This window comes from Heliconius melpomene, chromosome 12 (assembly GCF_056956725.1).
Source record: "Heliconius melpomene rosina isolate 202511_hmr_F chromosome 12, ASM5695672v1, whole genome shotgun sequence".
Lineage (NCBI taxonomy): Eukaryota > Metazoa > Arthropoda > Insecta > Lepidoptera > Nymphalidae > Heliconius > Heliconius melpomene.
Genome location: NC_140400.1, coordinates 9,895,765 through 9,967,853, shown reverse-complemented (window position 1 = coordinate 9,967,853; position 72,089 = coordinate 9,895,765). Strand labels below are relative to the sequence as shown.

The 72,089-nt window shown below is 31.4% G+C and overlaps 7 protein-coding genes and 1 long non-coding RNA gene across 10 annotated transcripts; 5 read left to right on the top strand and 3 right to left on the bottom strand.

The window, feature by feature from the left end:
• Window positions 1–3,652: 3,652 nt before the first annotated feature.
• Window positions 3,653–5,672, bottom strand: LOC146533810 (larval cuticle protein LCP-17-like). The gene is made up of 4 exons (XM_085194334.1): window positions 5,574–5,672; window positions 5,183–5,383; window positions 4,508–4,612; window positions 3,653–3,919 (listed from the first exon to the last, which is right to left on the bottom strand). Exons 1-4 carry the CDS (start codon window positions 5,574–5,576, stop codon window positions 3,809–3,811), a joined length of 420 nt encoding a protein of 139 aa, XP_085050460.1. The 5' UTR covers window positions 5,577–5,672; the 3' UTR covers window positions 3,653–3,808.
• A 10,443-nt stretch (window positions 5,673–16,115) lies between these two features.
• On the top strand, window positions 16,116–16,845 carry LOC146533809 (three-prime repair exonuclease 1-like). Its single transcript, XM_085193798.1, has one exon. The coding sequence runs from the start codon at window positions 16,213–16,215 to the stop codon at window positions 16,843–16,845; it is 633 nt and encodes a 210-aa protein (XP_085049924.1). The 5' UTR covers window positions 16,116–16,212.
• A 5,053-nt stretch (window positions 16,846–21,898) lies between these two features.
• On the top strand, window positions 21,899–27,886 carry LOC146533808 (uncharacterized). 2 transcript variants are annotated; one of them, XM_085194678.1, is made up of 3 exons: window positions 21,899–23,190; window positions 23,759–23,788; window positions 26,219–27,886. In XM_085194678.1, the coding sequence occupies exons 1-2, from the start codon at window positions 22,491–22,493 to the stop codon at window positions 23,773–23,775; spliced, it is 717 nt and encodes a 238-aa protein (XP_085050804.1). In that variant the 5' UTR covers window positions 21,899–22,490; the 3' UTR covers window positions 23,776–23,788; window positions 26,219–27,886. The 2 variants fall into 2 exon arrangements, with proteins under 2 accessions (XP_085050804.1, XP_085050803.1); XM_085194677.1 differs by lacking the exon at window positions 23,759–23,788 and having other exon boundaries at window positions 21,902–23,190.
• Window positions 27,887–29,356: 1,470 nt separating this feature from the next.
• On the top strand, window positions 29,357–34,879 carry LOC146533807 (uncharacterized). Its single transcript, XM_085194333.1, has 4 exons — window positions 29,357–30,069; window positions 32,204–32,354; window positions 32,743–33,231; window positions 34,713–34,879. The coding sequence occupies exons 1-4, from the start codon at window positions 29,676–29,678 to the stop codon at window positions 34,828–34,830; spliced, it is 1,152 nt and encodes a 383-aa protein (XP_085050459.1). The 5' UTR covers window positions 29,357–29,675; the 3' UTR covers window positions 34,831–34,879.
• Window positions 34,880–36,126: 1,247 nt separating this feature from the next.
• On the bottom strand, window positions 36,127–52,949 carry PAN2 (PAN2-PAN3 deadenylation complex catalytic subunit PAN2). 2 transcript variants are annotated; one of them, XM_085193951.1, is made up of 22 exons: window positions 52,746–52,943; window positions 52,100–52,260; window positions 51,151–51,320; window positions 50,568–50,688; window positions 49,655–49,854; window positions 49,226–49,436; window positions 48,674–48,813; window positions 48,083–48,235; window positions 47,653–47,749; window positions 47,198–47,293; window positions 45,314–45,430; window positions 44,997–45,078; window positions 44,412–44,566; window positions 43,986–44,217; window positions 43,242–43,396; window positions 42,529–42,707; window positions 41,790–41,871; window positions 41,582–41,673; window positions 40,905–41,019; window positions 40,446–40,582; window positions 40,059–40,169; window positions 36,127–39,783 (listed from the first exon to the last, which is right to left on the bottom strand). In XM_085193951.1, the coding sequence occupies exons 1-21, from the start codon at window positions 52,795–52,797 to the stop codon at window positions 40,088–40,090; spliced, it is 2,829 nt and encodes a 942-aa protein (XP_085050077.1). In that variant the 5' UTR covers window positions 52,798–52,943; the 3' UTR covers window positions 36,127–39,783; window positions 40,059–40,087. The 2 variants fall into 2 exon arrangements, with proteins under 2 accessions (XP_085050077.1, XP_085050078.1); XM_085193952.1 differs by lacking the exon at window positions 51,151–51,320 and having other exon boundaries at window positions 52,746–52,949.
• A 715-nt stretch (window positions 52,950–53,664) lies between these two features.
• On the bottom strand, window positions 53,665–55,432 carry DCTN5-p25 (Dynactin 5, p25 subunit). The gene is made up of 4 exons (XM_085193953.1): window positions 55,240–55,432; window positions 54,821–55,008; window positions 54,145–54,256; window positions 53,665–53,940 (listed from the first exon to the last, which is right to left on the bottom strand). The coding sequence occupies exons 1-4, from the start codon at window positions 55,285–55,287 to the stop codon at window positions 53,740–53,742; spliced, it is 549 nt and encodes a 182-aa protein (XP_085050079.1). The 5' UTR covers window positions 55,288–55,432; the 3' UTR covers window positions 53,665–53,739.
• Window positions 55,433–55,743: 311 nt separating this feature from the next.
• On the top strand, window positions 55,744–57,319 carry LOC146533804 (uncharacterized). Its single transcript, XR_014878601.1, has 4 exons — window positions 55,744–55,887; window positions 55,976–56,039; window positions 56,371–56,754; window positions 57,194–57,319. It is a non-coding gene; the product is annotated as an uncharacterized LOC146533804 (long non-coding RNA).
• Window positions 57,320–58,109: 790 nt separating this feature from the next.
• LOC146533803 (uncharacterized) lies at window positions 58,110–65,761 on the top strand. Its single transcript, XM_085194810.1, has 5 exons — window positions 58,110–58,198; window positions 60,555–60,637; window positions 62,944–63,052; window positions 63,559–63,697; window positions 65,085–65,761. Exons 1-5 carry the CDS (start codon window positions 58,147–58,149, stop codon window positions 65,227–65,229), a joined length of 528 nt encoding a protein of 175 aa, XP_085050936.1. The 5' UTR covers window positions 58,110–58,146; the 3' UTR covers window positions 65,230–65,761.
• Window positions 65,762–72,089: the final 6,328 nt, after the last annotated feature.

Here is a 72,089-nt window from a genome sequence, read left to right as displayed (position 1 = left end):
ACTGATGACTGCTCATGACGCGCTTGTATAAATAAGCAAAACGTCGCGAGGCGCGTTTCGCAGCAAGGATGTTTTAGTATTTTAATAACTTCTAAAGTACTTATTAAAATGAAAAAACAGTAAAAGACAGTTCATCTACATTAAATGGCCAACGTAACTAACATACTTATGTATATGCTGAGAGTAAGGGATAAGTAAAACTTGAGTCGGTACAGCTGATGAGTCAACGGCGTGATGTGTCAACAATTAAATGCGTTTTTCTCTAAAACTATTCGCAATTTCGATTTTCTGTAAAAAGCAACTTTTATCTTCGTTTAACGTAGAAAATTAATAAAGTATTTTAAAGGATAAGGATTAATACCATTATGGAAAAATATCCCTCACAATAAAAAATATATTGAAATTACTATTTTTAGACAGAAATATGATCACTACACGTTATCCTTAAAAGATAAAAATATGCTCTCGCGGACTTTTTTGTAGATCTTATTAAGAGGAACAATACTCCAGTACATTTTTTTCATGTAGTACTTACTATTAAAGCAGCGCATGCGCGAAAGTGTCTCAACGGGTAGGACTTTAGACACATTTATCGTATTTATGTTAATTTACATAAGAATGTGCAAATAATAAACTATATATAAACCTTCCCTTAAAAATACTCGACCTAATGGTGAAAACCGCATAAAAATCCGTTGGGTGGTTTAGAAGAAGAAGAGTTAGAAAGTTCAGACAGACACGAAAAGCGACTTTGTTTTATAAGATATAGGATACTTTGGCCAAAAATATATATTATAAAGTTTTGCTTAAATTTTGCAATATAGAGGCGGGTCGCGTATTCAAATAAATTATTATCACGCGACTAACATTAGGCAACGCACCTCATTAATAACAATATAATAATATGAGAAATCTTTGAACTTAATACCTATAAACAAACTAAGCCATTATATATAGCAACTTAGCTTTTATCCCTAGTTTCACCTCGTCTATAAATAAAAACAACTACAAGTACAATTACTGTATGTGACTAAGTCTAAGTGCCCGAGGAAACTGATTGCGGGTACATCAGTGGGTTACATTAAAACCATTAACGTGATGATGAGAAGCATCATTTATTTGGTTTTCTACATAAATAAGCAACAAATAAATTTTCGTTTCATAAAATATATTTTTTATTGTAGGTGTGGAGTATTTAGTAATAAGTCATTCTTTTTTAAGTGTTTCGGCTATTTGGTACTGAAATGCCATATGTTGCTTTCCATATATTCATATTGAATAAGTTCTATTTCTCTGCTAAGAACTGCACATAAAATGCACACACGTACAATGCTTTGGTTATGGGTTCGATGCCCATTCGGGAGTATTAATTACTTTTATTTTCCTGTTCTGAAAATATAGAGTGTAGCAATGAGTTCCGTCACTCAACATGTAACATCTTGGATACTGATGGAAAGCGGTGAACAAAATGTTTTGACAATACTTTCTCAATGACTCCATTGCTTTAGGCAAATATATATTTGTAGTTCTTTATCTATAATGTTCCGAATGTGTCAGTTCAGCAATTATCACAAAAAAAGGAGAAAGAAAAAGATTGTACCACGATATTAAATATTATTCAATCAGGAAATGATGAGGTCAAATTTAAGTCATTTTAATCAAAATTAATTTGGCATTTACAAAGACATATTTTGGCATTTATTATAATAATATGATGAATACCGATAAATGATAATTCTTAAGATCTTAAATAGTAAAAAAATCTAGGATTTTGAATCAGTATGAGAAAAGATATACATATAGCACATACATATATGTATAAGTAATATGACATCGACAGATAAGATTTTTCGAATGACAGTCGGAACCATGTCGGCATCCTAATGGCTTATTATTTTACATTGGAATACAATAACCATTTGTGTTTGAAATACAATCTACAGTTTGTATTTGTGATAAAAGTGAAAAAAAAATATATATAAAGATATTTCTAGCGACCCGCACGCGGCTTTGTCCGCTTAAACTAAACAAATATTTGTTAATTAATCAGAATTACTTAAGTGTTCTGATACCATTATCATTTTAAAGTTTATTCTATCTGCTTATCCTGCGGGATTCACTGATTCAATAAAAAAAAGGGAAGCGGAAAATGGGCGTAGTGATTTTTTTTTTTTACATAAAATATTCTATGTTCTCGTCTATCAATTTTCTGCAGCTGCACGATGCAAGTCGAAAGAAAAGTTCATGGCTTGTTATTATGGCTAGTGTATTTTGAATAACGTGAGAAAACTTTGAATTTTAAAGTTTATAAAAGTAATATACATTTATAAGCATAAGAAAATACGAATGTATTCTCTGGGTTCATTCTCCGAGTGGGGATCGAACCCACGACCATCTGGTTCTGCAATCTTATTTATTTTACTATACATAGCTAGGATGAAACTAATATAACCACAAGTATAAAGGAACAAATGAAATCATCTACGAGATCATATTACAATACAAACAAACTGACCTTATACTTGTATCACGAAGAATTTCCTAAAGAATTTTAATGTACGCTTGAGAGGACGATAAAAGACCAGGGTAATTTTATATCCATTCATCTTATTGCTACCATTATTGGCCATTACCATCATACCTTTAGATGACGAGGGAGTTTAACCCGAGTTCTAACCTTTCTACCCACAAATTGTGTGGCATGACCTCTGCTCTGTAACTAACATAAAGAAAATCTGGAGAGTATTTCTTTTAGATTTTTTTCTTATTTTTAATCGACTTCGTGTTGTCCACAACGTTCCTGCAAAATGTCAGAGCTGTAGATTTAACAGGCTAGGAGGAGTAAGATTTCAAAGAAATACTTTCGACTAGTAAAAGTAGAAATATTATATAGAATAGGTTATTAAGTACTACCTAATAAATCAATATTCTAAAATTTTATTAATGTACTAGCGGCCCGCTCGCGGTTTCACCCGCGTGAACTATGTTATTATTAATTTCTGTCTCCATGACTACGTCCTAGTGACGTCTATGCAAAATTTGAGACTCCTAGCATTTGTAGTACCGAAGTTTCATACAAACTTTCGACCCCAAAAATAACTCCTTAGAAGTCGAATATTGCAAATTCCCGTCTTAGCGAGCACCTATGTCCTATAAATAACTCGTATGCAAAATTTGAGATTTCTAGCACATGTAGTTTCTGAGATTTCGTGATGAGTGAGTGACCTTTCGATTTTATATATATAGAAGATAGATAATTAACTTTCGCTTTATGTTTATAGGTACATATACTACTCCTTTCAAATCATTTAAGCTATGTACGAGTAAGTTCAATTGTTCATTTTATGAAATAATATTTTTTTACTATTGTTATAGTAAATATCGTAAATAGGCATTATTCAATAAATGTATTTTTTTAATGACTAAATAATTTATATAATATGTTTTGTTTTAAGATTTATAAAAAAATAGCTGATTCAAGTAAACAACTATCGAATACTAAACATTTTAATGATTCCAAAGAGTTCAAGGTTCTACTCACTCAGTTATTTTTAGAGCATTATCTTTTAAAGTTATTTCGTAAAAATTTAATCAGAATATAAAATAACTCAATACCACACGATGAATACCAAAAAAAGAAGGAAAAGAAACATAAATTTTTATATTACACTTTATTGCCAGCTCGTTTCTAACATTTCACGATGCTTGGTAAAAAAATGAAAAACAAACAAAAACATGGTAAAATCGAAGGTCCAACAATTATTCTATAGCAGGTGTTGTAATACTATACTAAAGATATAGTATAGATTTAGACTTTCTTGGCGACGACGCGCTCGACCGCTGGTGGGTGAGATTCGATGTATTGGAGACTGCGGAGGATCAACTCAGGGATTGGTGGTGGTTGGGGGATGTGGCTTCCCTGTGAACAATAAGCGTTTATAATTCTTATACTATATTTTAACATATGAATATCAAGTTAGTTAGTTAGGTAGTAGAAAAGTGTCCATTCATTGAAAAATAAAAACTATTTTACACTTTTACTAAACCACACTTAGGAATTAACTTGGTCATTTTTTGAAAAGGCCCCGCCTTTCGAAAGGGATCGACTTCCTTCTGGGTTTTCTAATGTTATTTATAACAAAATTTTGATTGGAAATGTCTCTTTAATTTCGTTTAATATAAACAATCAATAAATAATCTTGACTATTATAATACTAAATAAATAAAAACAATAAATTTGGAATACAACAATATTAATCAGTTACGTCAGACGGTGGTACTACCTAACGATATACTATTGTAACAATGAAAAGATCAAGGTTTATTAAGTTTATATATGAGATCGTTAATGTTAAACTTTTCAAGGAATTTCATTTTTTATTCTATATTTTTTATAAAGTTTCTGTCGATCAATAGAGAGGACTAGTGATTATACTTTACTTTTTTGACATGTAAAAATAGAGCAGTTGTCAATCAATATCAATTATCAAAAGTAAATTCTACTTACAGATGCTTGGTATCCGTTCTCGTTGGCAATCCATTGTAGGCTGACTGGGGTACCGTCGGGAGCGTTATATTTGACTGATCCCTTAACTTCAAGAGCGGGGTAGTCCTGGGAAATAATAAATAATTAAGTTTACAATATATTTTATCAAACAATTAATTATATTAATAATGTAAAAGTTGGTGAGAATGGATGTCTACTCCTGTTTATACTAGAATTTATGTAAAAATTGTGTGTAATTTGGTTGTGATATAATAGTAGGCTTAAACGATCGAAGCCGAATTTGGGTCGCTAGCTATATATAAAACCAATCTGCTTGCGCCTAAGTAAAATTTATTGTTAATTAAACGAATAATTTGCTAGTACGCCCTCCTGTTACAAATATTGAGTCATTAAAATACTCTTTGAAGCCCCAACTTAATGTAATCAATTGTAAATTAAGAGTAAAGACCATCTACCTTGCGGAGGTCAAATTTATTACTTCTATGTTCTAAATACAGGTGCTTCTAAATAAGCGATAGAAATGAGAAATAGTATCAATGATTTCTAACATTTTTAAATATCTTATAATATGACCCCTTCCATTTAATAAGTTCAATTAAATTAATAGAACAATTTTAAAAAAACACTTTTAACTTTTAAAATGTGTTATTTAGAACATTATAGTAAGCAACTTACAGAGTTGGAGTTCTTCAAGACACCATCAGCTTCAGAGTAGATACCGTTGGCGGTTTCGTAAGCGTATTGGAAGCTGTGTCCCTCGGGGCTGATTTCGTAGGCGGATTTGACGATGGGTGCCTGGGATTCGTCGCTCCTTACGATGTGAGCAACATCAGCGGCGGCGCAGGCCACGGCGACGGCGAGAACTACTAAGAATTTCTGGAAGAATAATATTATGGATTATAATTGGTTAAATAATTATTAGAAAATTTATAATTATTTGATTTTTTTGTTGAGAAATCAAAAGAAATATCTCTATTAATAGTGAAATGAACCAAATACATAAGATTATAATATAAATTATTGATAGTAGTAGATATGTAATATTATACTAAGGAAGCTCTCTTACCATTTTGTTTAGTGGGTTATCGGAGCTGATGAGTGTCAGTCTGATTTCAAAATTTCGCCAAAGCCTTTATATAGGTAATACCTGAGTCGAGATGCGAATACATTAGCTTCTTGTTTTGCGTGAACTTGTCGCGTCCGTCCAAAGTTATTAGATGCAGAAAAAAATATTAGACACTTTAATACCTACTGCCTTGGGTTCACAATGATAAAACATTGAATAACCTTTTAATTTTTAAGTATTATTAAATAATATATTAGGTGTTTAAGAAGAATTTTAGTACTATATCTATCGCTAATGAGTAACGATCTCTTTTCAAAAATATTTTACTATCAGTTCTAATTATTCAAGAAAAAATTAAGTGTATTTTCAATGATACATATAGACTCTGACAACATATTGACAAATTTATATATATATTATTTTTAAGCCTTATATACATGTGATGTTTGGTAACCCACAATATTAACGGCGGAATAATATTTTCAATAATTAGTTAGATACTCTAATTATTAATTTTAATTTTTCTTCATCTTTAAGCATCATAAAAAATTAGTTTGATTCAATAATATCTGTTTGTTAAATAATTATGTAATTAAAATTTCCCACATTCAAAAAATTCATATCTAAAATTTAAATAATCTATGAAGAACATAATGTGGTATTATTATCGAAAATGTTTGATATTTGGCCAAATGTATGCAAGGCGGGTATGTGATCGTAAAGCTCTGTTCTATTTAGCAATTCAAGGTCGATAGTCCTGTACCTTTTTTATTTGTATGTGTAAGAGTACGTTGATTTGGATGTGAAAATAAAAAAAATCGATTTGACTGTAATTTGAGTATAATCTTTGATTGTAATCTCTCTTTTTCTTTATTTTTTAGTACATTAATTATCACACGATGTCTCAAATTCAGGCGGAGAGTGTAGAACAGAGTCTCGAGACACTATGTACTTGCTGCCTGCGCCTTATCTTAATATTTAGTAAAATATTAAAAGTAATATTTTAGTTGTTCCCTAAATATATCTTTTGAATATGGATACTACCAAACATAAAATCTTCGAAATGAGTAGGTGCAAAAGCTTCACAAAATTCACCCCGTCTAGACGTTGCGGAAATTGATTGCAGATTATCCATATAACGTAATAATTGAAAAAGATTTGCTTTGAAATATAAGAGTTTTTCATATAATAATAATATTCCTGAGGAAAAAAATAGTTTCATATAAAACTTGCTTAGTAGGTAATTTTGACGTTTGCGAATTTATTTGTTGAATAATTTCAGTAGTAAGTAATTAATAGGCTATATTAATATGCAGCACACGTTATTCTTATGAGTAAGAATAAACATAATTAATAATAACAAGTCTTTCAACTCATGGCTTTAAAACTAAAATACCTATACTAAAATACCTAGCTATATACGATGCCAAAAAAACTGTATAAGATAATTAATCAATTAATTATTAATTATTGTGGCGGAGGGGCACAAATGTATGACTGTAGAGCGACAGTTGTGGGTTCGATTCCCACTCGAGGGAATCAATTATTATTTTTTAATATTTTCATTTCCTCGCTCTGGTATTAATAAACGAGGCGTTGAGTTTCGCCATTCAGCACTAGCAGCACTAGCACAGCAATGCTTCAGAATTCGGAAAATAGGGAATGTGTTGACACTAGGATCCCTGTGCCTACCGTGATGTATGCGGGATAGAGAACGAAGTGAAAAAAAACTAAAAAAAGTCTTTCTATTTATCATATTTATTTATTTTTTAAGTAGATAGTATTCATTAGTAGATTTCATTCTAGCATTTTTTTAAATAATAATAATAACAAACTATAACCTCAAGGAAATCACAATACATTCATATTATAGAAGTTTATTACATATTTGTGCATATTTTAGTATACAATTAGCGTTAAAAATAATTTATGGCTGCAACGGTCAGTGTCAATCAAAATTTACTTTATCAACGAATACGAATACATCAAACGCAAGCCTTCCTACTTTCAAGGATGTCTAACATTTAATAAAATTTAAATATCACATGTTAATTAAACTTCAATATATTTTTTTTAATATAATTATTTAAATATACTATTTAGTATGTATATATCATATATTTATAATTCATTTGTCGAAAAATAACAAAATTTTAAATTGCTTGCGTCGAGTTCTGCCACTCAACACGCAATACCTCCCTAGATAGATTCCCTCTGCCTACCTTGCTACATGCGGGGTACAGAGGGACGCTGATTTATAGGGTTCCGTACCTTTTAAGCAAAAAAGGAACCCTTATAAAACCAAATTGTTGTCCGTCCGTCTGTCTGTCTGTCAAGAGCTATCTATCTGGAACGCTTGGAAATTTAAACTTTCAAATACAAGCCATATTCTCAGATCTACGATCCCTTGATTTCCTGAAAAAATATATATCTAGTTAACGTTTGTTTCTCCGCTCTCCGCCCGAACTCGAGAAAATATTTCATATCATTTACCTTCTTACTAAAAGTAAAAAAAAATATCTTATCTTAATCTTATTTAAGGCGTAAATGTAAGAATAGAACAATAAAAGTTTCTTAAGTAAAAGTGATAACGCAAGGTAAACCTGTTACGATGTTTTGCTTTTACGATTATCTATTACTCACATCAGTAGATACGGCAGACGGTCTCAAGAGTTACCAAAAAAGATCCGTTTACAATATGAAGTTAATTCTGAAATTATAATTATAGATTGATATATAATAGTTATGTATTTAGATAAGGCCATCCCGGTGCAGTGAAACGGCGTTTGACTGACTGTAAGAGAAATGGCTGTGGGTTCGATTAGAGTTGTTCCCAAGTATGGACTCTGGGTTATAAATTATTTATATTTTCCCGCTATGATAATATCAATTTAATGTGCTATAAATTATAAATAGGCTTTAATTTTTTTTTCTAAAAATCAATGCTTTTAGTCCTTTTTACTGAACTGTTAATAAATATAAGAAAATGTGAAAAAAAATATATTATGGGAAATTTGTTGTATTCATTCCCCTAGAATATGATCTAACCAAAATGGATTTAATTGTATAAATAGTTCTTAATACGTGTAATATTGCTTACAAAGTTTATTTGATGAATAAATATTGAATAAATTAACATTAAATCTGTAACGATAAATTTATTTATTCTTTTAAAATTACAATAGTAAGGTCGTGATGAAAACGGGCCATTAGATAACGTGAAGTGATGTATTCGCGCCATCCACAAAAAGCTGTCGGATTTTAGGCTAAAAGGTCAAACAAAAAAGATTTTTAAAAGGTTGATTTTGTAAATTTGCTTCTAACGTACTGAACGTCACCCGACCAGTTCATTAAGAGGATAATACACTTCTGACATTATGTTCTTTGTAGGAATTTAATATAATTTTATAGCCTAGTTTTTTATATTCCACTAGTTCCTATTCGTATATTCGTTTGCGTCGATTTTTGTAGCCCTTGTCATGCTTCTTCCATGTCATTCCAACAATTGCTATTGAAACATGCATTGATAAGCAAAGATAACTTAATGTCAAGACACTGCACTCTCTGCTTTTTACCTAAATTTGAGACGAACAAAATTTGAGTCATGTATTTGCGGTCAATAAAGTACTATTTTATTTTATTTTTCACCCTGTACCCCGCACTAGCAGGGTAGGCAGAGGGAATCTACTAATAAGAAATTCTGTCTTCCACTTCCTGACAAATTCTGGGGGCATTGTGTGTCAAGTGATGGAACTCACCGCGCTTTGTCTCGTTACTAAAGCGAGGAAATGTCACGCTTTCAGTCGCACGCTGACTTCCCTTAAAAACGCGCATCAGGTATCCAGAACCTCAAAATAAGTACATGTTGCCGAGGATTATTATCTATACAATAAAAAAAAATATGCAAATTCCATCCAGTATCCAAAAGACCTAACAACAGACACAAAAAATCTAAAATCGTACTTCTATAAAAAATCGCACCGACATTTATATTATAAAGATTTTTTTTTAGTTTATATTCAATGTACAGAATTGACCCCCTCACAGTTTGATGATATTTATATATTACTAGCGGACGCGCGCAACTTCGCTTGCGTATTTAAGGGTGAATTCTAATAACCCATGAAACATGTGTTCAATGAAATATTTTTAAGAGTCTAAATTTCAAATTTTATAAAAATCGGTGCCGATTTAATTTTTTTTCCATACAAACTTTGAACCCCTATTTCACCCCTTTAGGGTTAAAATTTTTCAAAATCCCTTCTTAGTGGATGTCCAGATTACGAAAGTAAACTTTTGTCCAAATTTAACGTTTCTACCATCAGCGGTTACGGCTGTGCGTGCGTCTTACCTCAGTCAGTGAGGACAAGTCCTTTTATATATAGAATATAGATACATAATAAGTATTAAAGACACTTAAGAAAACATTTAGACACAACAAAGACGTTCCTTTTTAACACTAAATATGTCATAATCAATCAATATTTAGTGTATATTTTTGATTATCTGCCTTGACATATTCTAATTCTAGACCATGACATATTAAAAGATTTATCTAATTTTATTTAATATTTTTCCTTGATTCATAGCCTACGCTTCTTCACCATAAGTCTAATAACTTTACACATATATATATTCTATGAAATGTAAATTTAATAGTCTTTAATCAAAATTTAAAAATGAACCTATCTAAACGCGCAATGCGCGTACTATGAAGTAGCATAATTAACTTATTTTTTTGTTTCACGCTCTATCCCGCACATAGCAATACGGACAGAGGGAACTTGGGGACCTAATGCTAAGATCTTTTTGAAGTCAGTTAAAAGATACAATGCATCGCTTTGTAAAAATAAAATAAAATAAACAAAAATCTCTTAGTACATATTTGCTAAAAGTATCAAATTCCATTGAAAACGTGGTCAATAATAGATAATTATATACGACTTACTAGTTTGTATATAATTATAAAGTTTTGTTTGCCCTATTTGTTCCGGGCTTGTAAAGTTTAAAGTTCACTTCTTGTATTTGTAGGACGGAGCAAGAACACAGCCCGTATGTCTTTTTTTTTGTCTTAGAACAAAATATAACCACATACCTAAAGATAATAATGAATTAAAACTATATAAAATTTATTTTTTTAAATAGAATTTTGTTAATTAATATAATGTATTTTATGTAGTTTAAGTTTTTACATAATTGACTTAGGCAATTTAATTAAGAGTATACGAAAATGAAGAAGCAATGACACGTGATCATTTAGGCTATCGTAGCATAACATCTAAACATAAAAGCGACCGTTGTAGGTTCGATTCCCACTCAGAGGAATGAATTGTATTTTCATTTTCCCGCTCTGCTAACAAGGCATTTAAGTGTTTGACACTAAGTTCCCTTTGCACACTAAATATATGCCAGATACAGCATGAACTAAATAAATGATCACGACTTCAATCCGTGATATAAAGATGCTAATTAATATATTATTGACAACAGGTACAACTAGTTTCTTGTAAAATACGATGCCACCGGTCAAATACATTAAAATAATGAACATATTTTTTTTCTATATATCTATTATACAGACAAACATATATAGATTAGTTAGTAATGCATATCCATACTTATATTATAAATTCGAAAGTAACTCTGTCTGTCTGTCTGTCTTTTACGCAATCAGGGCCAAACCGCTAATTTAATTGTGATAAAATACTCATATAGAGATACTTGAGGGTCCCGGGATGAACATAGGATACTTTTTGTCTTATATTTGTAATATTTTCTATATATACCAATATATTAAAATACTTAATAATTTGACATACAATTTATTCCGCCATGTTAATAACAACCGTCGTTATGCGACCGTTGCTAAGCAACGTTTGGCAAAGTTTGTTGTTAGAAAATGTCTCTCTATTGAAAAGTGAAAATAATTTCATAAATATATTTAATAAATATTCGAATAGTTCAAGCGGGCGCAGCCGCGTTCGGGTCCACTAGTATTATATAAATGTGTATTAATAATGTGTTTAACATGTTATATAATATATATACACAATATTAGAATGGTCAAACGGTCACGCCATTGTTATGACCCCGGATTTGACATAATAATAAGTCTTAATCGCTATGACCCGCCTGACGATATTCGCCGGTACTGTGGGTCACCTTGAGACAACATACTTTCGTTGCTCTTAGGGTTCATGCATTAACGAAAAATCAGCGTAAATACTGATCGTGAGGAAATTCTAGGATAAAAAAATTATGCTACTTTACAGTTTCCTCTATCTTCCAGCGATAGTCCCATAAAAATCAGTTCGACTGTTCCATAGATTAGTTCGGACCACCAGAAAGCTACGTATATCCATTCTATATTTTAAAATTATGTCTACAAATAGACCGACAAGTTTTATTAATCGTTTGTTTGTGATATGTATCTTACAAATAACTATATGCACTTGAAAAAACGTAGTTATTGTAAAATTACAGACAAACGTTTTTATTTATTTGTACCAGTTTAAATTTGTGGCAACCCTACAGTGTCGATGCGAAAGACTATCCCCAGTAAAGTCAGGTTTGAAATAGCCCATTAATGTCCACTTTAAATAGAAAATATATAAAATTTGTTACGCGATTCCCGCTTGCATAAAATTATATAATAGTATAATGTATTATGTGAACACTGCATACAGAGGTTAAAATACTATAAAAGTATAGTAAATTTACTATAAAAGTATATAAAAATGTGGTGTTTCTAGGTGCCCTGGAAATAAGACACTTCTTTCCCATTAAGACTTTTTCGCCTCTTAACAACACGCAATGTCTCCAGAATTAGATAGAAGGCTATTTAATTCAGGAGACAATGCGTGTTGAGTAGCAGAATTTAATGCCACGCTTTGAATTTTACAATTAAAACGATAAAAAAGGGAAATAGCGGTAATATAAATTAATTATTTTATATACTGTATTATTTATTATTATTTTTTATTCTATATACATATATTATTTTATATTTTCCTATCTGTATTCTAAATAATATATTTTCTGTAGCAGCTAAGCTTTGCGCTCCTTAATATGTATGAGTGTATAGCACACAATATAGCTACGTAAACTAGGACAAGCTTTAAATATTTAACTAGTCTACAAAGTCGCCAGCTTAACGTTCCAAAATGTGGACGTTTTTATCAAAATCGATGTAAATAATTATAATTGAAAGCTTAAATAGAAGAACTATATCTGAAAATTTATTTACAAGACTTAGTAAGTAACTTCTACCGTATTTCAAAAGCTCCTAAAGTATATTGAAGGATTAAAGGATCCACGATCGTATAATATGATTGCACACATTTCTTACTCTATAAAAGAACGTAGCGTAATTGGTTTTGAATGAAAAGGGGGAATCTGAATTTTTACATATTTATAAGAAAGAACATATTACAAAGCCACCCTGGAGGACAATTTATGAACACACTTAGCACAAGAAGCGGGTTATTTAAAGAATAATTCATGAACTTTGTATTAGTACGAAATATTAAACACATATTTTATTCTCTCCGCAGCTTGCCGTCTCGGTATATTAAAATTTTCGTACAATATTTAAAAATGTAGCATTCCTTGGAATACCTAAGTACGTTGACGTTGAATTGAAGGGAACTTTACGAGTATATGTCATGTATTTTAATGAAGTAAATATAAGACTAAGAATTCGAAATATACATATTATGATGAGAATTCACTTTATTTATTATGGAACATTCGTATTGAACTATTTTATATATTCTCTTAGTTTACCTGGTATTTATATAGTATGATATTCCAGTTCACTTGAGTATGTTTAATAGTATAATATCTGTGGATTTAAAGTACGCCCTTCCAAAACTTTATTTACGAAATTTCTGCAAAAAGAATCTACAATACGTTGTGATCTCAAAGAAAAATCCATAGCATGTTTGTAATCTTATCGCATATCGTTTCTTTAACCATTTAAAAGATTTATTGCCCTATCGCCCTCAATAGTAATAAAAATTTATTCTTATATACAGGGTGGAAGAAGCAGCGCTCCTTTTACTGAAACTGCATATAGGGTAAAATATTTCAAACCCAGAACTAAAGAAATTAATCAAGGTACCTCAACGGTTTGGACGTAGGATTTTTTTTTCATTTCTCGATTTTTATCCATACCTGTATTTCGTGTGACGCACACATACGTGTGCGACGTTGTCGCTTTGACAGGTAAGTGTGTGCGTGCTTATGTTATACTTTACAAATGGCGTTTTATTTTAAAACAATAAATTTATTATTTATTTTGTTTGAAAAAATAACTTTTTCATTTTTGAGAATTATTTTTTTTCTGAATTATATTAGGCTTTTATAGAGTAGTTAAAACTGTAGTTTCATTTAAAGTAGTGCTGACAATTCCATCCTTTATATATACATATATATAAGCTTAAAATCTTATAAATATACAGTATACGCGACATTTCATTAATTACATCTGCGACTTTGAAAATCTCGTCATCGCGCGTCCCTTATATTTTAATGACACAAGTTAAGCGATTACAACACAAAATTTGTTTGTGACTCTCATTAGACTAATCACAGTTATCCTACCGCTTTATGAATGTTAAACAATCTTAAATACGCTGTTGAATTATTGAATATCTAACTTGTGTGTTGAGTGGTGCTTAATTAGTTTTACTTATTTTAGTGAGACTGTAAATGTTTTCTGAGTTTACTTGTGTTAATGATAATAATTTCATCTTCAATCTGTATCTCTCTTTCACTTGTTACAAATTGCACTGTTATCAAAAATCAGATTTTCTGCAGATAGCAGCTATTCGAAGCAGATATTTTTGTATGGCATAGAGTTGAAAAAAATTATAAATTACTGTTTTTATTCTATTAATGTACCTGTAGTTGTTCTGCCATCAATAGCTCTAATATATAAATATGTTCAGAACTAAACAAAATATTACATTTTAATAATATTTCTTTTATTCTAATAATAATAGATATTTAACACATTTTATATTTAATTTTTTTTAGTAAAATCTACCTTTAAAGATACCTTTATGAAGGTAAGGTAATAAAGAGAGCTAGAATGTCTAAAGCGTTTGGGCGTAACTTTAGACGCAATATAGGCAGATTACCCCCAATCCTGCAATTAACTCTTACCGTTCTTATTCTGTACCTACACTAGTTCTAGTTGCGAATTTCTCTTGAGATTTCATTTTAATGTAAGTTTTTGGTTGGAAACAGTACGTAAAACATACTTTTTTAGTCAAATATTTTAATTGGTGGCTACAATATTTAATCGTGGCGTAGTAGGATAACTATTAACAATAATCACGACGATTGTAACTTCGATTCCAGCTCTTGCCATTTAAAGCTTGGAGTTCCGCCGCCAAAAGCTATATCTTCTCACTTTGAGTGGAAAGCGGAGAACAAATGTATCCCGCAAACAGTGTAGGCAGAGGCCTAGTGTTAAGACACTCCACTCCCCACTTTCCGCCTATTTCTAGAGCTATCTATTGCGTGTTAAGTGGCAGAAATCAACTCCATGCTTTGTCTTGACACTAAAGCGAACAAATGAAAATATTAAATATTTCATTTCCTCGAGTGGGAATTGAACCCATAAACTATCGCGTATATAGTCACACGCTTGTACCACTGCACCACTACTGGTCTCAATATATCTTTTTACGAATCCATAACCATATTTAATAATAGACAAACATCAATCTGGCCGTTCAATATTAGTAGATGCGACTGACGCCTCGCAGCCTCCGTGACAGCTCTAGAGATTAAGCCGAGATTAACTTCAGATTGTAGGTATATTTGAATGCTCAAATGTTTGTTGAAAAACGTTACGGTTTTCGCCTCCCCTCTACGATAAGAAGAAAATATAAATATTATTGTCGGTATAAACTTTACAAATTTGTGACTGGAACGTGACGATTTTGAGCAAAATTTTCATTTTATAGGCGTCTTTGAATGTAAATTTGAAAATGATAACTGGAAATGGCACTTTTGTTTGTTTAGCCGAATTACGTGACCCTTTATCTATTCATTTTTCTCTTTTAGCAGGGAGGCAGCGGGAACCTAATATTAAGACGGTCCGCTCCCCACGTTCCGCCAAGACTGGCCTCAGTAACTTAATGTATCCAAATATCTACTGCCTCGACAAGGCAAAGGCGCGGCGTTGAGTTTTCTCACTCAACACGCAATGCCTCCAAAATAAGGCACAAAATGGGAAACGGATTGTCTTAAAACTAGGTTCCTTCTGCCTACCGTGCTATGTGTGGGATACAGCGTGAAGCTGATTTATTTTAAAAATAAATAAAAAAACAAAAATTAAATAAAAAAAAAATATTATATTTACAGATTTGCTAATCTAAATTAACTATTTACAAAAATTACTAATGACTATTAACGACACCAGTCATCACTAATTGTGTATTTTGTAAATAAACTAATACAATATTATATTTTTTAAAAAATATATAACTATTTGTTATTGCATTAGGCAGTGCACAGTGCATCATCGCGACTAGCGCCTATCGTGCTAGAGTATACATTCACAAATATTATAATTTGTTTTATTTTAAATTTTATTTTTTTAACGCAAGTGAAAAAAAAAATTAAAATGCCAATTGAAACTTTTGTATTCCTCGATTTGGAAGGCACAGGTCTACCTGAGAAAGAAAGCAACAAGACCAAGATAACAGAGCTGACATGCTTGGCAGTGTCACGGAAAAATATCATCGGAACCAAGGCCGGGGAGATACCTCCGATGCGCAAACTTACTTTTCTCGTCAACCCGCAGAGAAAATTACAACCCACTGCAAAGGCTATGACTGGCCTCACGGAGGAAATTTTAAGTGAACATCCCGTTTTCAAAGATAAAATAGATTGTATCAACGAATTCCTTGATCTACCCAAGCCAGTATGTCTGGTTGCCCATTCTGGACGTAGGTTTGACTTTCCGTTATTGAAAACTGAATACAAAGAAGCTGGATTTACATTACCCCATGATTTGTACTACATTGACTCCTTTGAAGGATTAAAATTCGCGTTAAGACATATGGGAATCTACGCAAACGGTTTGTCTTTGAAAAGTATATATAAAGTGTTAGTGAAAAAGGAGATCGAAGGTATTCACCGAGCTGAAGTCGACTGTCTAATGTTGTTGGAATGTGTGATAGCAAGTAAAAGATATTTTATAAAATTTTCTGACGTAAATTGTGAAAAAATGAAAAATATGAGAGTTTTTCGTTGATATATTGTAAGTTTTTGTATTAATCATATATTTTTATATAATAATAATGTATAAAATAAAATTATTTATGTTTATATTTTATTATATATTTAAATACGTTATGTTATGCCGATTAAATATTTATACACAAAAATAAAAACTTAGTAATCACATATATTTTTTACTTTCTGCCTAATTAATTACATGTGCGTAGAATAAAAGTTAATTAAATACTATAATAATTACCCTGAGTGACAATTGAACCCACAAACATTACCTATACTACAACATTTTAAAAATAACTTCTAAGCAACTAATGTAAGGTAAAGAAAATTAAGCCATACCAACGCATGAAATACGTATTATCAGATCTCAATTCTCTCATTAAGGCCGCGTTCGAATTCAAATTGGGGAGAAAATCACCTCTTTGAGAAAATAGAGCTTGCCCTCCATAGAAAAACATCACATACATAAAGCTTTAGAAATTGAACTAATCGTGTCCTATAAAAAAATTACCTTACCGATGCCTTATTAGAGGAATTTAATGAAGCAGTAGATAGAAAATGGTCTCAATGTAATGGCCATAAAAATAATAATTACAATTATAGCATTCTTGACAACAATTATTGTACCAATACAATTCAAATATACCAAAACGACAATTTACAATTTTAGTTAATTATACATAATTTTGTATTATAGGATTTTTTGTATTATAGGATTTTTTTATAGTTTTAGTTAAACAAGTATAGAAATATATTTATCTTCTAAGGTCTTTAATACTTATACAATATGTTCATCATCTTGAGACATAAGATGTTTACTACCTTAACGCGTCTTCAACTTCAACACAGCGAAGACGCAAGCAATTTAGTTCTAGTGAAATGGAAATTCTGCTGACATCAAAATTGTTTATTAAATTAATTTTCATAATGAACCATACTGAATCTATTTTAAAGAATATGTTACATTTATTTTTATACAATAATTATGGCCCATTTATAAAATCAGTATTTTTTTACCGTAACGCTGCGGCCGGCACACAGCAGAGTAGGCAGAGGTACACCAGTTTTAAAACACTCCGTTCCCCAATTTCCGCCGAATAAAATGGAAATATTAAATAATTAATTTCTTCGAGCGGGAATCGAACCCACAGCCTATGGGTTCACAGTCACACTTTGTACCCTTGCGCCATGACCGGCCTCAAGTGTTTTTTTTTAAATAAAAATTGTTATCGCTATATTTCACTGGTACATCAAGTTAAGAGCGCGTTTAAATTTAGATTGGGGAAAAAATCCACGTTTGAAAGAGTCGCGATTGGCTATTGAAGACGATTTCCGTTTGAAACGATGAAGTGAACGTTCAATCAACAGATGTATCTGAAAGTTCTATCGATATATATCTATCCAGATTTTTAGTGAAAATACAGCTTAACCTATATAACATTTTTTATATTTATTTTTAGAATGAAATTTGTTTGCCTTTTACTGTTTACCTTTTACTAGTAGAACTCAACGCCGCGCTAGCAAGGAAAGTAAAATATTTATTTCCCCTTGTGCCTAAATCCTTTTACCATGGTAATAAGGAGCTAAGGAGTGGAACTCCCTGCCTGCTCAACTGTTCCCCGATAAATACAACTTGGCCGTCTTCAAGGAAAGAGTGAATAGGCATTATCTGGGTAAGCATGCTCCACCATCGTCCGCATCGTCACTTACCACCAGGTGTGATAGCGGACAATTGCTTACCTATCTTCAATAAAAAACGAAGTCAGGCACTTTCCAATAACGTCTCGATAACGTCATATATCTAAATGATTTTAACACATTTTTTTGCCTTATTCTTCTATTTAAATAAATAAATACCCACATTAAAATAGATTTTGGTTGATCATCTTCCAATAACCTAACTTCATAATTTCCCTCGTCACCAGAATTCTATCGGAGTCCATCGAAAATCCTTTCAACTCATAAATTGATAAGTCTCCGCTATCTTAATAAACAATTTGCATAACCGACTGTAGTACTTGTTTTTAAGGTTTAAAATTCAAATGAGGCGTAAAACGCGGATACGCTATATATTTTAGCACTGAAAATTAAACTTAGTTGATATAATTGATAAGGTGGAAATTGCAATAAACTATCACTTTTGGTAACAAAGCCATTCGAGTTCATTAGGCATGCTTTCGGGACTTCCAGTAGCATCCCTTACCGAATATAAAACTGCTTATTGAGCGAAATAATTGACATAATCAGTTAAAATAAATGTAATTTTATTGAGCTTTTTGTTTCAATGTTCTGAGTCTAAGTTGTTGCCTTATTTTGCAATGTGGCTTCGAATTCCTTGTGTGCGTTTATTGAAATAAAACTTTTAAGTATATGAATGCTTAAAAACTTCACTGACAAAACTGAATTAAATTGAAAAAAATATTACAAAATATTAATTAGATGGCAAATATAATATGCTCGGACCTAACAGTAATAAAAAATTTGATTTTCCACATTTCCAGTGAATTTGCAGGTGTATCCCGCTGAACTCAACGCCGCCCTGTCTCTCTACACTATAGCAATATCGTAATATATTTCAAATATAACAATATCAAATATTTCATTTCCTAGAGTAAGAATCGAACCCATGACCTGATCCTGAGGCGCTTGAAGTCACAAGTTCGTGCCCCACGTCTCGTCTCTGAACGAATATTTGCAATTGCAATTGCTATTGCAAATATTCCACATGGAGCATACGTTACATTATCAAATTGATATTCCAGAAATAGAATTGAAATTTCATGCGCCTTGCAAATTTTAATGCGCAACCGAATGCGACCAGGCGAGAAATGGAAAACTTTTGGAATCACAACTTCGTCATACCCGTACATATATTCACGACTAGTCGTTGCGATATCTTGAAATTATATTGATATAATTGATAGTTTTGTACCTGTAGTAAAATAATTTGTTAGCTTAAAATAATCAAAGACAGATATAATATCAGTTAAAACTTAAAAAATACATTTTAATTTTTAACTAGTTATCACTATGCTAGGTAAAATTAAAAATATATTTTTTACTTTTTTTACCATTTCCTAGCATCGGAATATCGGAATATTTCCGCCGGCCTCAAAAGGAATGCAATATCGAAACACATTTTTAATCGCAATTTCGCAAAACGGCTGTATAGCATTTCTTTCAGAGCAGGTGCTTAGAAATACATTCAACAAATACTCTGTTTTATCGAACACCTTTTATAGACAAGTGTTGCCGTTAGTAAAAATAGGAATGAAATTTCATATTCAATGCATATCTATGCATTATGCAGTTTATTTTTTTTATTGTTAACATAATAATTGGTACTTACGATTCATATGATTTTAAGAGTTATTTGTGTGGATTTATCAATTGTGCGTGTGAGTTCGATTTCCATTCAAAGAAATAAAAAATTTTCATTTCTCCGCTCTGATAACAAGATAAAGTACAGTTTTGACTATTGAGTTCCGTCACTCAACACGAAATGATACAAAAAATAAGTAGAAAGTGGGGAACAGAGTGCCTTAGCACTAAATCCTCTGCCTACACCGTTTATAATTATATAGATACTATAAGCACGATACAGAGTGAACTAAAAAAGGAATAAAATTATGTTTAAGTGCTGACTGCACCTGTACCTTGTACCTATTTAATAAAACAAAACACGATTGCATTTGTAGCTGCTTGCAACCACAAATGTACATTAGTGGAACTGGAATCCAATTCGCAACGGAACAAGTGTTTTAGCTCTAATTGTTAAAGGTTTTATAATTCTAAGCGCAAATTGGAAATTTCTTAGTGTACCCATACAACATACCTACATACATTCATTATTGTAGGGGAGAAATCGCAATAGCTACCCCTTTGCGAGTGGTTTGTCGTTATTAATGGTGGTGATATATTTCTTTCTACACATACCGTTCGACGAGGAATAAAAAAGTATAATATAATAATTCAATATTATAAATTAGAACATTATTATCATCATAGCAGCGAATCCACATTTTCGAAATATGTGGGCCCATTTTTTTTTCCATCTCACGATGTATCACGGATGTGGCAAGATAGTCAGAGGGCGCCTAGTGCTAACACACTCCGCTCCCCATTTTCCGCTGAATTTTCGAGGCATTGCGTATACCTATTGGTACAGTCAGCAGCGATGTCCACCCGATAGATTTCCAATTTAACTAGAATATTAAGTTATAATGGAATTATAGTTAAATTACAATAACGTTAAAAAGTCCACAGTTCTAAAAATAAACACAACATAATAAAATCTACAACGTGTTATATGAAATATTAATGTAATCCACTCATTAACCTATCGTCGAGTTATGGCCATCAAAGTCGTAAAAACGTAAGAGCTACTTCCACCTTATCTCATACATCGTTTAAAAATTCTATCGATTACTCTCTTATATTATAATATACTTTTTTTTTGTATGTTATATGAATATGGGAGTGAAGTCCGCATTTAGGAGGGTAAACATAAGGAACCTGGTATTAAGACATTCCGTTCCCCAATTCCCATTTAATTTTTGAGACATCGCTTGTTGGCTAGCGTAACATAACGCCGCTTTGTCGAATTATTATCAGAGGGAAATCGAAACGGTTCACTCTGTTTAGTGGTAATTGGATCGACTGTACCGCTGCGCCACGACTCCTCATGGAAATAAATGTTATTCATTATGATTGAGAAAAAATGTAAAATAATATTGATAATCTTGTAAGATTTTTAAAAAAAATATATTTAAAACAACTCGTTTCTGTTGTTTTTCAATTAAGTTTGTTGTACTTAATAAAAGTCATTTCAAAAACTTTAATTACAGGTATTTTTTTTAGCTTCCAGCTGTACGTACCACTTAGAATAGAACCGAAGTTTATTGCGTATACAGTCAAACAACTGCGCCATTAATACTTTTATTTTGGTTATCTCACAAGTACCTGCAAGTTATACGAATTTCAATAAATATAAGTCATCGATCATTTTTAAAAATGGCGGTAGATAAAAAAAAACATAAATGTACGTCATGGTACAACGAATGGTGGTCGAACTGAGATAAGCTATTATATTTTACGAAGTGTACCTTAAATTTCAATATTTGAAAGGCGTTTATGTGTGTATCAATAAAGGTTATTTTTGGATATTATTTCGGTTACGTTCAAAGTAAATACAATAAAGATAAAATTCAATTAAGCTAGCTGTTTATCATGACATTGTAAGGATGCACTCGATAACAAAGCTTCCAAATGAAATTGATAACACGCAGACAGTAGAGGAAATCTGATAACATTAATTATCAATGCGTCGTATTGTGTCGGGAAATTATAATAAAAAAATATCAGTGGTTTTACCAATGAATAGTTTACTTTGTCCCTTTATATGTCGTCGTCGCCATGCCTACTAAACGACCGACCCCTGCGCCCTGGAAAGTTTGCACATGCGCAAAACGGCGGTAGCACAGAAAACAACGCCAGACGTGGCGAGCTCGGGTCTACTGCGCTGAAAACACCAATAAATAATAATTTAAAATAATAAAAAGGCATATATCAATGTGAGCTTTGAAGTTTAACGCCGCGTACGCGAATAGCACACGCACGGACCAGATTGTCAAAACAAACCAGCCCGTCTGCAATGTAAACATGAGCGAGCGTAAAGTATTACTCTTTATACTCTCTGTGGTTTTTTATTGTATGTACAGCGTTCACATGTGGTTTATGAAGGGCAATGTGAGTGAAGAGAAACCTCTGGAGCCGCCACCGATTGTTGGGCAACCAAACGTAAAACCTAATATTTCACGCGCAAAGCATGTAGTGAAAACAAAAGTGATTCCTTTATTCGTGAAAGACGCCTGTAGCGCTTTGGAAGTATTCACCAAGAAGCCGCAACGCATTAATATGAAACCGACGAAATCTAAGGAGATGGATCTAGAAAACAACACTATAACGGTAATAGGAATTACTGTATTTCTAGTCATTTTATTAGTTAACGCGTTACTCGATGTGCTGAAAGTTAAAGAAGAGGAGAGAGCTAGACGGAGATTGAATCCCAACGGAGAGAGGAGGCAGTCCTTGTCAGAATTTGCAAACAAGAAGTCATTGCGGCGGGAATCCAGCAAATTCAGCTTGCAGCTATTCCAAATCGCAGAATCTGTGGTCTCCTCTAACGAAGATAAGGACAATAAGAGACGTCGCGAGACCCGACTGTACACTCGAGGGGAGTCAATTAATTCGTACTTAAGTGAAAAGAACACCAAAGTCGATCGTTCCGCACCTGCATCTGTTGGCGAAGCTCCAAACGAACCACGACTGGTTAAACGCCAATCTATAGCCAAATTATTTGGTAAGCATTTTCTTAAATAATTGTTTTTTTATTGTATGTAACTAAATTAAAAATGTTTAATATTGATATTAAGTTTTGTATTATAATGATATGCTAAGCTTGAATTTGTATCGAAATATAAACAAAGTAAAATCGCGTCCCAATGGTAACTTGTTGATTCGTTCATTTTAGAACAATGAATTAAATTAAATGAGAAATATAAAAGATATGAATAAAAATATTTTAGTATTTTATAATATCAGAACTTTAACTGCATTCTGAATTATTTTAAATAGAAAATTCAAGAAATACCAGAAAATAACTTTAATTTTTTATTATTCTTAGATATAACTATAAAATATTACACTGTACATACCTTTATGTATCTTATAACTGATCTTTCTATATGAAATATACAAATATAGTTAAAATTCTGCAAAAAAGACATTTTATGTTATTTAAGTAAATTATAGATACACAAATTCAAGCTATTAAATAAATGTGTTTAAATGTATGTAAATGAATGTTAATGTTTGTACTCTAAATTTAAATTATCTGTCCTATTTCTTTGTTTCTTTTTCCTTACAAGGTCTTTCTGACGACTGAAAATGTAATTCAGGTAAAGAAATTCCACATTCTTAGTTAGATATACACGCTTATATAGATATTTCGTAAGGTAGCTTCATATTTATGCTTTAGTTTCATTTAATAACTAGTAGTTTGCATATGTATGCGTTAATGCACAATTTAGTGAACGATTCACGCTACGTATTGTAAATATAACCTAAGTTAATATTAAAAACCCATAGTGACGCAGTTTTGACGTATCTGTATTCTATGGATTTGGTTACAGTTTCAACTTTGTGCTTAATTTTTTATTGTTTTTATGGTCTGGACAGACAAAAGCAAGTTTGGTCACAAAATACACAATCATTTGTTTATTTTATTTCTTTCCACTTCACCAAAACTTGGATTTTGTGTCCAATAGGCACGTTCGAAACACCATAATTAAAAAACTTTTTCCCCTTCCACTTTAAGGTAATATTGAAAATATACTTTCGATTTTCTTGATTTACAATTTTGTGTTATTTATTTATTAGAACTATAGGAGAATATTACTATTATCGGAGGCGTAGTCAGTTATGGTTTTAGGGGCATAAGTGTACACATAAACGTGACACGTTATGGGTTCGATTCCCATTCGAGGAGATGTAAATTATATTAATTTTAGTTTCCTAGCTCTGGTATCGAGGCAAAGCGCGGCGTTGAGTTCCGCCACTCATCACGCAATGTCATCAAACAAAAGAATACAATATTTTCAACGTTAAACATACGAATAGTAGGTACAGCTTAAGTAATTATAATTCTAGTATTAGTACCTTCTTATTAAATGAACCGTCTAGTCATTAGCGCCCATAGACAGGCTCATAAAAGGTTTCTTTTCTTACGTAGGTATTGCTCGGACTTACAAGTTAAGCTCAGCTTTAAAATACATAATATAAGAGTAAGACATAGAAATAAAAAACTAGTTATATTTGCAGTTACATAAAATAATTTAATTTATAGATTATTTATATTTAATAAAATAATTTAATTTATAGATTATTTGCAATTATTAGATGCTAACTTCAAAAATGTTAACAGTAAATTTAAATAGGAATAGCCTTTGCATAGGAATAGTTGATTAGTTAAGATTTAGATTTCACTTTTTAAACCTTTTAAATTATAATTATTACACAAGCATGACATGTTAGTGACATAAAAAATGATCAATAATTTTTTATAAGATGATTACTTATTAAATGATATGATTTTTAGCTTTGTAAAAAAGAGTTAAGAGAACAAAAATATTACCTATAAAAAGGTGATTATTTATTTTTTTCGGCTTTATGGCGTTCCCGCATATAGCAGAGTAGGCACGTCGAGAAAGTGGAAATACGATTCATTCCTCCTAGTGGGAAAGGAACCCACAAACATTGTGCTTACAGTCAGACACTGTCGCACTGCGCCACCGGTTCTTAGTATTTTACACTTGCTTACAAATTCAAATACGAACATTAATTAAGACCATTAATTACCATGTTATTTATTATTTTTAAATGAAACTAATTTTATAGGTTCCACGTAGAACGCTCAAATTCACGCCTGGCTTCAAATTATTGAAGCCAGATTTAAATTTATAATACAGATTTTTACTGGAGAAATATACAAATGGATTTCACCATTCAACACTTAACCTAGTTTCTATAGAATTTTGAGATTTCGCTAATTTAAAATAATTAAATATTTTTAATTAGAACAAAGTTTTACCAGAGATGAGAGGTTTACCAGAGAGACATTGTTTCTTTACCACTTTTTTTGCCCAAAATAAATTATTTTTTGTATCATAATTCACATAAAATTAAGTTTAAAGGTCTATGTAAAAATTGCTTGGTCTGTATGTGATACGTCGCAATAGGTTATGTTGAACTGATATCCAAACCCGTGTTCAGTCCACTTAACATAAACTTTCCAAATGATTAATCAAAGCCTAATATACTGATAAGACATAGACTGGGAACATAATAAAAACATAAAAGACGTTTAATTGTCTTTTGTTACTTACATATTTTGGATATATATAAATTATAAATATATAAAAAACTATTAAAAGTCATCTTAAAAAATCAAGAACCCTTTAAGAATTTTCATAGTATGTGTAATGTATGTAGGTAAATTAATAGGTAAGTTAATAATATAATTCAAGTAGAATCAATATTCATTTCAAATCAGTTAATGTTATTAAAAAACAATAGAACTAGATAAGTAGCTTCATTATAAAAAATTGTGTTAAAAAATACCTAGTACCTACCAAGCCTATATCTTCCTGAATTGGTTCAAAATTCAGGGGAGCAGCTACATTCCTCATTACTAAGGAGATATAGCGTGTAGAGTGGTGGATTTCAACACCACGCTTTTCCTCAAATCTTTAACGATTGGAATATTTGTAATACCTCCATTTTGATTGTTCTTCTAAAGAAATACTTTCATATAATATATTTTTTATTAGGAGCCAGGCCAGCACCGATGGTGCGTCGTTCGTCTTACCCAGCTTTGTCCTTGAACCCTGAGATTCAAGCACTAATGCTGGGCAGCAAGCAGTCGTCCTTCGACAGTGACGACGAAAGCGACGGGAAGGGTCGACGAGTGAGAATTATACGTAGATTTTAAGTATTTACCCTATATTTCTATAGCACAATCATTATTTTGGTCAAGATATAAATGGAGTTTAATATTAAATTTTAAATTTACAGTGTTATTTGCGATATAATAATTATGAAAGATCTCATTTTAGATTGCTAAATGTTAACTAAGTTTAATATTACATACTTATTACTGATTATAATACTTTGCCTAACTAGTGACTTGTCGATGTTTTAATATAATTATAAAAAATATATATTAAAAAAAACTTTTAACTATTACAAATATCATATTAAAGTCTCAAAACTCATTATATTTTTGATCAATTATCTTTATATACCGTTAAATGGATATTTTTTTTGACAATAAAGATTTAATTTGAACTTTTAGTCCTTAAGCAAATGAAAACAACTTTTCACTTCAAATAATTATATTATATCTGTTTTTTAAAGCTAAAATCTTGTATTCTTAACTGTAACTAATGTATGTATTGTAATTAAGATATTTTTTATAAAATATTTAATAGCACTTCTGTTTATTAAATAATACGAGTATATACGTATATATAAAATAACAAAGCTATGTCGACTTATCTAAAAATGCCTCTTACGACATTTTAATTGTAAAGTGTTCATATAAACACATCTTAAATCTGTCAGTTTGTACACATTAAGAGTAAGTGAAAAAATCCATTTCAAAAGTATCGAAATTATTGATATTTTTAATTATGACGTGCCTAATGTAAGATATGCTTCTAATATGAAATATCTATCTAGTTATTATAATATTCTTTGTATGTTTCTAAAATCTGTACGATTGTATTGTTTTGGATAAATAACTATATAAATTAATATATATTATTATTAAAGTAATAAATATTAAAAAGCTTCTATTATAGCTTTTTTTGGAAAGTTGGGAAGATTGATGACAAAGTGTGGACCAGTGAAAAGACTTGGCTTGTCTCTTGACAAAAGATACGACAGTAATTACTTATTATCTTTAAAAAAACATACAAATTTTAATAAGTTAGTCAATATGCTATTGCTAATGAGTTATGGAAATGTGTGGGTTTAGATTTGTAGGATTCTGTTTAAAAAAATCTCTATAGACTGTAAACAACGAAACTTGATTTCTTTTTCTCAGAAATTTCTATATAATTATTGTTAAAGTCCTCGAAAAATATTCTTAGTTACAAATTCAAATTTATATCTCGTTTCTGAAGCTAGATCATTGAAATTTATTTTCACCTTATCATGCATTTATTAATAGGTAAAGCAATTCATTTAATTTTTATTTATTTTTAGCGAATATTCTTATATTTATAAAACTCTAAAGTCTGATTGTAAATAACTTTATATAACGGCATACATTGCATGTATGTGCATTTAAAGAGCTATGATATCTTACTATATTCACTTCTTATTTATTCTATAGGTAATACAGTATGTTCTAACAAGAGTACAATTCGACAACGTTACTGTATTATTCTACTGTATTATTAAAATCAATAAAATAATAAATACTTACGTATAAAGTTATTGTTTTATTTAAAATCATTGAATTTGAAATTTAGTAATTGTTAAATGTTTCAAAGCTGTTATAATTCTTGTAGCTGAAAGCGATAGTTCATTTTCTATGTTTTATCGAAATTTGTGAGCATAGCAAGGTTGTCGGAGATAAGTTAGTGCCAATACACTCCGTTTGCCACTTCAAGTTAATTGGTGGAAATCACTTTGTGTTAGTAGAAAGGGGAAATGAATGTAATTCCCCCGAGTAGATCCACAACTATTCCGTTTACAGGTCGACTGCGCCACGGTAACCTTATAATATATATATAAGAGAAGTGATTCATCGTATATCCTATTTTATGTCAATTAAATAAGTATGATAAATATTAAAGTATTTTTTTATCTATTAAAACAACAAATAAAAAATACTGACATGTTTATATTCCCTATTATTACTCATTTTATTTAAATTATTATTATTTTTAAGTCAATTTAAAAACATGTATTATTGTAGGCATGATATTTAAACTTAGTGTAGTAGATACTTATCTGAAATATACATTAGTATTTTAAAAAAAAAAATCAAAAACAATAATACAGTATGTGTTCTAAACAAAAACAAATATGGGTCTCGATTATTATTTGTATTTCTAATCCAAAGCTCTTAAAAGCCTTTCGTTTTCATTGTAGTTTAGGAGCTGACATCAAACGTAACGCCCATTGTTTACGCTTCGGCTCGTCCTCGACCCAACTCGAGACTTGGCTATACGCCAAATGCTTATATTGAATTTGAAATATTTTTTTTATTGAACACCTATTCTCATAACCGCAAAATTGATCGAATTCCTTAATTTGAATTATACAATTATTTAGATTTTGGAAGTTGAATCTTTGTGAGAATTAAAGTATTATTATGCGTTTATAAAATTAATTTTAAAGTGAAGTACGTCACATTTAAGACAAGAAGAGGATTTTTTTATAATAAAAAAAAACCTAAAATGTATTCTTTCTTTTCTAAGTGTGGTAACACTTTAAAAAACGTAAAAAATAAGAATGAGAATACTCCACTATCATATATTTTTTTGTTGAACACCCGCAATAGTATGCTTGACGTATGTTAATGGTCACAGGTTGCTATTTTTAGTTACGTTTCTTATTATACGTTTTTTGTGGTGTATTATAACTATATTATATTATAATTATTAAATCTGTTCTCTAATCAATAATAACTAAGAATCTAAAGAACTTGTTCATAAAAATAATAAAATTTAAAGTCAATACAGTAACCTAATTTTGTGTGGGCACAGTTTCACTCAGACCATATAAAATTTTACACTCAGAAGGAGATACAATGTTTAATCAAATACGAAGTTTGAGTCTCGCAACTTTCATAGATAGATGTGAGATGTGCAATAAGTTTTCTAATTACGGTTGTTTCTCAATTGTTTACTTTCATTCAATATACTCTAGAGACGTAACGGCGAGTACGGTGTCCTTTCAAACACAAATATGGATTTCTAAGAACATTATCGCTGTAGTTTAAAAGATTTTAACTGAAAATGTATGTATTTAATAAAATTGATGTTGCTCCAATTTTAAATGAAAGGCCTTGCTGAAGATTTAAAAATAATCTCTTGCCTCGCGTGTTAGAACAGTCTCATACGGTCGGGAATAAGAGGAACTAGTCTTGTTTGTGATATTGTAAATTGTATATTAACTACAGCTTACGTAATATTTGATTTATAATTAAAAAGTGAAAAAAATAGGAAATTGGAAAAAATATCGAACTATGTTTCTCAAAGTATAACATACAAAATGGATTATGAAAACAACGTAAACACCGTCCTACATTGGAACTATAGGGGACTTACTGAATTTCCCCTCGAGCGTCTCGAAGGCGAGGAAGATGAGATAACGGACATTTATTTAAAGGAAAATTTAATATCTCGTATACCGAGCGATATTGGTAAGCTCTACAATCTGGAAAGCTTATACTTGAGCGGCAACGACATTACCGACTTGCCCAAAGAGATAGCCAAGTTATTTCGGCTGAAGTGCTTGGACGTAAGTGGCAACAGATTGAAGTATATACCAGATGAGATCGGTGAAGTGATGAACTTGAAGTTTTTGATATTAGACGAAAATGAAATACAGGAACTACCTTTGAGGATAGCTGAGCTGCGAATGCTACGTTACCTTTCGGTTTGTGGTAATCATATTGCTTATTCGGTTTATATTTTTTTTATTTTATTCTACGAACGTGTTGAGAGTGATTTTACGCAATTAACAACATTTTTTATAGAAGCGTTGCAGGTAAGTCGTCTGCTTTTTTCGATAAAAACTTGAACTTTTTATGAGTGCAGTCTCGTTGACCCAGTTTAATTATACGTGATAAAAACGTGAAAAGCGCTTTGAAAATTTGAAAAATAATGAATTTCTTTCATTGATCCTTAATTCATTAATTTTATGCACTAAATAAAAATGCTTAATGAGGTTTGGTGAACAGTGCCAGCCAGTGTCTATTGTGCAAGATGGTATGGCCTGATTATTACTTTAATTGAATACGTATAAAATATTCCATTTATACGTGTATATGTAGTTATTATTTGTATGTTTATGTAAAAGGGTCTTTACATGTTTAGTTTAAAATAATTATGCACTTTCTGCAGAAATATAAGAGTGCAACTGTAAACGCGGCGGTTGTGGGTTCGTTTCTCACTTAGTCATCGGGCGTCGTATGATTTCATTTTCTACGAAATTGTCCCGCACATAACAGGTTAGGTAGAGGCATCCGGGGAACTTAGTGTTAAGACACTCTGTTCCCATTAAGGTACTTCTGTTCTTGAAATTCTCGATATTGCTTGTTGAGTGGCTGAAGTCAACGATGCCCTTAGCCTCGTTACAGGCGACTTTATCCCTTTATATATATTGTACGTTCTCACTTCGTGCTAAATATCATAGCTACATGTCCACGGGAATTAGGTAATATGTTGGTTTTGACTACGCGGCGCATTTTATAAAAAAAAATAGCAAAAACGGGCGTAAATGCTCGTATGTTTAAATTGTGTTCTCATAAGAGCTTCATTTTTTTGTGTGCCCTAAGAGACCGTCGATCTGAACATTAGATATTAATTTCTGTAAGATACCTTCAAGCGATCTCCGGATAAAAGGTTATAAATGTTGACTTTAAAAATAAGATATTATAGCGAAAATTTTACTTAACAGTTTCAGATATTGTTTAAAAAATAATATTTTAAGGCAAAACACTGAATTTACGCACCGTACGTGGCCCCGATACTCAAATTTAGTGTCGCTCGTAAACCGAAGGAAGCAGTTGTAGTTGGCTCCCGATAACAAACTAACCGGTATAAATCAAGTCGAGCATTTCCTCATTGATCTATTTGACCCATTTACACAGTAACGCGAATATATCATATAAATTGGATTTAATATTCATAATTTACAAAGGAGAAGCTACGTTAATAGGCATTACATTGAACTACTTTGAAACAAAGATTTGTTTTTAATTGCGATGCAAGGATCTATTTTTATAACAAAAACAATAATTCAGTCTTAAATAAAGTCATACTTATATTCTTTTTATGTTCAACTGGGGAACATCTTAAAAAAATCAATTTCACTCGAAATATTTCCATAAACGATTTTAATATATAAAGTGACGGAATTATTAAGTTATATAATAAAGTATATGCCAGTAGTGGCGCAGAGGCACAAGCTTGCGACTGTAATCGTGACTGACGGATTCGATTCCAGCTCGAGGAAATGAAATATTTTCATTTCTCCGCTCTGTTAATTAGGCAAAGGCGCTTAGTTCTGCCACCCAACACGTAATGCGACGGAAAGTGGAGAACGGAAGTGTGGGATTGGAGTATCTTAACTCTAGGTTCACTCTGCCTACCCGACCTGTGATTAAAATTAAATATATGACGAAAAACCTTGTTATAAATAAACAAGGGCACTACCTACTAATATTCTTTAAGTACTATGCATTTGTAGACTGCATTTTGCACGCAATCTACTTATTCGTCATTTTTATTATAGTGCGCTATATATGTTTAACTAAGTATGATTATCCCAAAAGTAAGACATTTCTACAGTTGAAGCCAGTTTTAAATGTAAGAAATAACAATTATAGGTCGATATTAATAATAATTTTATCTATATGAGTTTAAAGAAAGGAACGACCTAATTTTTCTCTATGAATGAATATTTATATCAACATTCATATAGTTTCAAAAAATATTAAAAGTTAAAGTTAATAAAATATGTTTTAACAAACAAATATACATAGAAATATCTAGTAATATTATGTACAATTTTAGATAACAAACTTCAATGGTTGCCACAGAGACCTGTATACAATTACCATCATTGCGAGTTCAGATTTTGGAGGAATCCCAACCTGAAAGCGATACCTTATTCGCTTTGGTACCACATGTTCAGAGGACAGCAGACGAGGAGTCTTAATATTGGGTATTATTAATATTTTTTTTCTTTATATAGAAACTACAGTGTATTTTTCTTCAGATTGTACGTTGCGCGATAGTTGCGGGTTCAATTCCCAACGAAAAATTGCTAGGTTCAACTGAGTTCCGAACTGGTTTATATAAATAAATAATTAAATTTATTCCAATGTCTTATTATATACGATTGTACTTGTATATTTGAACATAAAGTTACATCTCAATCCGTTTTAACTTACAACGTTATCGTATAAATTTTCGTTTTTTTCGAAAAATCACCCTCAATTAATCGTTTCATGTTTATATTTTAAATCCAGTTTCTAATTATTTTAACATTGATATTTGTACAAAAAAGAAATCAAGTAGTAATACTTTTTATATTTGCTTCTTTATTTCAGGTGCCTTAATTACAAACCTTTAAATCAAAACACCTACATGGAAAGCTGCATTTTACAACTAAACCAAAATATAGATATAAATTTTCATACAAAATATAAGCATATTTTAGATAAGAACGTTGTAACAGTACCTAGTCTATTTGAATTAAGCAAAAGAAAAATGTACGAAATAATTAGTAATACAGCGAAAAAGTTAACCAATGATCCACCTAGTATATATTCTGAAATAACTTCTTACGTTAAAAATAACAATAACGAAAATGATTTTCAAAACAACAATACATGGGAAAAAAGAGATATTAAGAATAGAATATTAGTAAATAATATAAAAGACAGATATTGTGTTCCGGCCGCCATCATTGAAGAATACTTTTATTATCTGCCCAAAGTAATGAAACTTGATCTTTGTAATGGACCTGTGTCGAGATGCGAAAATGTTGTTTGTAAAAAGCCAATATTCGATTACGTTTATTTGGAATTTTGTATAGAGTGAGTATTTATTAATTTTAATATATGACCAATAAACCTGTAAAAGTGACAGGTTTATGTTCGATTTCCACTCCAGAAAATTAAATATTTAATATTTTCTTTTCATTGCTCTGATAAGAGAATACGGCGTAAAGTGTTAATGGTAACAGTGTTTTAACAATAGTTTCCCAGGTTGCCTCTGCCTACCCTGCTATGTGCAGGAATCTGTATACTATAAAGCTAAAAAAACTCACAGGAAAGAACTATTTTCATTTCATCATTCTGGTTGTACAAAGAGCGGCGTTGGGTTCCGACACTCTGCATTCACACCATATCTCTAATTTGAATGAAACGAAAAGAATGGTGTGGCTAGGTTCTTTCTGTCCACCTAACTATATACGATATAGGGGAATTGTGCTTAAGATGACATACTTTTTGTTTGAAGACAAATATTTCAAATAAATAAAGTCATCTAAGAACAGCATATTGCGTATACTATTGTATATTTCATAATCAACGAAATTATTTTAGTTTCAGAACAATCATCTTTCAAACATCATAAAAACAAACAAAAATCGCACTTAGGGCGACCAGTGTAAGACGACATATCTACAGGGTAAAATGACATACTTAGTATGTGGCATAAAAATATCATCATTATTTGTCGAGCATAGTTCACAAATAAATTATTTCTTCTTTGCTGGGGGGCTTTTAAACAGTATCAAGGTCAGATTCATACATGTTGCAAATTTTATGAGGTTGAATTCCGTTATCAGTCACATCCTTTTCTAAAAGGGAAATAAGCTTCGTCACTTGCGGCTATTGAATGCCCTTGCTCTAGCAGCCTTATCCATGTCTTCTTGTGACCAATATATATTCGTTTGTAATTACCAGGCATTTTGTAGGTAAAGCAAAAAAAATACATCGATTCTATTTATAAGGGTAAGATAGTATGTCATCTTATACTCACGTTTTGTATGTCATCTTACCCAATAGATATATGAATTTAATTTTAACCGTTGTGACAAAAGTTTATAGGTTAAGATGCGCTTTTAGCGTTAGTTGTGTCATATAATAATCGTATTATACATTTATAATTAGTTCAAATAGAAAATCTTTATCTTACATGTCTTTTCACCACCGAGCAAAAGCGAAAGAAAAATTTGTTGCAATTGAAAATAACGAAAACATGAATTACTTGCCCATCTGCATTTACTTTCAGCCATACTGAATTTAAGCACTAGCTGCATCTACAGACACTCCCTAAAACGTCACAAGATCGCACTTAGCGCTAATAGTTTCATCAATATTGGTAGTGTGTCATCTTATCATAGTATGCCATCTTGAGCACAATTCCCCTACCTACTGCGTAAAGCGGAGTCTAATATAAGTAATCTAATATAATCCTTTGCCGAATATTTTTTTAAAAGTATAATTGTAAAAGCAATTTTCAAAAGAAATAAAAAATAACTTAAATTTTAATAAGGCGTTTTCTTTTTCAGAAAAATAATTCTCATTGAAGCTACCGAAGATGTCATCTTAAGCGCTTCTTTTTGTTCTAAATCTTGTGCAGACAGTTGGAAAACGGGAAAAAAAATATTGAATTGGAAATATGTTTAATTTTACCTACATATATAATTTAAGTAATCGACATAAATGTATTAATTATTAGCAAAATTGTTTTACTTCAGAAAATGCCTTCTTATCATATGATATACCTAATGGATTCCGCAAGAATAATAGACAGGAAATGTATGATGTACCTACGATTTTCTTATAAAAGAAACGTGGTGTTGTAAGCAAGATGCGTTGAACTAAAAAAATATTTCACGACTTCATTCGTCACTGGAGAACGGAAGTGTCCTAATGGTAACGGAGTGGTCTTAGCACTAGGTTCCCAGTTTCCCTACCTACCCTGCTGTGCTCGGAAAACAGTATGAACCTAAAAAAAGACTACATTCCTTTTATTTCCTTATTCATTTATAGCTTTAGTATACAGCTCTGTTACAGTCAGTCGTAACGTTATCTAGAGCAACTGAGGGAGATAATTTTTATGATACCCATAAAATGTAACTCATCATCTTTTGTTTGCTTTTTGCATAAATATATTTGAAAAGCTTGTTTAAGCTTTAGACGCTATAAAGATGCTAAACAAATATTCGATTTTTATGGGTAATTTTTATATCAAACTAAAATCATTTACGAATTCGAAATCTATAAAAATCAGGACATCCTTGATTATCTTAACGTGTAAATTTTTATTTTATTTTTAAATGTTTAAAAAGCACGATGGAGTCTGGAGTGGCTGCCTTCTCTTATAAAAGTTTAATAACCCTATCATTAATTTCTAAGCGGATTTATGTAGGTGTAAGAAATATTATTTCGTTATACTAGTATAAAATACTTTGTCTAGGTACTCTATAAAATGCCGAATGCGTAGCTTTGCGTACGATGAGCTCAAGGATGAAGGTAGAGGAAGAAGGGGAAGGAGACATGCGGGCAGGCAGGCGACAAACTTCTTACAATTTGTTTACATGCTTGCATTTCATGCAGATTTCTATTGGCACTTACATATGTACTAACGTCACCAGCTCTGCAGTGGATTTTAAGTTCTGGTTAGAGTTATTTTTAAGTTTAAAAAATTATATCCTAACTAATGTGAATCAAGATCTATTTATTTTTCACATTGCCGTTGGAAGCAGCAGGTACTTTATACAATACCTAAGAATTTTATTCATTACCTAGGCAAAATATGTGTAATGGACAATAACATTCATATTATTTATACATTTACCAGGTATTTCATACATTGCCGAAGTATTGTAAAAAATACCGAGGTTATACAAATTGCCAGTACTAATGTAATAAGTCTTAAATTTTAGTTTTATTGACAGTTAGCTTTAATAAAATCACAAATTAGGTTTAAAACTTTATTTTCATTAACTTATATAATAACCAGCCACCTTGGAAACATTGGAAATAAAATAGTTAAATACAGACTCCGCACAAGCGGGAAGTGTAAACAAAAATAAAAAAATGCATAAAAAGTATCACAACCGAAGATTGAATATTCGATATATGGACCAACAGAAAAATATGTAAAACAACTTTGCCCGTGGCTTTGTCCGATAATTTTAAAAAAAACTTTAAATAACGGTTATTATTAAAGTTATAAAAAGAAATTGTCTACAAGAACTCCATCGGCAGGTAACAATTAGGTAAAACATAAGTGGTAAGAAAATAATAAAATGGCGTCTGCCAATCATTGATTTAAATTTTCAATAAATACAATAATAAATAATATAATACAATCAAATTTTACATTCTTACAATGTACAGAACCTGAAAGACATACTAAATGCTGATTTAACTAGTCACATTTTTTCAATATTTTTTTGTTAATTGAATTTTAATACAAAAGCAAATCGTTTATGTAAAAATAAAACTCTCTTAACACGACTTCATTAGAAATGTTGAAATATAAGCAATAAAATCTTTAAATATGTTTTCTAGCCTCATATAGCTGAAATTTATTTGTTTGAACGCACTGATCTCAGGAACAACTGCTTCCAATTTAGTATAAAATAAAAAAGTAAATATAACTTTATAGACACAATATTAGTTTATTTTACGTCTCAACAATCGTCTCAATTTATTAATAACATAATTTTTCCGTTTCCATATAAAAAAATGTATTGAAAAATGTAAATAATTAGATCCACTCCTAGCGTATTTTATATCATACAAAACTTGAGGACAGGAGATCGTTTTTTTTAAAAAGGCCATTGCTTTTGACAAACAAAAAATATTTTTTATCAATTTCATATCGTCGATTAAATAATAAAACTACTAGCTCCTTTAATTTTCAATATAAATATAAAGTTAGTTTACTTTTACTAGTCTATTTGGTGATTTTATTGTAAAACCTAAATAAAAGTTCTAAGTTTGATTCAGATCTTCAAACTTTTAATAGCTCTCGAAAATTGGGCGGTGGGGGGAGAACGGAGTGTCTTAACTCTAGGTTCACTCTGCCTATCTAGCTGGATACAGCATGAAGCTAAAAGTAGCGATTTATACTTAAAACAAACAAATATATAGCCTTTAGTGCACAAACTTGTGTTTTAATTTTTAACGATTACTTAGCACTTTTTTAAATAGTGGAGTTAGTACTTCGAAAATTTAGTCGACGATATATTTACATGTATTATAAAATAAACATAATCTATGATGAGATAGGAATGCATAAAAATTCATTATATAAAAAGAAATTTATGCATTTCTTTAAGCAAATTATTTATTGGGTGTTAAAAACACATGATTGTAAATGAAATATTTTTTAAAATAAAAGAATATACTCCCTAGTTTATTATATTTATGTTTGAAAAAATTGTTCTTTTGATAGCATAAAGCACTTTTATTTAAGCGGTATGAAACCTCTTTCATACAAATTTAATTGCTATTACAAAACGAAAGGCAAAATACAGTGTAAACATTTTAATTTAATTATGCTGATAGCTTTGGCCTTGAAGTGGTTTAAAAATCAAAACTCGTGTAAAAAAACAGTAGAAAATTTTAAGTACAAAATATAAAAAACGCGTGGCAATAAATTACTAAAAGGGGTTCGCACATTCGACATTTCCAATATCCCACAAGAAAAGTTTTATTCGCTTCACGCTGTATGACTCGTATAGCGGGGTAAGCAGAGGGAAACTAGTGTTAAGACACTCTATTCCCCACTTTCCGCCGGCGGAAAGGCATTGTGTGTTGGCGAGTGACGTAACTGAACGTCACACTTTGAAAAGTTCGCTTAAATACATATATTCATATAATAACGTCAATAATAAACATTGAATGTGCGACCACCTTCATAACATTCACGATTCACCAACAAACCTACGCAAAATCTAGCTCGCCTACGTTAAAATAATTTATTTTAAAAATATGCCCATTTGTGCCTTAGATTAATGGAACCTCTCTCACTTATATTTAATAATTTTAATAATCTGAGGTAAAAAAGTTAGGTATTACCGTACATTGCAGACATTTTACTCATCGATTCATATCGATTTGTATCTTATAAATATATATTTACATACACAATATACATACAGATTATACTATCACTATTATGTATTTGATATATTGAACAAATATATTTATTGTGATGTCTTTATTGTTAAAGCTCTGAATTGAGAAAATATATTTCTTTGACAATTTTTTTTATTTTTTTGAAAAAATTACGCAAAATGTAAAAATCGGATAATATTGTCTAAAAATTCTTATCGTTTAATTAATGGATAGTTAACGAAATCTTAATTCAAAAAGGGAAAGGGGGACAAATGGCCTGCGCGATAAAAATAAAAATGTATATTATTATTACCTTAATACACAAATTAAAATCCAATATACATAAAAGACTTATTTAGTCTATCTACTTATTTAAATAAATTAAGAAGTAGTAATAAAAACATTTTTTAAAATGACAAATTAAATTATTAATACATACAAAATATCAACCGATCGATCAGAAACCCTGCAATACACTGTAACATCAGCGTAGCACTAAAACATTTCACATCGCAATGCAAACTCGGTGTTCAGTACAAAATGGTTATTGCTTATTTATTATAATTTTCATATATACATATATAAAAATATATACCGAGGCACATTGTTACAAATAAACATTTAGCATTTAGATTTTTTTTATTTCTTTAAACTTTTCAACCTCAGACAGTTATACATGATGGCGGAGTGAAACTAAGTGCGATTAAAACTAGTGCGTGTATATTTTTTTATTTTGTGACATTTCTATTAAAAATATGTTCTTTTTATAAAACGGCTTTTCCAGTCGTATTTCTTTATTGAGTATTTAAAAGTCACAAATATATTGAAATCAACTGAATATTTTTTTTCAGTGAAGATAATATTTAGGTAGCGTAACGTTACTAAAAACGTTAATAAAGAAATACAACCTCAAGTACAAACTGTACACACAACGTCTAGCCATAGCTTATCGATATGTATTTTTTGTGTTCATTTTAGGCCAGTTCTGCAATAGTGTATAAAATTTGTTTAATTATATGACGAGGGTGACATTGCAATGGTGAACTAAATATAATAATCGTAAAAAATAATAAATATTGAAATTAGAAATAAGTATTTTTCAAATTTAATTATTTTTATAACATTGAAAGTCAATATTTATTTAAGAGAACCTAGTGTTATAATAATGTTCTCCATTAGTATTATAGAAAAAAAATACTCAATTATTAATTTATTATAAACAACTCCGACTAGACCTATCACCCCCACCATACCCTTTAGAAATTCACTTGTATAATATAAAATCTATACATTATATAAATATAAAAAGCACATTGATTTATTAATTCTTTTAATAAAATATTACATTTCAAAAGCAATTCCACTCCGCCATCGCTAACCTAATTGCTCTCTAATTCATAACATCATTCGTACTATAGTTTTCTGTCAGACTTTTATCATAGAAAGTGTGGATCTTCGGCGTGTACTTGGTAATACGTACCATTTATGCGATATGGGCCGCTAGACCTGGGGAATAAAGTTTAAAAATGTTAAAGTTTCACTCTATTTTTATCATTTTTAAAGTGTTCTTCCACATTATTTTTTTATTATTAGAATTATATATTTTTTTCAGGAAACTTATAAAAAAATTAACGTAGCGGAATTTGATATCGCGGCTCTCGGAAATCATCCAATCGCAATAAGCCGTACGTTCTTAAAAAAGTTCTCTAAGAACGTACGGCTCTATTTTGTCTACTATTTACCTATAAATAAATAGATAAAAGTAAATAAATAATAATCACCCGTAAAGCGGCCCACACCCAAGCATCGGCTATGAGGCGGCGTAGAATACCACGCACGGACTCTTCCACCAGCTCTGTTGCACCACCTCTTGTGAACTCACTGGTACTATGCTGTGAAAATAGGCACATTTTTTTAGCATCACGGTGTATCTTGAATATAGAAAGATAGGCAGGGGTGGCTTACACTTTTCCCCTAATTTTCGAGACATTGCTTGTTGAATGACACGCAAATAATAGTACTAGACTAATAGTTTTTTTTTAATTAGTTACGTTTATGCGCGCAAAGCTTATATTAATAAACAATATGTCGAAAACGCAACGCAACGAAGTGTCTTTTAACTTAATTCCCTCTAGAGATCGGGAAGGTCTATAGGAAGAGATACTCACCAGAGATCATTAAACAGGTACCAGCGGTCGCGCTGTGGCACCCGCACGTACGCAACCAGGTTACGCGGACTGTCCTCCACCACCGCCACCACCGACGACAGCGTGTACTGCGACCACGACACCACCTCCGCGTGACTCTGGGGGAAATATCAATACATTTTATATAATTTATATGTAAGTTTTGAACTACTTATACGAATTAAATTCGCCTTAGCAAATCTCAAATTCGTAAATTTTATGCCAAAATTTTATCCAAGGTAAACTTAAATAATGACGAGTTAATAAATTTAAGACACATGTCTACACCACTCATTTACAACTGGTAATCACTCATTCACACATGTGATCACTAATACACGCATATGATCACGCATCTAACATGGTCTCTCATCCACACATGTGATCACATATCTCATATATTATGTGTCAAGATTTTATAATGTGTCAAAATAAACTTACCTTGTCACTAATAACAACTTCGCCGTCCGGCTGCAGTCGGATGTTCAGCTGGTGCGGCAACACACACTGGTTCTCTGTATTCTTTATGGAATTCGCTTGTGGAGATGGTAGTGGTCTACAAATATTATTAAAGAAGCTATTTATCATATCATATGTATTTAAATTTATATTTCCATGTCTTCGCTCTGGTGTCGAGGCACAGTGTGGCGTTGAGTTCCGCCACCCAACACGCAATGCATCCAGATTTCGGCGGAAAGTGGGAAATGGAATGTCTTAACACTAGTTACTGACATGGTGGGCTAGGCAGTGGAGCCCGGTGTCAAGTCACTCCAGTTTCCACCTTCTATTTGTATTCGAGACTTCGAGATTCGAGTACGAGTCAATATAGCTCTTTTATCATTCAAAGTGAGGAAATGAAAATAATTTTATAGGCTTTGAGCCTACAACCGTTCCATTTAGTCAGACCCTGGCCCACAGCACCACGACGGGTTGCTTTAAATTATAATGCTATGATTTTATAATTAAAATTAATTAGAAAATTTGTTATGAGTTGGCCTTATAGTACTGATAATTTCGATTTTTTATCAAAAGCAACTCTGACATGCGTCAAAATGTAAAATACAAAACAAAACGTTTTAGACGCCGGTCTCCTACATAAAATTATAATATTTTCATACCTCTCAGGGTGTTTGAAACGGCATCCCGGCCTCGCGCAGTGCAAGCCGTATCTACACGGCTTCCCGCTACCCCCTCTTTTTGATGTTTCTGGCTGGAAAATTACATGTTGCACAATTTCTATGTAAAGTGTTTATATATAAAATAATATATTAACTTATTTAAACCTTCATTAATGTCATAGAATACAAATAAAAAACCAAAATATACCATATCTTTTAGACCACCTCTCGCCCAATGCGCCTTTTCTTGGGCCGTGATTCCGCAATTAATTGCCAATATTGGAGGTAGTCTGAAAAGTGTACAATAAAAATAACTTATAATATTTTGGAAGGGCTCTTCTAAAATAATATAAGTAATTCAAATACTGTAACATCCATTTGATAATAATAAGGACCCTTCTAGCCCACATGAACGCAAACTAACTTTTCTTAGACCGATTAATCTGCACTTCAACTTATGTGACGTAAAATAACCCTTAAATAACAAAAAAAAGATAGTAAGTCCATCTAGTTGTGAACTTGATTCCAAAATTGAAGAAAAAGATAATATACTAGTGACACATCTGCGGCATCGCCCGCCTAAATTCGTTGTTATATTATAGCCAAATTATACGAAGTAGTATGTTCATATTGCATTGGAATCAAAAGGGGCTTAATGATAGTGTCCTGCCTGCACCAGTGCCGTTTGAGCCTCATATCGTAACCACCGGTCAATTTCTTTAGTGTTTTTCATACAACATTGGAGAAATGAATTATGCTCAACTGGGACATACAAAACGCCATAAATCAAAAAAATCTATTAATCATATCGTACTAAATGCCGCCATACCTAGCACAATGTCCTATTGTATACATACATGAAGAAGCCTAAACCTATTGTTATATTATAAAGTTGTGCGTGAGGATGAACTTTCACATTTATAATATTAGTTAGTAGGAATGCATACCTTAGCACCCTCCCCCTCTGCACAGTATGTGTGAACCTGCCACAGTGCTCGCACCACGCGGGCGTCGCTCGTCGCGGAGCGAGGGACGCGCGCAACTGTTCCGCAAATGTGGCCCCGCCGGGAATCGAACCCGCACTGGATGTTAGGGCGCAAGCTAGCACTGCCGACTCGCGCTCCTCCTGGAAAACGTTGGCAATTGAATTTTATTTTTGGAAATTAGTTTTTGTCGTTACGTACTCTTACATTTTGATACAATTCGAAAGTGTAAAAAACATACCAAATCCACTTTTATTTTATATCATGTAGTAAAGAATACAACTCGATTTTGGAAATCGTAAAAAAATTCTGATAAAATTGAAATACTCAGTTTTTTAACCGAACCAAAGATAAAACGGGTGAGGAACGCAATTGTGAAGACAAACGCCGTCCACGATTAGTGATGTGCATCATGCTAGCTGGTGCTGTGTAATGCGTTGTTACAGGCTCGATCAATCAATCCTTCAGACCCCTTGGATGCAGTAGAAATTATTTTCAATTGTAGCTCGTTTGGTTATTAATATTAAACGGCACGTATCTAAACAAGAAGGTCGCAAAAGCTCCTCAAACTTATAAACAAAAAAACGTACATTCCTTAATAATTTAAAGAATCAAAATAATATAAAAATATATTATTAATAAGCATTATAAGCATATATAAAAACATAATACAATACCTCTTTATTACACTTGGTACATTTATTAACTTGTTGTCGTCCGATCGCGAACAACTGAGATATCTCACTCTCTTCCTTATCGCTCTTTTGTTTGTTCGGTATGTGATTGTCGTGATTTTGTACGTGATTCGTTTCTGGAGAGACTTTTGCTGGCACTAAAATAATAGAAGAAATCAAGAAAAAAGATTTATAGATAAAATATTAAATATAAAATAAAAAATATACATCTGTATATAAATATATAAAATATCTCTCTGACTACCCCGCTAGGGATAAAGCGTGAAGCTATGCATATATGTAAAATATATATAGATTAAGAAAAGCCCCGCTTAAACCTTTTCTTATATTATAGCTAAATTATACAAAATCTTTATAATTATATAATACAACTATGTGTTATTCTCAAGTAGCTAATAATGATATAGCAATAGCGTGTTATATCATTGTACGTATTCGTTATCGAAATCTGTTCAGTATTATTCATCAAGCATCCATCATCTCACAAATAAATATACAGCACGATTGACGAGCCGCGGCCGTTCTGAATGAAGTTTTTCAAATGAACTCCTCCCAGTACGAAGCTAAAATAAATTTTTTGCAAACCATATGTAACGTGATCATATTCCATATTTTCATATGCTCTGGTAACAAGACAAAGCGCGGCGTACAGTTCCGCCACATGCAATTCCTCTTAACAGTGACGACAAAAAATGTTTATGATAATATGATAATCTAAAGTTATACCTTCTTTACAATTCTTCAATTCATCACCATTCTCATCATATTCCGCCGGTCCCAAGAACTCTAGTTCAGTAAACCTATATTCCTCAAACGGCCCATTCTGATGGTTAGCATTTAAATTTGGGAAGGGACTCGGAGATGTTATCTTTTGTTTTATAAACGTTACTTCTTTTTGTTTTTTCCTCGTTTCTAATATTTCAGAATGTATTTGGTGCAGTATGAAACGGTTCCAGCTCTATAATGGAGAAGTCAAATCATTTTATTAAAAAAACAAATACATTTATACGTTTTCGATAAAAGCTAGTTATAGTACGCTCGACGAGTCATAGCCACTAAACACAGAAATTAGCTGTACAATTGAACAACGCGCAAAAGTTTAGAAAGCTTAACTCGCTGACCGTGCTGTACAAATAAATAGCGCTAATTTACCTGAATAAGAGCAACAAGATCGACTTTCATTTCACCGCGATCCGGTAATATAAGACCGAGGGCGGCCGCTTCGGGAACAGTACGAAACGCACGAAGAAAATTAGTTGCTTGACACGGTGTACCATTGGACGTGTCTAACATTCTGAAGAGAAAACCTATGAAAAGAAGACATTTTTAATAGTTTTAAATAATACTGGCTTTATTTATTAAAATTATTTACATTTAAAAAAATACTTTATTAGAAATTGTGTAAAAGTTTTGACGTAGCGGGATTTGAACTCGCACCTATTGGACACTGTCCAAAACGCAATGACCATTAAGATATACGTTCTCATCAAACTACTCCAAAATAGTTTTACACTTGTTTCAACTTATGTTTATTGTTAGCACTAAATAGATTACGAAGTAAGAAGCGTATAAGAATTTCAATGTAGCTTGATGATAACAGAGCGTTTTGACGATCACCTAGAGGCGTGGGATCAGATTCCGCTACGTTCAATTTTTTATACGTTTTCTTAAAAAATACTTTTTATACGCGGAATCACGTTTTAAATATATTAAAAATATATAGTAGTATATACTGACCCAATTCGCAACTAAGACAAAATTCCTTTGCGCAAGTATGCGCTAACAAAGTGGTTTTAAGTGGTACTATATGATACAAAACCTGAAATGTAGCAAATATTTAAATTCATAAATATGATGTTAAGATGATAGATTTTACAAAAATAATAATATATCAACTACATATAACTTAAACGGAATACTTGTAACCCAGAAACATAAATTGCTTATAATTATGAAAAACACAATTTTACAGATAACTATTAACTTACATACATATACATTAATTAAAATTTTATTGACATATTGATATAAATCTACCTGTAACATCAAATTACCTGTAACATAGCATTGCAGTATGAATTTGGCAAAGTGGATTCCAATCCTGGCATTCCAGTTTTATTTATTGCATCTATGTCATCATTTGGACCATGTTTATTATAACGCAGTTCAACCTTTAATATTATTAATGAAAATGTTACATTATGAAATTCCAATTCAATACTTTATGTAAAGAATGGTGACTTTGTTCTATGTTTTCTGCCCATTTAAAGATTTAACATTGTAGGTTAACTTAACGCCATTAGAAGTTTTAGTTAATCACTTCACAGCTTATAGATATTCGTCTGAATACTTTTAAGAAATACTTTTAAGAGTCTGAATTTCAAATTTTATAAGAATCGGTGCTGATTTAATTTTTTTTCCATACAAACTTTCAACCCCTATTTCGCCTTTTTAGCGTTAAAATTTTCCAAAATCCCTTCTTAGTGGATGTTCAGATTACGTAAGTAAACATCTGTCCAAATTTCACGTTTCTACCATCAGCGGTTACGGCTGTGCGTGCGTCTTACCTCAGTCAGTGAGGACAAGTCCTTTTATATATATAGACTAGCGGCCCGCTCGCGGTTTCACCCGCGTGAACTATGTTATTATTAATTTCTGTCGCCATGACTACGTCCTAGTGACGTCCATGCCAAATTTAAGACTTCTAGCATTTGTAGTAACGAAGTTTCATACAAACTTTCGACCCCAAAAACAACCCCTTAGAAGTCGAATATTGCAAATTCCCGTCTTAGCGAGCACCTACGTCCTATAAGTAACTTCTATGCAAAATTTCAGATTCCTAGCACACGTAGTTTCTGAGATTTAGTGATCAGTGAGTGACCTTTCGATTTTATATATATAGATAATAGGATGATGTATTATCTAGTGTTATATAAATACTAGCGGACGCGCGCAGCTTCGCTTGCGTATTTAGGGGTGAATTCTAATAAGCCATGAAACATGTGTTCAATGAAATATTTTTAAGAGTCTAAATTTGAAAGTTTATAAAAATCGGTGGCGATTTAAAGATTTTTCCATACAAACTTTCAACCCCTTATTTGCACCCTTAGGGGGTGAATTCTAGAAAACCATGAAACATGTGTTTAGTTATATACGTTTAAGAGTCTGAATTTCAAATTTTATAAAAATTGGTGACGATTTAAAAAAAACCTATACAAACTTTCAACCCCTTATTTGCACCCTTAGGGGGAGAATTCTAGAAAACGATGAAACACGTGTTCAATTAAATACTTTTAAAAATCGAAATTTCAAATTTTATAAAAATCGGTGCCGATTTAATTTTTTTTTCATACAAACTTTGAACCCCTATTTCAGCCCTTTAGGGTTAAAATTTTTCAAAATCCCTTCTTAGTGGATGTCCAGATTACGAAAGTAAACTTTTGTCCAAATTTAACGTTTCTACCATCAGCGGTTACGGCTGTGCGCGCGTCTTACCTCAGTCAGTGAGGACAAGTCCTTTTATATATATAGATTATACATAATTTAATAAAGAAAGAAGTATGGGATGAAATGAAAATTACATCCAGTAAGGCTATACAAGTATTTAAGATGCCACGTTTTTATTGAAATGAAAACATTTAGAAAAAGAAGTTCTTCGTGGCAAAGAGGCATAAATTGTGACTGTAATCAACTGGTTGTGGGTTCGATCCCCACTCGAGGAGATGAAATATTTATTTAAATTTTTATTTCCATTTCTTCGCTGTGGTGTCGATGCAAAACACGTCGTTGAGTTCCGCAACTCAACACACAATGCCTCCAGAATTCAGAGGATAGTGTGGAACGGAGGAGTGTCTCGATACTAGGTTTCCTCTGCCTACCCTGCTGTGTGTGGGATACAGCGTGAAGATGATTTGATTTGATCTTTTCATCTTCCTTACCTTCAAATACTCCTTAGGTATGGGTTGTATATTGGATTTGGCATCATTCTTCTTGTTGTCGAGTAAATCATCGAGGTTATCATCAATATACGGTTTCTGAGGGCAATGATCTTCATATATAATAAAATCGCAATAGTAGCACATATATATATTTAAAAGTTACGACACACCACGGGGGCCTATTCTGCTCAATTTTCGAGACAATGTGATGAGAGCCGGATCTCAACGCCGCCTTGTTAACAGAGCAAAGAAATGATATTTTTTAACAAAGAAAACCGACTAGAATCGTATCCCATAATCAGAACCTAACCAAACTTTCATCAAACTACCCTTGAAGTGTTTTCTTTCCAATAAAAAAAACTCTAAATCGATAATTTCCTCCTTTTACAGAAGTCAGTTACTTCGTCGAATGAGTGCCGCTGCGTAACATACAGTATATGAAAAACTATAAATACCTCGTTACGTAAATGTGTCCTTGGGTTTGGGGCATAACCAATGGGACCTTGCATTTTCATTGTTCTCAAGACCTCCGGGTCGATAGTTCGGGGTTTCCTGAAATGTAATAAGCAGGGTGGAGCTCATCAGCAGGGTGTATAAGCGAAAGATCATAATAAAATTAAAAAATCGGCGTCATACTAAAAGGGATTCCTTGACTGACTTGTGATATTATAATAATTTTAAAAGTTTTGCGAAAAAAATTATTTTCGCAAAGTGAGTTGTTGAATGAGTCACATCGAAACGATTAAAATGATGTAACCTATAGCCTTCTTCTATAAATGGACTTTCCAAGTAAGTCCAAAAATATTGTTTCTACCTGAGCCAGTAGTTCTGGAGATCAGCGCGTAGGTACAATCAAACAATATTAATATACATAACATAGCATACCTGTAAACCTTCTTAAAGAATTCGGCGGGTAGTTCATTAAACCATTTCTGCCCACTCTGTAGAGGCGGTAGCGGGACCGACGAATATGCAAAATTCGTATTGTTGAAACTAGCATAGGGTAAATTCGGTAGGGGATCTGCGAATTCTGTTGCTCTGATGACAAAATATGGAAATTAGTAGTAGTCTTAGTTAGAGTAAGGTCGACGAGTTGTTGTCGCCATGAAGTTGGTTTCGCAGATTTTATCTTATTTCTTAATATTTTCCTCTAGTGTAGTACCTACGCGCAAAGTTAAGGGCGGCTACGACTCGTCGACCGTACTGTAAACAAAGCTTTACGCCGTATCCCGCATAGCTGGGTAGGCAGAGGGAACCTAGTGCTAAGATACTAAGTTTACAGTAAGCGTCAGATGGTTTTGGATTCGATCGCCAATTGGGATAATAATTGTATTAATTTGTTACCATTTCCCTGCTGTGGCAGACGAAACGCGGCGCTGAATCCTACCACTGAACACATAATGTCTCGTAATGGCAGTGCGTGGGGAAAATAGCTTAACAGTAATTTCCCGTTAAGCTATATAAAAAAAAACATACCTAGAAAAATTATTAAACACAGGTTCATGATTATGCTGAGCGGAGAATAAATTCAAATGTCCCGATTGATCGCCGAAAGCTAGTGCTTGACTTGTTGAAGAGACGTCCATTACACTACATAGAGCATTACGAGTGTCTACCTGTAAATATAAACAAAAAGTTGTTTAAATAAATATTTCAGCTTTAGGCTTGTTCTCGTACATAGCTGGGTAGGCAGAGGAAACCTGGGATCATAGTGTTAAGACATTTCCGTTCCCCATTTTCCTTCTCCAGGTATTGCGCGTTGAGTGGCGGAACTCAACGCCGCGGTTTGTCTCGTTATCCACTCGAACTCGAACTCACAACCGCCGCGTTTAAAGTCGCACTCGTGTACTCCTGAGCCACGACGGACGGTTTAAAAATATATCTTTGTCGTCATATTGGTAAGAACATTAATAGTAAAAATGTATATGATTCCTTCTAGGGGGATGAAAGAAATGTATATACTTAAAAAAATTAAACAATTAAATAAAAATATATTATCAATGACTTATTTAAAAAAATCTCACCCACCTGAAACACAGACAAATAATCACTATCGCATATTCCATTTACATGTAGTAAAGTAACATGGCCGTTCCCAGATACGGCCACAGCCCGCCCCGAGACCGCCGGAAGGAAATGTAAGAGAAGTGGAGCTGATGCTGTGGGAATGGACCAGATTTTATCTTGCTTACGCACATCCCACACTTGTATATAGTTTTCTGGTACAGCTATGGTGCCGCTGGAATAAATAAATAAATCAGCTTCACGCTGTATCCCGCACACAACAGGGTAGGCAGAGGGAACCTAGTGTCAAGACACTCCGTTCCCCAGTTTCAGCCGAATTTTGGAGGCATTAATAAGCTATTCGTCCTGCCTATCTAAGTAACCTGAGTGCACACAGCCCTAAATGTATGTTTCACTATGACTGGATTCCTTAATCTCTCAAAAAATACTCACGACTGAGTAAATCCACAAGTAATCAGCTGATCGCCCTGCATGTCCAAGTCAGATAGGCATGCTGTATGAGCCTTAAATATATGTTCTGCTTTTCCTGGACACCTTATATCTCTTAGGGCAACTGTACCGTTTGCACTACCACACGCTATTAGAGAGCCACCTCCACTTCTGAGTACCGCGCAACCGTCTTCTGGTATTTTCTGGAAAAGATTTTTATTTAGCTTCATTCTATATCCTCAATATAGCAGGATAGGCAGAATAAACTTAGTGTTTTCCACTTTCCGCCGAATTTTCGAACATGCTTGTTGAGTAACACAACTGTTTTTCAACTCAAATTGTTTGTCTTGTTACCTAAGCGAGAAAATGATAATATTTCTCCGAGTGGAAATCGAACCTAAAACCATCGCTCTTACAGTCAGATTCTGTGACGGTTCGACGACAATTTGACTGCATTATTGAATATAAAATATGCCAGCTCACTTCAATTTTTTATTTATGGTGCTTTTCCCATACAAATTATCTCCTTTTCAGAGGAAGCATAGAGATAGTGTTTTGAAAATAGATTCTCTTTGTCTACTCTATTATGTGGGATAAATTGTGTGGAACTATCATGGGAAAAATAATAGATCCATGAAATAATTCTTATTGTTTATTAAACATCGATTTATTATCAATAAGGATGATTTTAAATTTAGAGGAGAGATCTAAAGAGATTTAGAGGAGAGGAGAGTCTAAATTTAGATCACTTTCTCCTAATCATAGCTTTTATACATGAAAACATAAAAATGAATGAAATAAGCACAAATAAATTAAATAAGCATATACGGGAATTGTTTTATTTATGTTGTCACATATATTAAAATGCAATATCAAAGGACATTTATTAGTAAAAATAACTTTAATTAAGACTCACAATTACAGATTCTGCCATTTTGTTGAGATCTAATTCTAATAGTTTGTCCTGATGCCCTCCCATTAAAAACTTATTTGAATTAACTTGAAATAAACACTGCATGTCTGTCATATTTGGTGATCTGTGAAATAAAATACATTATTGTCTATATCTCATTATCGTAGAAATAGCATAATTTTAAATAGTATTATAATATAGACATTAATTAGTGTTTGCTATACATATACATGTTTTATGTGTTATATGTACATAATATGTATGTATACAAAATATTATATTTATAATACATGAAAAACATAATCATAACATCATATTACATATTTATTTTTGATACGATTAGACATAAAAAATTAAGTATATATAAATAAAAAAATGTTTCAAAATTTAAATAAAATTGAATATGACCATATAGTGTGTTTGTGAGGATACTAATTATTTTAGTATAATAAATACTTTTAAAACAACCTTAATCTCTTAACATATTTAGGTCAAACAAAAATATTTTTTTACTGGTTCAAAAAATATTTTATATTATTAAAATAAATTATTTAAATTTGACAAAATTTCAAACTTTTTTTCTTACTTATAAGTGTGTCTTGGTATACCCCTTCTTAATTGATGACGTAACGTGGATTTAGTAAGGCAATAAATCCCAGCATCTACAGTCAAAATGTCTCTTACTTCCTCGCTTACATGAATTTGGAATGATGTATACTTTTGCATGGTTGGTCCATAATATGATGTTACATGACCCTAAAATATTACTTAGAATAATAGATATTGTGAAACATATGGTGTTGCATACAAGTGTATGGTACTAAATAATTGAAGCATATTAAGATAAAAATGTGTAGACATTATTTTTTTCTAAAATTTTACTAAATTTATAAGCTATATCTGGCTGATTTGGCAGCTTTTATATTTTTCATTCATACAGTTAAGTTTTTTGTCTTATGCTGTATCCTGCATATTGCAGAGTGGTCAGAGGGAACCTAGTGTTAAAAGAATACATTCTATATGCATCAACCAATTTTAGGAATATTACATGTTTAGTGGCAGAATTCAATGGCATGATTTGTCTAGAATTAAAAATTAAACTTAGTGGCTGAGTGAAGAAATTAAAATATAAATATTTCATTTCCACAACTGAGGATTGAACCCCACACCACAACTGGCCTCATTTGTATAGAACTGAGATAATTGGTACAACAGTGGAAATCAAAGGTTATAAGTGCTAAGCCATATCACACAAAAACCCTATTATTTTACATTTTCCAAAGGTAGACACCAAATATATATTTTTTGTTGAGATGTCTTTAATTGTTTATTGTAATACTTGTTGCATGGCACAGGTATAAAAGAATTAATGACAACTACACCTTTACTTGCACACTAGTTTTTAATGTTGCCTAATATTTGGCTATTGCCAAATAGGAGTATTAGCTAAATATTTAGCATTAGTGGCCTAGCAGAATATACAATTACTTGCCTAGATATAATATAATGTAAATGATTATAAAATAAAGCCTTACCCCCTGATTTCCCATCCATAATAATTCTTCATATTTATCAAAAACTACTGAAGAGACCCCATAGTGATTTCCTCCATCAACAAGTATGCTATTACGAACTACATATTCAGCTTCTTCATTTCTTAATGTATATGATTGGGAATATTCAGGATGATACTGATCTAAAATAAATGAATATATATGAATAATTTGAATACATATTATTTATTAGTAAAAAAATACGACATAATTTAGGTAAGTAATCTACAATAAGAATAATAAAAAATGTCTTTAATATTTATTAACTATATATGTCTACTTACAGAATTTAAATATCTAAAAAAAAATATAAACAAAAACATTCATGAACTTATTATCACTTAAACTTTAAATAAAATTTGCTATACTTCAAAAGTTTCAACTAGTCTTCGAAAACTTTATTGTAGTGTTCGTACAAATCCACGTATAATATTTATGTAAACTTTGTATAGTTGTGTTTTGTATTTGAAATTAGTACACAAGTGGTTCGATTATAATTGATAATAATAGCGAAGTCACATTTTCTGTTCATTATTGTATTCAACTTGCAGGTTTTTATATTATAATTAGATACAGCAAAAATTTTATGAATCAATTTTTCAATAATTTGTACAACACTACAACTTACCATTCATTAATTGATCTGATGGCATACAAACTTCAGAATAATGGTATTCCATGTCGGGAGGGGGTTTAATATAAAGGATACATTAGTTAAAAAAAATATGATTGCGTGGTACTCTTATCATAACAAGGAAAATAAACTATAAAATCGGGAAAGGGCAAACTTGAGAAATTTTTACTTGTTTGCTTGACAGATCATATTGGGGACGGTGTACAGACTATATATAAAACTTGTTTATAAATCACAGATAACAGATAATATTATACATCGGAATATTGCAATTTCTTATTGAATTGAAATAACAATCTATTACCGTCATAATTTAAATGTTTATTTATGTATGGTATAAGATAAAACTTTCATTCTTAATAGTTTATAATAGATGTAAAAATTAGGACTTTGTAGGGTTCAATAAAAATGCGTTTTTTAAAGCATTTTTTTTAATGCAAGTATAAAGCTGTATATAAATGTTTAATAAATAAAATCTGTGAAAAAAGTATGTTAATGCTAGAAGCTCTAAATACGAAAAGTATATTTTGTTATTAATTTATGGGTAATTTATACATATTTTACTCTATATTTTTTTAGAAAATATTTCATTTAAATAGGTACTGTCACGTATTTTTTGTAGAGATGTGTCGGATATCGGTATCCATATCCGAGGATATTCGAAGACAGATCCGTGTCCGTATCAGACTTTTAACTTTAATAATTCATAATACAGTATATGCTAATGTAATTACAAGCAGCAACTTTATATCTATGAGATTTTTAGTAAATTTAAATCAGCCCTTAATATACATTAAATAAATATATAGTGGAAAAATATTGAATTTTTAGTCACTCATATTGATTGATTATAAAGTTAAGATCAGTATCCATATTATATACAAACTATATTCCTTTGCAAATTAACAACAAATAAAATTTCTAAATTTGTATTCTTAAACTAAATAATATTTATGTATAGCAAAAAGACAAAATTAAATATACAAAACTAATTAACAGTTGTAGGTAAGAAATGCTGGTAGTAGCTCTTAGTAAATTCTGTCATTAAGTCTGGAGTAGCTTCAGGTAAAGTTGTTATCAGCTTTGCCGGATTCCCGGAGTATCTTGCAAATGACGGAACTACAGTCTCCGCTGGTAATACTGAATTGTCCTCAATCATACAGCAATCTTTTAATACACATCTTCTGCCCTGAAATATACATAAAATATAAATGAATTGCATTATGTGATTTGTGTGACTGTATAGATATGCCCTGCTAGATGACAAATGAAGATAAGACAATTATCTGTTTTGATAAGCATTAAAAAATTCTGTTAAATTAAATAATAAATCTGATTCACCTAAACAATATAGAATAATCATTTAGAAAATGTCAATATTGTTTATACTTACAATTACAACATTTTTGCCAATGTAAACATATGAACCAACAACTGCAGCATTTACTACTGTATTTTCCCCCACAAACACATGATCACCCATTTGTAGGGGAAAAAATGCAACACTAGAAAAAGTGAATATAAATTAAAAATATTGGCATTGAATATATAACTCAGGAACATTTATTTAAATCTTAATATAAGTACAAATACATTAAATCTTTTTAACATGTTTTATTAGAGTGCTATACCATACCAGATAATAAATATTTTTCGTACACCAAATATATATCATAGTTTTAAATACAGTAGAAATCAAATTAACTGGAGTAAGGGTTGTAAACAACCCAATATTAAATATATAGATTTAGATATATAGATATTTAAGAAATATTAGGAAATCATTAATTAATTAACAATATTATCAAATGAGTAAAGATTTTTTTTTATATATTAAGAAAAGTAATACCCTTGCTTCACTGTGAGACAGCAGAGAGGGGAGTTCAGAGCAGTGACTGGGATTTGGTATGCAAGTGTATGTTCAATGGACCTATTTAAAAGGCTCATTTACACTGGTGTCAACCATCTCAGATCTGCTCTCCACATTTAACTATGGATTATTGGGTAATTTCTTCATAAAGAGGTGAAGTAATAATAACTTAAATGTTTGACTGAGATTCGCTCCTTACCCTTTGCTAAATTTTTTGAATGGTGGCCGTATAACTGAGCGTTTACTTATAATACAGAATCTACCAGTCTTAACATTTGCCAAATCACCTCTGATGATGGCATCACTTTGCACTATAACTTTACCATGCAATACTATATTTTGAGAGCCACATAGCACTGTTTGTCTGCTGACTTTATTTCCTGAAGCCTGTAATATATAATTTTTTTGAGATGTTATTTTTGTTTTGTTTTTGTTTGTTTTTGAAAATATAGTGAATGTAGTTGTCTAAGTTTCTGAAATTTGTATAATTTCTTATAAATATTATATGCACAAGATATATATATATATATATATATATATATATATATATATATATATATATATTATATCTTGTATGTATAATTTATTTAATTACATTTATTAAAACAATTTACATACTGTTTCAACATATTCTGATTTGTTATAATAAGTGTCTTGCAGTTCCATTTTGTTCCTGGGATATAAGCCTACTTCGTATATAATTTGATTTAGTGAAATATGTACATGTACATATAAAACGTTTACGTATTTTTTGTAAAATTAATATTAAATACGGTATTATGACTAACACTAACAGTACTATAGTCAGATGTAGATTGCTAGATTGGTATCTTAAATGTCAAAAGCTGATGTCAATTTTCCTAAGCTATATTGTTAATCTGTCGAAACGCCATAAATGAAGAACTGATTGTTAATCTGTATTTAAAACAAAATATTTTATATAATCTTATTCTCCGTTGCTAATAATAATAAAAGTAATTATTCTTATAATTAAAAAGTTAATAAATATTTGAACTTTACCTATGTGTAAAATTGCATTAAGCCTAATTCAATTTTACTGATTAATCTACGTTGGCAGCATTGACCGTTTTTGGCGGCATTTTCGATTTCTACCAACTGCGATTGGTTTCTAAGTTTTCTTTAATACGAAGAAATTACATTATAACATAAACTATAACTATAATATAAAGTTTATATCTATTTGAAATTAAAATTGAAATATTAAAATGGACCGATACGTATCGAGAGAACGAAGAATTGGAACGGGTAAATGTATATTTATAAGAAACTAATAAGTCCAGTAAAAAAACCAAAGAGATCTACAAAACATTTATTGACAATAAACATTTTTCAGAGTATCCTGAGGGAAATCAAGGGATACCATTTTCTACAACTAGTGTTGGAAACAACATTACTATGTAAGTAGCCCGAAGATTGCGATGAGCCTATCCTGTGCGCATGTTTAAGCTTGAAAAGTTGACTTAATAACTTATTATTTTGAATTAACTATATTGTAGCTTTAACTTTTGCCTCATTAGTATATATTTTTTGCCTTACTTGAGCTTGGAATCCTGGTGTGAAAACACTCCCGATTCTCGAGAGACCCGTTCTTGTTACGAGAGCGGGAAGATAAAATTAATATCCCGAGTGGTAATCAAACCCATCGCGTGTACTAATTTTCATTGTTATTTTATTGGAATCAAAATGTAACAAATTCATTATGATAACCGCAATTTAATATTTTTATAGGCCAGAACATGTATATTATAATAATTATAATCCAATGCACAATCCAGAGATGTATAATTATAACGCAAGTGCAATGATGCCTCCAATGCAAACGTATTCATCAAATGTAAGTTGCTTTCGGTCAACTACACGTTTTTTACAATGATAGGTAGGTACTTAGACATAAATTTTATAATCTTAATTTGGAAGACACCACAATATATAAAAAATTTCAAATTCTATTTTTTTTAAATGTATTTTTCATATAAATTCATCGCACCTAAAAGATAAACATACAAGATTACCCGGAATATCACGTTATGCAACCACCTCACAATAACGTAGTTCCTGCAGTTGATCATCGCTTTTTATCATATCCTGATAATAATGCTGTATACATAAAAGGTGAGCTTAAAAGTACCAATTGTTTGAAAATCTTATACTTAATTTTTAGGTTTTCATATCGATTTATAAATATCAGTCAGATAAAATTTGAAGTATGGATTTTTTATTAAAAAATATTATTTTTTAATAAAATATGAAATCCTTCATTGCATTACGTATTACATTTAAGAAAAAGTTAAGAATTCGGCAATTTGAATAGATTTTACTTCTTTAATTATCCTTACTTTATCTATAAATAATTACTAATCAAATAGGTATTTGAATAGTATTTATTAAAAAGGAAAAACTCTGTTCCTGTTAATACTATAATAATATAATGTTATTAGCGTGAGTTCAAATCCCGCTATATAAAAATTTTGATACATTTCCTTAATAAGTATTTTTCTTTGTTAAGTGTGTAATTATTATATTTACCTAAAAGTTATTCGATAATGACCAGGACAAACTAACATGCAAACAAACTCAGCCCCGGTCAATGCGTTCGGTGAATATCAAAATCACAATTTCATTGGCGCCGATAGAACAAATAGTAAACACTATACGCAGAGTTCCAACGCGTGCAACGGTTTGTATTGAACTTTGTTAGCTTTAACTCAGACAGCATAGCTAAATTCTATACTTATATTATTTTCGAATCAAATTATTATAAAATCGCTAAGAGCTGGTTATGATCTCGAGTCGACTCGTATAACTTATAAATACTTACTAAGTACTATGTAATCTACAGTTTCACACTGTATCCCACACGCAGAAAGGTAAGCAGAGGGAACCTAGTGTTAAGTTAAGACATTCCGTTCCCCATTTTGATCATATTGCGTGTTGAGTGGCGGAAATCAACGCCGCGCGTTTACCTTGACACCTGAACGAAGAGAATAAAAAATAAATAAATCATAATTAATTCTCTCGAATGGAGATCGAATCCACAACCATCGCGTTACAGTGACACCCTTGTGCCCCTGAGCTATTAGTACTATTAGTATAGTAGTACTAAATTTTATTTAAAATATGCATGTTATATTAAGCTTCTGATATTTTGGAGCTTAGTCAAGTAACAAATCATAAGTAAACAATCAGTTGCATGTTCTATTTCGAAATGCGACAGATTTATTGATATTTGTCCTAGTTTAATGAGAAAACCGCAGCTTGTTTGTATGTATTGTGCAAAATGAATGTACACAGTGATATTTAGGGGAAGTTATAATAATATAGACAAAAAAATATGTCTTAGCATTTCAGAAGTAAATATAAGTAATCCATAGTATTTACATAGTAAATCAAAAGTAATATTTTTACAATTTATAATTAGCAGATAATATTATCTAATTTTCATTGATTTTCAACCAATTTCTAGTTCAACCACCAGCAGAGCCATTCAATGATTTTCCAAAACCCATGCAAAAACGTAAAACTGAAAATCTGGAAGCAGTTTCTAAAGTGCCTAAAGGTAAGAATTTATACCTATTTCTTTTGTTTAGCGTCACGCTGTATCCTGCACACAACAGGGAAGGCACCTGGGAACCTAATGTTCAGGCACTCTTGGACCACGACGGCCTCATACCGACACTAGTACCTAAATTAAAATATTTTTTTATGTTTTTATAAACATAAACATATATACATACACTTACGCATTAGGAAAGTAAAGGGAATGTAGTAATTAGTTCTATAATTTTTATTAAGGTAGTAGTTATTACTGTTAGTTAAGCTATTATTAAAACTTTATATATATTCACACCTACATAATATATACGAATAATTTACCACCTACTTAAACCCAATATTTTCACATATTTGTTACAAATTTTACAGAGAATAGTGAAAATAAATAAAAAAACAACTATTAATTTCAATACCTGTAAATCTTATTTTTTATTAAATAAAATAACAAGTAAATTCACACACAAGAAATAAAAGTAAATTTCCACTATTCCAATACATTACCTCAGTCCAACCTAACAATAGAATCTAAGAGGGTAACAAAGGGGTAAATTTAAAAAAGGTTAACCTTTTATACAGTAGCAAAGACAAAGTTCCTTAACTCCAACCAAGTGGACGGATGGTTAATTAAAATGAGGGTACTCAAAACTTATAATAGGGTAACGTTCAGAATTTTGGATTGTATCGTATAACATTTACAAATATGACTTTCGCTGATATGTTTTGGCTTGAACGAGAATGTCGGATTTTATTAAAATTGTTTCAATAAATAAATGTTATATTTATTGAAACAATTTTAATAAAATACCTACATATATATTTGTGTATATAATTTATATTTCCCCCTTTTCCCAGCTTACGAGCATGGATGTTGCGGATGTAACATTTCGGATCTGGATACGGATATGGTTATAAGAATAAGGATTGTCCTTAATATAATCCATGTAGGTATTTCGAACTATCCGTTAGTTTCGAAAATTTCGGTTATGGACATTTTGTTAGTGGAATTTATTTTTTTAAAGAATCTGTTATTAACATAAGTCCATCATCACCAATCTCATTTAGACTAAGTTCATATAATTTGTATAAACATACGTGCATGTATATTTTATCGGTTTCAGTTACGGTAACGAATAGTTTTTTACTTTGGATATCTGTTAGTTCGTTAGTTTCGTTTAAGGAGTCCGATAATATCTCAGCATTCATATACACATGTATTTATCTATACTATTACCATATTAAAGATTTGGGAGATTAAGCTATTTATCATTTTTTACGATGCCATAATTAATCAAGTGACATGGATTGAGGGTTCAAGAATGGTGATTTCCCAGATCTGGAACCACTAAGTGCTCATGTATACCTATTATCAATTAATTTATCTTTAATAACAGGCATAAATTCGTTTGTTATTTATTTCTATACTATATGTCGCTATATTTTTCATTAAACTTTTATTAAAAAAAAAAACATTTGTATCCGTATATAAGCGTTTTAAAATTGATATTAACAATATTAACAAAATTTAACTTATTTTGTATACTATATGCAGAATATGTATTTTAAGAACGCACCACTTTTCAACCCTTATATTTGGTCGTAGACAGGATGGTTAATTAAAACAAGGGTTCTTCGTTTACTCGTACTATAAAATATGGGGCAACGTACACTTACATTTTTCTTTATGTCAGGTTATTTGTGAATTTACTTCTATATTTTACTCTCAATTTTTATATAATATTTTAATTTGATGCTATTGAATAATTGTGAAAAGTGAGTTCAAGGCCAGTAATTATATTTAAAAATATATTTATTTCCAAAGAGTTAAGGTAAACTTAGCAATTAAATGCAGTGACGGCGAAAAATCCAACAAAAAAATATCCTGCTATATATACTAAAACAAGAGCAATTCAGATTTAACAATTATTTCTAACATTAATAAAAACAATGCATGAAAGAAGAGTAAATGGTTTAAATAACTTATTGTTAAAATTTTTGAATTTCAAGTAATAAGTATGTGAGTTATATTGTGCGAAGACCTACTCACGGATTTATGGGTTGTGTGGGAACGTAACATATCTTTTGTTCCAGTATATTCAACTACCTGCAAGGAATACCAGCCAAATGCAAATACTTGAATAATGGGTACTGTAATACTATTTTTTCAGGAGCAGCCTAAATGCGATGGCCGACGAGTCCTGGCCACTCTGAATTTAGGCGCACATGGCTACACAATCGCAATTCGATACTTACTTTTCATTATTTTCTTGCTGAGTCTACAAAGTGGCCACGATATGTGGGCTATACTATATATTTTTGTTTAGTATTTATAATAATTAAAGATTACATATTTTCCAATATAGTGACACCAAAGAAACAAGTGGAAACTGATTTATTGAAGAGCGAAGCACAGAATGAAGTTAAAATTCGCGCTGAGAAACTAAAAGTAAGTGTAGATATCATTGTCCCCTTAAACTTTTCTCTTTCATGCTATCGCTGTATAAAGGAAATGGCGGCGCAAACTTGTTAAACTGCGTTTAATTTTTAAACAAATCGAGTTTCTATAGGCATTGCATTTGAAACTACTTTCTGAGGTGCCATTGTGAATTCTGTATATTTTTTCTATTCTCGTCTTATTAGAGAGGCAGAGGGAACCTAGTGTTAAGACACTCTGTCATACACTTCCCGCCGAATTCTAGAGACATTCTTTGCTGAGTAGCGGAACTCAACGCCCCGCTTTTTGCCTCGACAAGAGAGCAAAAAAAATGAAGTATAAATTTAAATAAATATTCTCGAGTGAGTATACAGCATAAAGCTATATAAGAATTTAAAAAAAGAAATAACTTTTAATATTTTTATATACTTGCACTTAATAAACCTATTACAATTAACACAGTACAAGTATATTCCTATGCCAAACCTAATATCCTCAGTAAAAGCACTCACAGACAAACATTACATTAACTGTAATTACACGTTATGCAATGCAAGAACGTGACACACTGACATTTCGTTGCTATAACAATTGTATACATTTTCGTACAAATGTAGGTAATCCTCGGTTAGTGTAAGCTTACGGATCATTGAGATATCTAATTAAGATATTTTATTTTAATACTTTTAAGCATTAATAAGTGCTTTAATATAGAAGGACCTACGCTCTAATTATGTTTATTATAGCTATCGTCTTATGTTTGAAACGTAAGGATAGGTACAATGAAAGCAAGTAAACATTACTAAGCGAAGTTTCAGCTTTATTAGGCTTAAATTCTTTTTTTACATACTTCTATAAGTATTTATATATTTTTTTAATATGAAAAATATTTATTGTTTCAAAATATATGATATGAAAATCGTTATACCACGCATCTAGCGTGCTGTAAATAAAAAAAATATATATATTTTGCCAGATATAATTCCAACAATGCAGAAGCTACCATCAATATTTTTTCTCGTAATATTATCGCTCTATATATATATTTTTAAATAGCAAACGAGGCCATCGTAGTCCAGTGGAACAGCTTTTATCTGTAAGCGCACTGTTTATGGATTCTATTCCCATACGAGGGAGTGAATTATATACTTCCTCGTTCTGGCAAGTTAAAGCACAGTGTTGAGTTTCGCCCACAAACACAATGTCTCAAAATCGGACGGGAAGCGGAGAGCGGAATGTCTTGACATTAGCCTATGTTCTTACCATTCCCTTCCATATGCGGTGCGTTAAAGAATAAATACTCGTCTAATAAATTATTTTATTATCTCTCACAAGTTAATTGAATTACACCATGCTTTCATCACTTCTGCTTCCGTGAACCCTAACAGGTATTTCCTACCACATTTCATATTTTAATTAAAACTTCAACAGAAACACCTTTCGATTAATTATAATTTATATGATTTACGAGTGCTAATTAATATTTAAGTTTCGGCAGGTCGAGGTTTTACTGAAAAATAATTGTGTTAATAAAAATAAAGGTACTATATAATATACATATTTCAATATTGTCTGGGCACAAATTGTGACTGTAAAGGTGAGTGGTTGTGGGTTCGATCCCCGCTCGAGGAAATTAAATATTTAAATTTATATCTTCTTTCTTCCTTTCTGGTGTCGAGGCAAATAAAGTCTGGCGTTGAGTTCCGCCACAGCGCGAAGCTGATTTATTTGAATTTAACACTTTCTCTGACGCTACTAAATAAGTCTGTTTACTGTAGTGACATAGAAAATGACCATACAAAATTATATAACGCATAAGTACATAGTGTCATATTTTGATACTAGCGCCCCCCTCGCGGCTTCGCCCGCTTGAACTACATGTTGAATTGAATTGAATTCTTGATATATGGCGTTTCGAGCGTGCCAGTTGAGCACAATTCATTTCGCCAATGTCACGTTGTATGGATGGATATTTTATATTTTAACTACATGTTTATTCATTTAATAAACAGAATTGACAGTCAAATGTGTTGATGTCAATGAATAATAGTGTTGATGTTGATGCCAAGTGACAGTAAAATAACACTAAGCTTCGTTCCAAAAGTATTTTTAAAGAAGTGATAGAATTTTTTACTTCATTTTCCAATTTTTTTTTATATAAATAATTTTAGACTCGTGTACGATTACTAAGATTTTAGAATTTTGACGTAATAACTTTTGAAAAAAAAAATTAAATAGGTATTAGAAATACTACCTAATAATAATATCACTTTTATATTGATATCTAATGGATTTTATTATATTTTATATATTCAAAGGAACTACATAAGACTGGCACTCGAGTATTTTGCGGATCTATAGAAAATGTATTGAAATGGCACAAGATGATTCAACATATTGGCGTCATGGTCCTTTACGATATTGTCGGTAAGAAAGTCTATGTTTTTAATTAATTATAAAATATTCCTAGATGTTTAAGTTCTTAATAAAATCGATCTCTACGTATTAAATAATATGACAGTACACTCGAAACTTATAGTGAATTTTATCCTTGTGTTTATATATATTTTTTATTACAAACGTTATTTTTCAAACGAAGTAAGCTTTGGCTTTCAACATATTACGTTGTGGCAGACTGTGTGTGTTCTTAACACTGTACTCTTTTTGCCTTTAACTTAAGTTAACTTTTATTTTATTTTTAAAATGAAGCTTAAAGAGCTTAAGTATATAATTCTTCATCCAATATTCATTTCAATATTAACGTTGAAATTAGCATAGATATCTCGCTGGGATAGACGCACCACTTTCTATAAATATATAAGCTGCTCTCACTCAATTCCCACTGTTTTGGGGACGGTTGTGGAAGAGGGGAAAGCTATACCAAGCAATCACATAAATGTTCCTATAACTTTATTTCCCGTATATTATCAAAGGTAAATGTGTAAATATAAGACCGGGGGATTCCTGCGCTAAAAACTTAGTAGTGAGAGATGAAAACGGGCCCGCTATACAAGTTGTTTACTATGAAATCGACTTCATGCTGCCTGAGCTACAAGTTCCTTGCACCGTTAGGTAAATTAATAATGATTATTATAATATTAAGTGAGGTATTAAGAGTCTAAAGTAAGCTATTAAATAAATTTAAGATTGTTTTACATAAAAGTTCCATATTATAATATATATCTTAATTACGTTATTAGTACTCCGGTGTTTAATTTATGTAAATTATATGAGGCCAGTCTTGGCGTAAGATTCTTGTATTAAAATACACTTTAAAGTGTATTTAAATACATATTATTTCTATGCTCGTATTAAAAGTAAAACTTAAACAGCATCAAATCAAACTTACAACTATCATAGATAATTTTTTGAAAACAATTCTCAATTATAAAATATTATTCTAGACTTTAACAACATAAGTTATTAGTACATTGCAGCCAACGAAGCAATTATGACAGAGTCTCTTTGATAGTTATTTCATAGAAGTAGACTCGTAGATATTATTATTGTGATTCATATTTAGTTTCTCTAATTAGTAAATATTCTGTGGCATTAAGTGAGTTGATAATGATTATTAGTAGATTGTAGTAGGTAGGTTTTTTTTCCACTTTCACTTACTACCCTGAAGTGCCCTCGCGACACAATAGCGTTTCAGTAATTTATTTAATTATTTAGTTTATATATTTAGCAATCGAGTGATATTATTTTGATATTCTAAGATACTTTACTACTGAGTAAATTTTATGTTTGTTTGTTGTTATGTTTTTTTTTGTTATTAGTATATAATAATTGAGTAGGTAGCTATAGATATGGTGGTATTGCGGTAAGTTTGGCTGAAGTCGGCATTTACCGCGTTGTTAACTGTATTGAAGCGCTGGGCCTCAAAATTTCAAGTTCCAAGACTGAGGTGCTGTGGGCTGTTCCATGGCCCACGTAATGGACTTCCTCGTGGGGCTACGGGTTATAATGAAATGTTTGGGCCTGATCCTCGATGATCGATGGTCATTTCGTCGCACTTCGCTCAACTTGTAGCGATGCTGGTCCCGCATATAGCAGGGTATTCAGAGGCAACCTAGTGTTAAGAGACTCCATTCCCAATGGTCTTCCGCCGATTTTTTCGAGGCATTGCTTGATGAATGACGGAACTCAATGCCGAGCTTTTGCCTTGGTGGTAAAGCAAAAAAAAGAAACTATAAATAAATAAAATCCATTAATTTCTCCGAGTGGAAATCGACCACACAACCGTCTCGTTATCTTCGCACATTTGTGCCCCTGTGCTACGACGGCTGCACTAATAGTTAAGCTTACCGCAAGGGGGGCTGGGAAATAGGGAGTGTTTTAAGAACAGAATATTTTAACACTAGGTTCTAGGTTCCCTCTGCCTATTCTGCTATGTACGAGATATAGTGTAAAACTAAAAAAAAATAAATAATAAAAAAGTTAAAATATATTATCACAGAGTGGTCGGTCGTATGCTCCCCGGGTCCAACAGGCTGCAGGCGTTCACCGTGCGCGCGGCGCGCGGCGACGACGTGTCCACGCTGGCGCGCCGCGCTGCCGTCGCCGCGCACCACGTGGCCAAGCTGGCCCGCGACTACTGCTAGGCCGTACATAACTAAATAATTAATATATTGGTGGTGTTCAGACTGGTGGATTTTAACATGTAATGTCCATTCTGTCTTTTATTATAATATGTTTGTTGCATGCGTAATATAGTACGCTCGGCGAGTCGTGACCGCCGTGATGATGGCTGCAGAATGTAAAAGTTTACTATATCCCGAGTATATTATTTAGTATATTACTGTCATCCCGAGTGAAAAAAGTACAAAAATTCAGAAAGCTTAACTTGAATACCGTACGCGTTACTTATTTTCGTTCAATACTGCGCGCAAATGATTCTATTGCTTTATACGTTTCATGTTACGTTTCATCAGTCTGCATGTACTATCACAATATTTAGCTTTAAAAAAATAGTTTCATTTTGTTTCAGTAGTCATATTTCCTTTTCATAACTTTTGTCAAATAATTAATAAATTGTCTACGAAATAATAATAACTATTAAGTTTTAGTAGAAGTGCTGAGTTACTTATTAATTTTATTTCTTATGTAATGAATACTAAAATGATACTAATTGAACATGAATGTCTTATTTCTTTATTAAACCATCGAATCAACCTGATGTAAATAATTAAAGGATCTCTATCATATGTCATATTTTTGCCAAAAGCTAAAAGCGGCATAACCCAACCGTTGAAAGCACGCACCTTGTTGCCACCAGATAAAAGGCTGCCAAGCACTTTTTTCAGGCGGCTAAAGAAACGCTCCTTCACCAATTGCTTTATGCTCCGCTCATCAATACCCAATGCTTGAGACATTCCAAGATATTTATAAGTCTCACCTTCACCAAGAGTTCTGAAGGAAACAGAATCTGAAATGCAAATATTATCAGATCTGATCACACTCCCCCGCACTACATGCATGCTAGCACATTTATCGACGCCAAATTCCATTCTTATATCACTACTAAAAGTTTGAGTTACCTTTAGTAGCTGCATAAGATCAGAACGTTGAAGTGCAATAAAGTGTTATCGTGTGTTGTCTCTATCATATGTCATATTTTTAACATGATATGCATATCAAGCAAAGCAAATAATTTAGTCTCCTAAGTTTTATTTATTTTTCACTAACCAATCTTCACCGTGACTTCTTCATACTTCGTGATATTGGCGAAGTAAGCTCTGCTCCACTGGCACGTCTAAAAGCTATAATACAAAGACCGAACAAAGCAAATAAAAAAAATTAAGACATGATGAACGCCTATGATATCTTAGTTGGCAATTTTATTTTCGTTTCAATTTTTATAGCTGTGGTGGCCGAACTGCATACCGTCGGATTACGTAAACACGAGGATTGTGGGTTCGTCACTCAACACGTAATATTTCAAAATTTGGGGGAATATGGGTATGTAAGAATTTCAGCAGTACTTGCATTAATTGTTATTTAATAATTTATATGTTGGTAAAGTTGCATTTTCAAGTCACTAGAAATCTATTTATAGTAAGGAAATTATAACAATAAAATGAAACCTTGACCCACTTTCTACATTATTTTCAAAGTCAATTTATTTAGTAAAATTTATTTTAGACATTGTGTTGTAAACTCTAATAGAAACAAATAGACAAACTTTGATACATTTATGGTCTAACAAGGGAATAAAACAATACACAGACAGCCTGTTATTTCAGGAAAACTTTTACAGATAATAAATAAGAGAGCCGTAGAATATTTGTATCATAAAATCAACGTTTTTCATCGAGTCTCTAGGGAAATCAAATGATAGCGTTTTCAGCAACTACTGGTAGTACAGGAAATAATATTACTATGTAAGTAGCCGGTAGATTGTACTGAACCCTCCCGGGGTTAAGATCCTGACATTATCTTTCCTTGTGGGTTAAGACGGGCTCAGGGTTTATACGGTATGGTTAATTAAGTTATTTGTCATATATTATTTCAAATGTGTAGTATATATTACTTGAATGAGAATTACAGTGTTTAGCACGTGAAAGTAGCAATCTAGACTGTTTAATAATGCATAATGCTTATGAGTAAATAAGATTTTCCATTATAAAATTAATGATGCTAATGTTTTACAAGATTAATCTAAATTACTGTGATGTCTATATAGGTACACTAACTTTATATTTGTATTTGATATGTAGAGATTTCCAAGCGTACTATACCCACACTATATACGTTTCAAAATTGGCTACTATTTAACTTTACATAGAAAAGTTTTTAGAAAGTTTGGTGCCAAATTGCGAAGGAAAAGTTTCTGCGACCTTAGTCACTCGGAGATGAAGTTGGCTGTGGACAGGGCACTTAATTAAAACGAACTTACTTTTGCGTCATTTATTTAAGTTAGGAAATAATTTAAACGGCTTATGTATACGTTTGATATAAGAGTATCGTCCTCGCTTTTTTTGAAAACATTTCCTATTCTTGATAGAAATGGCAGAGAGATCTCAGTATTTTTAAGTTTCATGCATATAGCGGGTTAGACCGAGTGAAATTTTAATGTCAGGGCAGTATTTTATTCGCTTTTTGTTAAAATTTTTAGACGTTACGTGTTGAGTGGTGAAACTAAACGCCGCGTTTGTTCAACAAGAGCGGGGCGTGAATATTAAAAATATATCAAAAATATATACTTGGAAATTAAGTATAATAAGCATACTATATAAAAGAAGATTTTAAAATATATACCCTGCATACATAAAATAATTTACATTTTCTAAAGAAAAGGAATGGATAAATTTTAAAATAATAAAAATTCTGCTGCAGAAACAGGTAAATTTATAATAATGATGACGTAATTTCTCTTTTCATATGATTTTCTATGGTAATATATTCTTATTCTTAGACTTTCATTAACGAATAATCCTTTGTTTCGTTATATTTACATGACGGATTGTTAATTTCATTAAACGTGAGCCTTAAAAGTAATGCTTAATCTTAATTTAATAATTTAACTTTCTCGCTAATTTACGTAAGAATTTACGCAAAAGGATGCGTTCATCTTGTTCTACCCACTTACTGCTTTGATGTACCGGACATAATCAAAGCGTACACTAGGACTTAGTTACAGGTTCGGTAGGTTTCCGTATTACCTTTTTTTATGTGTTTTAAGATGAATTTGACTATTACATTTTGCAATTACGCTACGTTTTCGCTACGTTCGAAAACTAATTATACACAGTAGAATATTTGCATTTCGCCATTTTTACATATTTTAAACAAAACTCTTAAACTGGATAAATCTCTCATTATAGTCTTACATTTTTCGGTAGTTTGTGATTCCTAATTTTTTTTTAGTTTCACTTAAAACTAATTGTAGTAATAATTGCTAATATTAAAGTATTTTTCTTTTCTAAATGTGAAGTAATAATTAAAAATGTACACGTATTGGACTTACTTTTAAAAACGAATTTATATTAAGTACCATTTAAGCCGAAATTTTTTACAGTAGGGAAACCCAGATTTAAACTTAGAACCACATATTGTATATCAGTATTTTACTTAATAACGATAATGAATGCTCCTCAGCTACGCACACTAATTAGCTACATAAAATTGTGTGAAAACTGCTCCAATTTGCCTTTATGAGCGGTAAATTAAATTAAACTGGAGGGCTTTTGTGATATTTAGATCTTAATGAAATCTAACGTGTGGATGTTTTAAATAAAATACAGTGTCAGTCGCTACAGATGCAGAGACGGATGACGGTAAACATTACAGGTTGTGGATTCAATTCCCACTCGAGGAAATGAAATATTTATTATTTTAATTACTTCGCTCTGATTTCGACGCTAAGTGGGGCATTGACTTTCTCACTCAACACAAAACGCTAGAATTCGGCGGAAAGTGGGGAATGGATTCTTAATAGAAAGGGCATGTTTTAAAACTAGTTTCACAGGTTCCCTCCTGCGAAACTAGTGTTTCCTCTTCGGTTCCAGTCTGTTGAGAACTCATAAACTGAAAACTAAAAGGAAATGTTTCATAAAAGCGAATGAAATACTTTCCCACTAAGTCTTGTAAATAAGCGATCGGGGCGGTAAGGCGCTCGATGCAATATCCGCTCGTCGCTTTGTCTCTGTAAAAGTGGGGCCGTCGTCGCCTCGTGATCGTTGTCGAGTTAGCGCCCTGATTTTATCTTGGTCTGACCGGTCTTTAGAGTTACATTAAATTTCTAATAACTTGACTCTATTGAAAATGTTTTGTAAAAAAAATTATTTCTTTATTATTATGTTTGAATTAGTTTAGTATTGTTTTTAATTTTTTTTTATTGATGAATATTAACTATGTACTTTTATTTAAAACACTGATAAAATATATTTAAATTAACAATAGTATGTTGCCCGTGCAAGTCCCCGAGTTCGTGGCTTTATTCGAATATAGTTTATTTCATACAAAATGAATGCATACGTCCGCAATTTTAAGTAATCCTGAAATTGGTACAGAGCCCTTAGTACGCGAGTACGACTCGCATTTGATCGGTTTTTTTATTTATTTGTATAGATTGTGTTATAAATTTTATCTAACGAAGGTGGGTACTTAGTTTATCTAAGTGCTCGGTATTTTTCTCAAGTTTCATGATACCATTAGTACAGTTTCATCGTGCTGCTCCTGAACATAACATGTCTAATGATAGTTCTTTATTAAAAGATCTTTTTAATCTATTGTTATATATTAATGATGGAAGCAGAGTACAAAACATTACAGCTTAATATTTTTGATCATATCTTTCTTATTTTTCTTCCATATTCTAACAAATGTTAGTATTAAGGTAGTATTACAAGGCACTTAAAATATGTTAACAGATAAACTTATCTTATTCTTTTTAATATCTTTGTGGCAAGATTATCAATTAAAAAAAATATCAGCGTCACATCGTATCTCGCATGTAGCAGAGTAGGCAGAGGGAACCCAGTGTTAAGATATTGCGTTTTGAGTGGCAGAACTCATCGCCGGGCTTTGGCCTTGGTGTCAGGGCAAAGAAATGAAAATATGAAGAAATAATAATCCATTCCCTCGAGTGGGAATCGAATACACAACCGTCGCGTTATAGTCACACCTACGCCGCCACAGCGTTAAGTTTATAAATATTATTGAATTTATTATAAATCAATTTACGAATTATATATAATCACATCTATAATCACTTTTTTGACTAAACCAGTTTAACATATTTTATATTTCGCAAAATTCGCATAAAGTATGTCTGTTCTCATATGAATTTCCTAGCTATCGTAATTAATCTATATTGAAAATTTTCAAATGCATGGTTGGATAGGCATAGCGCGAGAGAATGAGATGTTATTGCATGCGCAGCGAAATTAATTTAGCTAGCTTATCGAAATATTTGAACACTATTAACGTGAAATATTGGGATCCAAATTCAATATTAAGAAATAATAATGTATGTTTGTAGACTTCGTCGACAGTATTGTCATATAAAACATTGTCAAGTCATCAATACTGCGGTCATACTCGTAAGTGTAAGTAAGGACTAAGTAAGTAATAAAAATTAGAGTAATATCAAATTAAATTTAGTTAGTTATACCAGCTTATATAAATATAGTTGTAAATTTTTTATGTCATTCCGAAAAGTACTAATGTAGAGTTTTATATTTTAGTAAAATTATAGATAGGCGTTAATCCCATTTATGTGATATTTAGATAATTTAAACTAATTTAAACTTAATTGAAATCGGTAAAATTTAAACTAATTTGAAATAAAAGAAGCTTAGCAACAAGTATTTTGAACAAATAAAGAACAAAAACAAGTACGATTTTAAAAATTAAACCGTCTATGTGCATTTGCAAAATGTTTGATCAACTTCAAGGTTTTGCAATCAACTTATCGATAACAGCACAATGCTTTTATAGTCCCTACCTACATAGATATAAATATTTACTTAATTCAATCTCCAAATGGGATATTGTTTACATGGAAATATACAGGTTTTATCAAGATAGAATAAATGAAGACGAAAAACAATGGAATAACTTGACTTCACTGGTTTATGGTCCTGCATTCACATTTTATTCAGAATCGAGTGAAAGCTTATATTAATAAGATATTGATATTAACTTTATTTGACTATACATTGACTTATAATCTATTTACTTAAACATAGCAACATCGTATTTTTTTCAACATATTTCGAAGACTGAACATAGTGTTGAGACACTCGCTTTGTTGCTTTCCGCCAAAGTTGACAGAGCTCAACACTGAACCTTCTAGAGAACTAAATTGATGAAATATCTTATTTAGATTTACAATAATTAATAGTAAATTTTTATTTTTGATACTCAATTAAAATATTCAGTTAACATTTCGTCTCAGACTCGACGTGATTAAATTTAAAATTGCATGAACGAGTCAAGAAACTTCATTTTAACGAAAATTATGACATTCGCTTAAATGGACGTTACAAAGCAAATGAAATGCAAATTTAATGTTATTACTTATAGAGCGGCGATTATAAGACAGTGTTACGGGTTCACGCACCTCGGATATAATACTGCCTTCGTTAAATGTCGATTAGTTTGAGGATTTCATTACAGGGTAAGTCAGATAACATCATAATGTTATATTGAAATATTGGTCCTAGAGATACAGATACATTCAGCTTCATGCTGTATCCCGCACACAGCAGGGTAGGCAGACGGAATCTAGTGTTAAGGAACTCCGTTCTCCATTTTCTGCCGAATTTTCAAGGCACTATGTTTTCAGGTGCCTCGCTCTAATTATACAAAAATTATTTTATTTAATCTGTAAATTCTGTGCATATGCTATATATATATATATATATATATATATATATATATATATATATATATATATATATATATATATATACACATATATATATATATATATAAGTATATATATAAATATATATAT

Bases quoted from the DNA above. Each gene is read 5' to 3' on its own strand.
- DCTN5-p25 (XM_085193953.1), bottom strand. From the start codon at position 55,287: ATGGAACTGCAAGACACTTATTATAACAAATCAGAATATGTTGAAACA. The intron at 55,009-55,239 runs GTATGTAAATTG...TATATATTACAG, and splicing joins AATCAGAATATGTTGAAACA to GCTTCAGGAAATAAAGTCAG. The intron at 53,941-54,144 runs GTAAGTATAAAC...TGTATATTTCAG, and splicing joins TTGGCAAAAATGTTGTAATT to GGCAGAAGATGTGTATTAAA.
- LOC146533809 (XM_085193798.1), top strand. From the start codon at position 16,213: ATGCCAATTGAAACTTTTGTATTCCTCGATTTGGAAGGCACAGGTCTA.
- PAN2 (XM_085193951.1), bottom strand. From the start codon at position 52,797: ATGGAATACCATTATTCTGAAGTTTGTATGCCATCAGATCAATTAATG. The intron at 43,397-43,985 runs GTATAACTTTAG...CTATTATTTTAG, and splicing joins ATTGAAGAATTGTAAAGAAG to TGCCAGCAAAAGTCTCTCCA. The intron at 41,674-41,789 runs GTATATTTTGGT...GTAATTTTCCAG, and splicing joins GAGGTGGTCTAAAAGATATG to CCAGAAACATCAAAAAGAGG.
- LOC146533808 (XM_085194677.1), top strand. From the start codon at position 22,491: ATGAGCGAGCGTAAAGTATTACTCTTTATACTCTCTGTGGTTTTTTAT. The intron at 23,191-26,218 runs GTAAGCATTTTC...ATTTTTTATTAG, and splicing joins ATCTATAGCCAAATTATTTG to GAGCCAGGCCAGCACCGATG.
- LOC146533810 (XM_085194334.1), bottom strand. The intron at 4,613-5,182 runs GTAAGTTGCTTA...ATTATTTCCCAG, and splicing joins TCTTGAAGAACTCCAACTCT to GACTACCCCGCTCTTGAAGT. The intron at 3,920-4,507 runs GTAAGTAGAATT...TATTGTTCACAG, and splicing joins AGAACGGATACCAAGCATCT to GGAAGCCACATCCCCCAACC.
- LOC146533807 (XM_085194333.1), top strand. From the start codon at position 29,676: ATGGATTATGAAAACAACGTAAACACCGTCCTACATTGGAACTATAGG. The intron at 30,070-32,203 runs GTAATCATATTG...GTACAATTTTAG, and splicing joins ACGTTACCTTTCGGTTTGTG to ATAACAAACTTCAATGGTTG. The intron at 32,355-32,742 runs GTATTATTAATA...TCTTTATTTCAG, and splicing joins ACGAGGAGTCTTAATATTGG to GTGCCTTAATTACAAACCTT.
- LOC146533803 (XM_085194810.1), top strand. From the start codon at position 58,147: ATGCAAAAACGTAAAACTGAAAATCTGGAAGCAGTTTCTAAAGTGCCT. The intron at 60,638-62,943 runs GTAAGTGTAGAT...ATATATTCAAAG, and splicing joins TTCGCGCTGAGAAACTAAAA to GAACTACATAAGACTGGCAC. The intron at 63,698-65,084 runs GTAAATTAATAA...ATATTATCACAG, and splicing joins CAAGTTCCTTGCACCGTTAG to AGTGGTCGGTCGTATGCTCC.